We start from the raw sequence: 72,089 nt of genomic DNA, 5'->3' as shown, positions 1-72,089 counted from the left end.
GCACTGAGTGCCCCTCAGTCAGCCTATTTTGGTCAAGGTGGTGGCAAAATCTGGCTTGATGATGTGGCCTGTTCAGGCAGTGAAATGTCTCTAGCTGAGTGTCAACACCGAGGATTTGGGGCACACGACTGTGGACACGGCGAGGACGCTGGTGTTGTCTGTGCAGGTGAGACAACTCTTTCTATCACTTAGCTCTTCCATATGTACAATACTGTGCAAAGGTTTTAGGCACCCTAGATGTTTAGATTCTTATCCATTATGCAATACCATCAGGGAGGTGTCTGATCAGTCCCAAATTTATTCATGACATGACAATGACCCAAGCATACCGCTAGAGTCATAAAGAACTATTTTCAGCAACAAGAAGAATGATGAGTCCTGCCACAGATAGTATGGTATGGCGCCCACAGAGCCCTGATCTCAACATCATGGAGTCAATCTGGGATTACATGAAGAAGCACCTGAGATGGCCTAAACAATTAGCAGCACATCGTGTGTGTGTGTGTGTGTGTGTGTGTGTGTGTGTGTGTGTGTGTGTATGTGTGTGTGTGTGTGTGTGTGTGTGTGTGTGTGTGTGACGGCGCCTTGCCCCTAGTAATGATCATAATGATGATAATGAAGTGTTGAATGCGCTGCAGGCCACAGTTTTCCTGCCTGGCTTGAACATTTATGTAAAATGTGGAAATTTTGATGTTATGTCTTTTGTGTCTGACAGGAAGGCAGATCAGATTAGCTGGGTCTACTTTGTGCTCTGGAAGAGTTGAAATCTATCACAACAGTGCCTGGGGAACAGTTTGTGATGACAGCTGGGGCTTAAACGATGCTAAAGTGGTTTGCAGACAGTTGGGCTGTGGGTCGGCACTGAGTGCCCCTCAGTCAGCCTATTTTGGTCAAGGTGGTGGCAAAATCTGGCTTGATGATGTGGCCTGTTCAGGCAGTGAAATATCTCTAGCTGAGTGTCAACACCAAGGATTTGGGGCACACAACTGTGGACACGGCGAGGACGCTGGTGTTGTCTGTTCAGGTGAGACAACTCTTTCTATCACTTAGCTCTTCCATATGTACAGTACTGTGCAAAGGTTTTAGGCACCCTAGATGTTTAGATTCTTATCCATTATGCAATACCATCAGGGAGGTGTCTGATCAGTCCCAAATTTATTCATGACATGACAATGACCCAAGCATACCGCTAGAGTCATAAAGAACTATTTTCAGCAACAAGAAGAATGATGAGTCCTGCCACAGATAGTATGGTATGGCCCCCACAGAGCCCTGATCTCAACATCATGGAGTCAATCTGGGATTACATGAAGAAGCACCTGAGATGGCCTAAATAATAAATCCACAGAAGAACATTCTTTCTCCAGGATGGTTACAACAACCTATCTGCAAGTTACCATGAAAAACTGTGTTAAAGTGAACCGAGGAGAACTGCTGCTGTTTTAAATCAATATTTGCTCACAGCAAATATTGATTTCATTTAGGTTTCTGCAGTTTACTCAACTTTGTGAGAAGTTAATTGATAAATTAAAACAATTTATAGAAATATTTGTGTAAGCATTCTCACTTTACTTTTAGTGCCTAGAACTTTTGTACAGTACTGTATATGTAATAGTAGTATTAAAAGCCATTAGTTTCTTGTGTGGTACCTGTATCAGTAAAACTGATGGCCTTATTAATCAAGATTTATGATTCAAGAAATTTTACACACATAGTGACAGAAATTCCTCTTTGACACAGCTCAATCAAAGACAAAGGTAGACAAATGTGGTTATGACGGTGGTCATTCCAACATTCCACATTTTTGAATGCAGTTGAATGCTTTTAATGCGAAGCAGCAGCATTAACAGTGGGCATATTTGCATTAGCAGTAATTTAAGACAGCTGAATACTGAATTGCTGGTGCAGAAAACATACCGACCATAACTAGAATCAAAAATGGGCTTTAAATTAATAAATGTCTTAAGAATTATAACTTACAGGTCTAAGAGACAGTTCAAAGTTAAACTCCAGCAGTATCATCAGGTTTTAAGCATATAGCTGTTTATCATCAGCATAAAGGGAGATTTAAATGTTGTTCACAAAATATGTGGCAAAGTAGAAGCATGTAATTGTTAAATGAATGAGTGAACCTAAAATGTGGTCTTGGGGGACATCAAAGGTGAAAGGGGGCAGCTGTGGAGTAGGCCCCTAAAAGTATTACTGCTATCTTTCCTACTCAAAGTTATACAGTGTATAGTTTTTACCAACGTCTCCACTTTCTCATACAAAATAATCTACTTGATCCAAACCAGTGCGGTATCAAGAGCACTCATTCCACTGAAACTGCCATGCTGTTGTCGATAAGACTAGTTAAGACTTTGAAAAAAAGAGAAAGTATCATGTGCACTAATTAAGGTCTGTGACATTGTCATATTTGACCAGAACAAACAAGTTGATAAACATGACTTCCTCGTTATTTGTTATGCTTCCTCATAACATGCTCACTGAGCTGTGAAAAAAAAGAATAAAGAAAGAGTCCAGAGCAAAAATACAGTGACAGTTAACATTTTATATTGTCCTATTTTTCAGCGAGACTCCCAAAGCCCAGCATCTCCATGAATCCTGCTGGTAAGGTTAGCTGGGGTCAGAACATCGGCATCACTTGTTTAATCTCAACTCAGCCTTTAAGTGGAACATTCATTCTGAAGAAGACCTCAGGTTCATTCAGAAAGACTCAAACATCAAGTAGCAACTTTGCTACCTTCAACATCCCTAAGGTGAACTTTGATAATGAGGGATCGTACCAGTGTCAGTTTCAGACAAGGGTTTCAAGTCAAGACTACAACTCCCCCCTCAGTGACTCTCTCAGACTTTCTATCACTGGTAAGAAAAAACTACAGTTCTGGAGTTTGAGTTTATGATTACTTTTATAAATGATCAAATGAAGTATGTTTACAGAGTTAGGGTTAAGGGAGTATTATTTAATATGTGAAAGACAGTTGTATAAAGCATTTTGCCTTAACTGATATCACTTGAATCAGCATGGGTTGGGGCTGAAGACTACAAGTTTGAAAGAACAAATCTGGGGGTGCAGAGTTACAAAGTGAGGTTACCAGACCTCTGTCGCACCCTCCTGATCTCTGCTTGAGGCTAGCAGCTCGAAGCTACATTAGCCGCTACTAGCATAACACACCTGGATCTCCAACTGAATTATTAGTGCTCGAGTTGCATCATGGGTAATTTAGGCAACAGGTTTTGACAAGGAAGAAGAATGCATGGAATAAAAAAGATTCATTCTTGAGAGGCGCATATGAGTGATTTAAGATAATTTGTGACATCATCAATTTTTTCTTTGGAACAAAGCAAGTGGCAACAACCATGGCTTGAAAGTGAAGCCAATGCGGAAGTCCCTTAAAGTGCAATACCACTGACAGGCTCTAAAAAATCCCTGGTTCCAAGACTCCCATTCAAAAAGTGTCAACTTCTCTCATGAAATACTGAGTCAATACATTTTTTTCAACAAGTCATCATGATCTTAATCGCTAAATTCGGGCCGTCTAATAAATGTGCTGGTGATCATTTTGAAAATTATTGCTCCATTAATAAGATTTAAAGACTTATAGTAGCTTTGATGTCTGCTGTGTGGGCATTGATTGACAGCTGTGATTGACATTTGGCTCACCTGCTGCTGAGCGGACTGAGTCAGACTATTGTTGCAATATTTCACTAAGTTTAATTTTACTTGATAATGATACGTGCTTCAGTCCAAGGTAGTGGGGCACGTTGCAGACCCCTTATATATTGGTTTCAAAAGGAAAAAATGGCGCCAACCGTAAGCAGCAACTCTGGGCTTCAAACCGGCTCCAATGTAAACCAATGGGTGACGTCACACCTTGCTACATCCATCTTTATATATAGTCTGTGGTACAAACAGAATTTACGAGTGGTCTAAAGTGAAGTCTGTTGTGCAGGTCATGAACAGAGAGTCTCTGACTTTCTTCACATGGGGAAAACATTTGTTTGACTTTGAATTATAATGTCTTAATCTGAATGAAAATGAGTTTAGATATGATACCAAAATCAACTAAAATAAAATATATAACTAAAACTAAATTAATATTCTGTTCACCATATTATTATTATCATGGCTGCCAATTTACCGAGAGGGTTTATAGATTTTATCGGCATATTTTGGCGTAGCAATTTCAGTAGTTTCCCAGTCCCGGCGCCAGAGGAAAGTAACTGGCCGGGCATTTGGTTTTTATGGGCGGCCCAGGCCGCACCCACCTCCCCCCGTACCATCACGACTCAACTACCATCTACCCATCCAACCTGCACAAACATCAGCCACGCTTAATTTGCATACAATAATGCATGAACAATCACTCATGATTGCAGTTTACTTTTTTAATTTTATGACTGTTACGGCACCAAATACAAGTATAAGCCTATAATGAAGCATACATATACGATACAGAAACTGCGTCACCAAAAGGTAAAGGCTTGCTCACTGTAGGCCATCTCTCTCATGCATAATGCATGCATATGTGCACTTATACACACACACAGACAGGTGAAACAACCGAAGTCCATTCCTACCTTTAAAATATCTTCCTCCCGGTTTTACTCACAGGAAATCCAGGGCTCAAACAATATCACTTTCCAGTGTCATTAATGTTAAGTCAAGCATAATTCCATTTTAATCTTATGTTTTGTTTTAACAGGTGTTTCGGGTTAACTAGTGACCGTGACCGTCAGTGTGAATACTGCAACAAGATTCAGCGTTTCATCTCAAGCAAGCTATTTAAAAAGATTGATTTCAGAAAAATAACTGAAGAAATGTGAATGATTCTTGTTGGCAACACCATTTAATTTACATAATGTAACACGTTTATTATCTACTCTTATTATCTACTTACTTATTATCATTTATGCAAGTTAAACTGTGCTCAGCAAGAAGCATTCACCTTGTAACTTTTCTTACAATGTGGGAAACAAAATGTAGCCTATAAATTGGCATTGCAGCTATAGTCTATCTTGTGATTTTATCGTGTTATCTTCAATCGGAAAGCGGCCCATATTCAACCACTTAACCTGCTTTGTCATTGAGTAGAAAAAGTAAAAGAAGAGTTTGTAAAGTGTAGACACAAAGCCAGTATTCACCGGGATTGACGAGCCTACCGTCTATTTAACCATCAGTGTGGATACTCAGCGTTTCATCTCAAGTAAGCCATATAAAAAGATTAATTTCAAAAAAATCAGTGAGAAAATGTGAATGCTTCTTGTTGACAACACCATTTAATTTACATATCGTAATACAAAAAGGACCAGACAAATATATACTGTATACAATAATTTAAGACTTTTAGGAGGACACCTACATGTTCTGTTCATGCTTTCAACAACTGCTGTCACCACGACAACCACAACACATTCCCCTGAAAGTCACCAGTTAACATGGTCAGTGTTTAAACCGAAACACCGGTCGGCATGCCAACCTCACCTAGCTGCTTTAACTTCCTGCTCCAGCGTCACACACTGACAAAAATTCTGAATAACAGTAACTGCCGTGAACTGAAGTTCAGAGGGTTAAACAAGCTTCTTAGAAACATTAGATTGGATTAAAGATGAAAAAACAGTGAAACTAGAAGTATAAAGACGAGAAAAAAACTGTTGCTGACAACAAAACAAACACCACGCGTCTGGTTTCTTAGTAGCAGCAATCCCTCTTTATTTCTGTCACACTGCAGTGCTACTCTGTTTTATGAATATTTTCTAATTGTTTCAGGTCCTCTACCAATGACAAATTTTTTATATTTTTGTCTGCTGATTTCTGAAAACAGGACTTGAAGCTCTGTAGTGTGAATTCTTGTTTTATTCTCTATCTTTCAATTTCTTTCAGTGAGCCTCCCAAAGCCTAGCATCTCCATGAATCCTGCTGGTGAGGTTGCTTGGGGTCAGAACACCAGCATCACCTGTTCGATCTCAACTCAGCATTTAGGTGGAACATTCATTCTAAAGAAGACCTCAGGTTCATTCAGAATGACCCAGTCATCAAGTACCAACTCTGCTACCTTCAACATCCTTCAAGTGACTTTTGACAATGAGGGATCGTACCAGTGTCAGTATCAAACAAGGGTTTCAAGTCGAGACTTCACCTCGGTCCTGAGTGATTCTGTCAGACTCTCTGTTACTGGTATGTCCTCAACTTGATTTTTTATCCATGTACAGTACCAGTCTAAAGTTTAGACACACCTACTCATTCAAAGGTTTTACTTCATTTTTTAGTAGTTTCTACATTGTAGAACAATACTGAAGACATCAACACTATGAAATAACACACATGTTTTACATTTTAGATTCCTCAAAGTAGCCACTGTTTGCCTTGATGACAGCTTTGCACACTCTTGGCATTCTCTCAACCAGCCTCATGAGATAGTCACCTGGAATGCTTTTCCAACCATCTTGAAGGAGTTCACAGAGCACTTGTTGGCTGCTATTCCTTCACTTGGTGGTCCAACTCATCCCAAACCATCTCAGTTGGGTTTAGGTCGGGTGATTGTGGAAGCCAGGTCATCTGATGTAGCACTCCACAACTCTCCTTCTTGGTCAAATATCCCTTATATAGCCTGGAGGTGTGTTTTGGGACATTGTCATGTTGAAAAAAAGAGATCATCCCACTAAGCGCAAATGAGATGGGATGGTGTGCTGCTGCAGAATGTTGTGGTGGCTGCTATTCCTTCATTTGGTAGTCCAACTCATCCTAAACCATCTCACTTGGGTTTAGATAGAACTCCATCACTCTCCCTCATAGTCAAATAGCCCTTACATAGCCTCCAGGTTTCAAACTATTTTTCGGTTTGCGGTTAAGTGAAAATACATAAAACAAATAAAAAATAGCCTAAATCTTTACTCAACCCTTCTTACAACAGCAACATATAGTCTACATGCAAGATCCGGAACACCTTACCAGTGGAAATTAAAGAGACCTCAGCGAGCACTTTTAAAATTCAAGTAAAAATGTATCTTTACAGACTGGCCTTCAATTAACTGTCTCCCCAACATCTATCTATGTATGTTAATTGCACATTGTGCACTGTGATGTCACACTAATGTATTTTCATGTTTTATTCCCTATCTTTCAATTTCTTTCAGTGAGCCTCCCAAAGCCTAGCATCTCCATGAATCCTGCTGGTGAGGTTGCTTGGGGTCAGAACACCAGCATCACCTGTTCGATCTCAACTCAGCATTTAGGTGGAACATTCATTCTAAAGAAGACCTCAGGTTCATTCAGAATGACCCAGTCATCAAGTACCAACTCTGCTACCTTCAACATCCTTCAAGTGACTTTTGACAATGAGGGATCATACCAGTGTCAGTATCAAACAAGGGTTTCAAGTCGAGACTTCACCTCGGTCCTGAGTGACTCTGTCAGACTCTCTGTTACTGGTATGTCCTTAACTTGATTTTTTATTCTCGTACAGTACCAGTCAAAAGTACTGAATACAATACTGAAGACATCAACACTATGAAATAACACACATTTTATATCAACAGTTGCTTTTCCAACCATCTTGGAGGAGTTCGCAGGGCACTTTTTGGCTACTATTCCTTCATTTGGTGGTCTAACTCATCCCAAACCATCTCACTTGGGTTTAGATAGTACTCCATCACTCTCCCTCATAGTCAAATAGCCCTTACATAGCCTCCAGGTTTCAAACTATTTTTCGGTTTGCGGTTAAGTGAAAATACATAAAACATATAAAAAATAGCCTAAATCTTTACTCAACCCTTCTTACAACAGCAACATATAGTCTATATGCAAGATCCGGAACACCTTACCAGTGGAAATTAAAGAGACCTCAGCGAGCACTTTTAAAATTCAAGTAAAAATGTATCTTTATAGACTGGCCTTCAATTAACTGTCTCCCCAACATCTACCTATGTATGTTAATTGCACATTGTGCACTGTAATGTCACACTAATGTATTTTCATGTTTTATTCCCTATCTTTCAATTTCTTTCAGTGAGCCTCCCAAAGCCTAGCATCTCCATGAATCCTGCTGGTGAGGTTGCTTGGGGTCAGAACACCAGCATCACCTGTTCGATCTCAACTCAGCATTTAGGTGGAACATTCATTCTAAAGAAGACCTCAGGTTCATTCAGAATGACCCAGTCATCAAGTACCAACTCTGCTACCTTCAACATCCTTCAAGTGACTTTTGACAATGAGGGATCGTACCAGTGTCAATATCAAACAAGGGTTTCAAGACGAGACTTCACCTCGGTCCTGAGTGATTCTGTCAGACTCTCTGTTACTGGTATGTCCTTAATTTTTTATTCTCGTACAGTGCCAGTCAAAAGTACTGAATACAATACTGAAGACATCAACACTATGAAATAACACACGTTTTATATTGACAGTTGCTTTTCCAACCATCTTGGAGGAGTTCACAGGGCACTTTTTGGCTACTATTCCTTCATTTGGTGGTCCAACTCATCCCAAACCATCTCACTTGAGTTTAGATAGTACTCCATCACTCTCCCTCTTAGTCAAATAGCCCTTACATAGCCTCCAGGTTTCAAACTATTTTTCGGTTTGTGGTTAAGAGAAAATACATAAAACATTTTAAAAAATAGCCTAAATCTTAACTCAACCCTTCTTACAACAGCAACATATAGTCTACACGCAAAATCTGGAACACCTTACCAGTGGAGATTAAAGAGACCTCAGCGAGCACTTTTAAAATTCAAGTAAAAATGTATCTTTACAGACTGGCCTTCAATTAACTGTCTCCCCAACATCTACCTATGTATGTTAATTGCACATTGTGCACTGTAATGTCACACTAATGTATTTTCATGTTTTATTCTCTATCTTTCAATTTCTTTCAGTGAGCCTCCCAAAGCCTAGCATCTCCATGAATCCTGCTGGTGAGGTTGCTTGGGGTCAGAACACCAGCATCACCTGTTCGATCTCAACTCAGCATTTAGGTGGAACATTCATTCTAAAGAAGACCTCAGGTTCATTCAGAATGACCCAGTCATCAAGTACCAACTCTGCTACCTTCAACATCCTTCAAGTGACTTTTGACAATGAGGGATCGTACCAGTGTCAATATCAAACAAGGGTTTCAAGACGAGACTTCACCTCGGTCCTGAGTGATTCTGTCAGACTCTCTGTTACTGGTATGTCCTTAATTTTTTATTCTCGTACAGTGCCAGTCAAAAGTACTGAATACAATACTGAAGACATCAACACTATGAAATAACACACGTTTTATATTGACAGTTGCTTTTCCAACCATCTTGGAGGAGTTCACAGGGCACTTTTTGGCTACTATTCCTTCATTTGGTGGTCCAACTCATCCCAAACCATCTCACTTGAGTTTAGATAGTACTCCATCACTCTCCCTCTTAGTCAAATAGCCCTTACATAGCCTCCAGGTTTCAAACTATTTTTCGGTTTGTGGTTAAGAGAAAATACATAAAACATTTTAAAAAATAGCCTAAATCTTAACTCAACCCTTCTTACAACAGCAACATATAGTCTACACGCAAAATCTGGAACACCTTACCAGTGGAGATTAAAGAGACCTCAGCGAGCACTTTTTAAATTCAAGTAAAAATGTATCTTTGCAGACCAACATCTACCTATGTATGTTAATTGCACATTGTGCACTGTAATGTCACACTAATGTGTTTTCATGTTTTATTCTCTATCTTTCAATTTCTTTCAGTGAGCCTCCCAAAGCCTAGCATCTCCATGAATCCTGCTGGTGAGGTTGCTTGGGGTCAGAACACCAGCATCACCTGTTCGATCTCAACTCAGCATTTAGGTGGAACATTCATTCTAAAGAAGACCTCAGGTTCATTCAGAATGACCCAGTCATCAAGTAACAACTCTGCTACCTTCAACATCCTTCAAGTGACTTTTGACAATGAGGGATCGTACCAGTGTCAGTATCAAACAAGGGTTTCAAGACGAGACTTCACCTCGGTCCTGAGTGACTCTGTCAGACTCTCTGTTACTGGTATGTCCTTAACTTGATTTTTTATTCTCGCACAGTACCAGTCAAAAGTACTGAATACAATACTGAAGACATCAACACTATGAAATAACACACGTTTTATATTGACAGTTGCTTTTCCAACCATCTTGGAGGAGTTCACAGGGCACTTTTTGGCTACTATTCCTTCATTTGGTGGTCCAACTCATCCCAAACCATCTCACTTGAGTTTAGATAGTACTCCATCACTCTCCCTCTTAGTCAAATAGCCCTTACATAGCCTCCAGGTTTCAAACTATTTTTCGGTTTGCGGTTAAGTGAAAATACATAAAACATTTTAAAAAATAGCCTAAATCTTAACTCAACCCTTCTTACAACAGCAACATATAGTCTACACGCAAAATCTGGAACACCTTACCAGTGGAGATTAAAGAGACCTCAGCGAGCACTTTTTAAATTCAAGTAAAAATGTATCTTTGCAGACCAACATCTACCTATGTATGTTAATTGCACATTGTGCACTGTAATGTCACACTAATGTATTCTGATGATTTATTCTCTTATTTTTAATGTATCTCAATGTTATTTTTATGTATTTTAAGTATCTTTAATGTTTTTTCTTATGTGCATAGCACCTTGAGTTACAACTACTGTATGAAAAGTACTATACAAATAAATTTAAACTTACACAAAAACAAACATTTTACAGTGCCGGCAATGTCCATGTCTGATGGTAACCAGGCGACCAGGCATGTGTATTACACCGTTTTAAATCGACGTACCTAGTTGAAATGTAAAAAAAGTAGGCATATTTTAGACAGCAATTTATGATATACACCACCATCACACCACTGCCGGTAGATGTTTCTTCCATGCACTCGCCTTAATGTCGCCGCCAGTCTCTTGTCTGCAGTCCCAATCAATCTCAAAACTGCACACGGTCTGATGATGACAGGAGTGTAGACTGCTCCTCCTCCTCCTCCTGGTATTCCTTATATTGGCACTATCCAGTTGCCGTACAAGTGTGCCTTGAAAATTGAATAAATCACCAACAGCATCAACAGCAAAGCCCCCACACATCATCACACCTTCTCCTCCATGCTTCCAGGTGGAAACCACACATGCAGATATCATCCATTCACCTTCTCTGTGTCTCACAAAGACACAGTAGTTGGAACCAAAAATTTCAAATTTGGACCAAAGTACAGATTTCCCCTGGTCTAATGTCCATTCTTTGTCTTTCTTGGCCCAAGCATTTCTCATCCTCTCACTGGTCTCCCTCAGTAGTGGTTTCTTTGTAGTAATTTGACCATGAAGGCCTGATTCACACAGTCCCCTCTGAACAGTTAATGTTGAGATGTGTCTATTACTTGAACTCTGTGAATCACTGATGCAAGCTCTAATCTGAGGTGCCGTTAACTGGAGATTTCTGAGGCTGGTAACTCTAATGAACTCCTATGCAGCAGAGGTAACTCTTGGTCTTGCTTTCCTGGGGCGGTCCTCATGAGAGACAGTTTCATCATAGTGTTTTGTTTAGTGTTGGTTTTTGCAACACTTGAAGAAACAAAGTTCTTGGATTGACTAACCTTCATGTCTGAAAGTATGGACTGTCATTTCTCTTTACTTAGTTGAGCGGTTCTTGCCATAATATGGTTACTACAGTAGTCAAATAGGGTTGTTTGCTGTATACCAACACTAGCTTGGCTCAACACAACTGACATCTCAAACACATTAAAAAGGCAAGAAATTTCACCAATTAACTTTTGACAAGGCACACCTGTTCATTGAAAACCATTCCAGGTGACTACCTCATGAAGCTGGTTAAGATATTGCCAATAGTGTGCACAGCTGTCAATAAGGCAAACAGTGGCTACGTTGAGGAATCTAAATGAAATATGAGATATTTTACTTGAGCCTCTTCCACATGTAGTTCCCTTTAAATTACTGGGATAACCTTTCAGGCACCGCTAGTGATTTTCACTATTTACACATGCAGCTACATTCCGGAACATTTCCATCTTGCACCTTCTCACATATGCCATGGCAAAGCCAGAATAGATGGGGCAAGGGTCTTTTGTATTGCTTTTTTGCAGAATAGTATAGATTTATATAAGTGCAGTATCCATCAAAATGTTGTTGTTGCTGGTTTTCAAGTCCAGGAAATTTGAATTGTTACATTATGTTTTGTACCCAGTGCCACTGCAGCAGCCCAGCATCTCCCTGACATCTCCAAACAGAGGGCTAGTCTGGGGAACTGAAGGTGCAGAGGTCACCAGGGGGTACAGCTTTGTCTTCACCTGTTCCGTTAACTCCAGCTTTCCTGGTGGTTTTTTCTTTCTCATCTTCTCTGGCTCCAGCATCAATATCACCCAGCCAGCAGTCAACCACTCAGCCTCTTTTAACTTCCCTGTAGCTGAGTATGAACACCAGGGCAACTACAGCTGTGTGTATGAAGTCACTCTGTCCACACAGAAATGTACTTCTACCATGACAACAATAATGAGTGTCGCCATTAAATGTAAGTAGGCAGAATTGAAGCTATGTAAAACTGCATGCGTATCTTTCTCTGCTGTTGTAGAGGACCGTTTGTGGGAGTGGAGACATCAGAACATCACTGACTTTGAATTGGCCCTTTGCTCCGTGAAATCAGTCCCTGAATATTTTTCAAAACAGCAGCAGTTCTGTGACTCGATGGAAAATGCTCCTCATATTTCTTCCTTTATAGATTAAGGAAAGAATCAAGTTTTATATGTTCATAAATGAATATAAATTATAGGATTATACTTATTATACACCATCACCATAAACCATTAAACATTTTGTCATGAAAAAAATTATTGTGCATTTTCTAGGCCTGTTCCATTATTATTACACAAAAAACTACTATTTATGTTTCCAGGTAAAGACTCTAGCCTCCTTCTTTTTTCATTAATAGTCACATTAACAATACAATTAAAAGAAAAATGTGGTATTCTTCAGCTGTAATTCATAAGGTATGACACAAAAACTACCATCTGTGCGTCCAGAAAATGACTGTGGCATTGGTGATAAGTTTAAAGTGTTATTTCCAAAAATAATGAGCCACGGTTGTGTTTCAGGTTCTAGCCCTGATTCACGTTTATGACACCAAAACAACCATCTGTGTTTCCACCTAAGAAATCTCTGTTTTAAATAGAATATTGACAGTATTGTGAAAACAACTACTATAACCTCATTATTGCTGGCATATCACCCCGTTATTACTATTAACTATGAATCTATTTTCCTCTATTTTGTTAAAATATAACACATTAATATTCATGTAACCACATTTTTATTGTGATTAGATTAGCTTATATTTACCACATTATTACCATGTTATATCATATTGTTATTTAAAATGTTGTTTTCCCCATTTTTAGCTCCACTGTTACCCTATCACAGAGAATAAACCCCTATATTACAGTATTCTCGTTATTATTACCAAAATATTAGTCTACCAGGTTATTATCTCTATAATTACCATGATATGATACCACTATTATCATTTTGTTAGCAACATTTTACCATATTAGTATTAATGTATTACCAAGCTGAAATGTGAATAGTATATCATAATTAGATTCTGAAAGACTTGTGGAAAAAGGCTTGCAGGACTATACCTTTACTATGGAAAATGCATTACACTTGTAAAGTATCAGACAAACAATAATTGTTTGAAAATGTTTTTTCCTCCTATAGTGCCTTTGTTGCTGATGGTGTCCTCAGCGGCTGCTGGGACTCTGCTGCTGCTCCTGCTGGTCTTGTTGGTGGTCTGTCTGGTCCACTGGAGAAGACGACGAGCCAAACAGCCTGGAGACCTCGTCCTGAGTCAGGGTCTGTGTTCATATGAAACTGTTGCTGTTTGTTTCTCCTCCTTTCAAGACACACTTTCATCTAACTGCTTGTGTTTCAGAGTGTGTAAGTAATTGTGTGATTTTTAGAGAATTGTTTTAAATATTCATGACACGTTCTGCCCCCTGTTGTTCCAGTGGCTGTCAGGAACAATTATGAAGTCTCTGAGGAGGAGAGTGAGGAGGAACAGCGCTATATGAACTTCCAACCATTGCACAACAAGAAGAGGCAGGAGGATCAAGCAAGAGGGATGGAGGAAGAGGAGAGCAGTGAAGATCGTGTTCACGAGGAAGAGGAGAGTTTTAATCATTACTATGTGGGAGAGGAGAACAATGAAGGTCATGATTATGTAGAAAGCGAGGACATCTATGATATTGTAGAGAACGACGGAGAGGGGTATGAAGATTGTGTGGTAAAAAAAGTAGCTAAAGAGGAGGAAAACAGTAACACTGATGACGACTATGTGAATGTACACCAACCTTTTGCTGAAGACACTCTCGACATTTACGGAGAACAAGAAGATATTTATCAAAACCTTTAGCTTTCTACTGCTGAACAGTATCACAGGACAATTAAATTAAAGTATTATACTATACTATATTATGATGGTTAGTGTGTAGTACATACTGTTTAGAAATAGGATGTAGTGTGGATTTGGGACATGCTGATATATCATAGAGACATGCTGCCAGTGGATTATTTTACCTGCTAGATAGATCGTTCTTGTCAAACCTATCCCCTCAGGTATTTTTGTAAATGCACCAAACATTGTCAGCATGTAAAAAAATGCATATTGTGTACGCTATCTGCCCAGCAACAAATGGCCAACAAAGTTAACAACTAGCTAAATTGGAGCATTTAGCAGCTAAAATAATGGATATTTTTCTCAGAATTTGGCGAAAACCTAAAACAGAGCTAAAAGGAATGAATTTTGGACTTATTCATCAGGTGAATAAGACTCCAAATGAATGTTGTGCCATGTGGGCTGGATGTGTAAATAGGCAACTGCTATAGCAAATAAATTCACCATATCAACTTAAATTGTGATGGCTTGTTTCTACTGCCCCTGGTGCTCTAAAAATCAATCATTGCAAGTCTTCATTTTGTTTTTATTTATGTTTGCCATTTAATTAAAATCTATTGAGCACAACAGTTGAAAACATTACAAGATGTGATGTGATACAAAAAAGATCTGAATCACAAAATCAGAAATCAGAAATTTTGAAGTAAAATTTCACATTTCACAGAAAACCATGTAGGGCCTGTGTACTTGCTGAGTATATTATAATGTATATCACCACTTCACAGACCAGGATGGAGCTGATAGGACTGTGATTTTACTGTTTCCCTCTGCTTCCACTCATTAAGTTAAACTATGCTAACTAACTCAGGCTCCAGCACCATAGTTCATGTTCAAACATGAAAATGGTATCTACCACACCACCTAACTCTCAGTAAGTTTCAGAGGGACATATTTTGACAACTTTTAAATTTTAAATTACATTTTAAATTAAAGCTGCAAGCAGCATTGAACAGGCCCTCGTGCCTTTGCGCTCGTTGGGTCGCAGCGCACTCGAAGGGCTTCTGTAACGGGCATGTAGATGTCTTCAGACCCGGGCTGTTTTCAGACAGTGCAAGACGGAGATAAAACATCACTTCCTTTGTCCACTATTTTGCCCGCTGCTGGGGCTGCTTTGCTTCAATTTCGTAGGGGGCGCTATTAAGCCAGTTTGCATTACTGACTTAATATTGTCATGAGGATGTGTTTAGGCCAGGACTCTTATCAAACATGCAAAGTTTGGGGCAGACTGGAGCATTTGCACTAAAGTTATAGCAATTTCCTCTGTCATGGCAAAACATCAAAACTCAACGCCACGCCATGCCACACGTTTCAACGATAGCTAAATTATAGCATATTAGGCACATTACTGCCACCCTCCGCTTCAGACTGTAGACCAAATATTAAATCCTACACATCAATCCTGTCTGTCAAATAAACTCTAAAAAACTAAACTAAAAAATTAAAGCTGCAAGCAGCGTTGGTCGGGACCTCGCACTCTGGCCCATCGGGATCAGATCATTTTTCTTTATAAAAATGAGAGATATTTCTTACAAGTTTGGTGTGCTTTTATTTTGAAAGTTTGATTGAAAGGATGAGAATTTTCTGCAGGGTGATACATGTCTGTCTTGCTCACACCTGTGTCATCAAAATCATGCAAGTTTTGGGTCCATTCACTTGAATTTCAATTAGTAAATTGAAAACTCTTGATGGGTTTGTGTGTAAACAAATTATTTTCCTAATTTTCATCGTCTATTTTTAGAAAAGGAAAGACTTTTAACGCACATGACCTGGTCAAAGTTTGATTGACATGTGTACTGTCAACGGTGTGGAGAGACAATAAGTAACTGCAGCTGGACACAGAAAAATACTCATATATTTAAATGGAAAGTGTGAGCAAACCCACACCTTTTTGAACATTTACTGCTTCCACATAGTTTTAGATACAAACTTCATTTGAACTTTAAATGAGTCATGAGACTTTGACCTACAAATCTTGAATTTACATGCGTCTTCAATCCTCTACTGTTCGGGGCGTGGCACAGTCCAAGGGCTTCTGTCACAAGCATGTAGATGTTGTCAGACCTGGGCTGACAGGTCTGACTTTACAAACATCTAAAGTTTGGTGAAGATTGGAGCATGTACAATAAACTTATAGCAACTTCCTGTGTCATAGCAAAACATCAAAACTCAACGGTGTGAGGATGAGAATTTTCTGCAGGGTGAGACATGTCTGTCTTGCTCACACCTGTGTCATCAAAATTATGCAAGTTTTGGGCTCTTTCACTGTAATAAGTTAATTAATAATTTGAAAACTTTTGATGAGTTTGTGTGTAAAACAAATTAATTTCCTAATTTTCATTAAGTTTATTTTTAGTAAAGTAAAGACTTTTGACCCACATGACCTGGTCAAAGTTTGATTGAAATGTGTACTGTCAGGTGTGTAGAGACAATAAGTAACTGCAGCTGGATACAGAAAAGTACTAATATTTTTGAATGGAGAGTGTGAGCGAACCGCTAGGTGCTTGGGCCCTAATAAAGGAAAAACCACAGTACAGAGCTACAAATTTTAGTTTTCATTTTATTTTTCTGCAGCACTTTATCACTAAACTGTCACTCTCACTCAATGAGCTCCACTCAACCCCCACACCCATTCCCCCCTCCTATTCTCTTTTTCTCCCTCTCAGTTGGAGAGGAGAATGTCACTCTTCTTGTGAAATATCCTCATAAATCCCATGATTTTGGCCAAATCCTACATTAAAAATTACATTTTTTTTGTAGGAAATTTTCGCGAATCCATTGATACAGGTTTCAAAGTGGTCAGACTTATAGTTTAGACATCAGAACCATTTGTTTGGCACAAAGTCCATTCCTAGAGATTGCCTCCCCATTGGTTTACATTGTAAGGTGCGATGTGGCACTCCAACTTTCAGGGCTTACAATATGTAAACGTGTCAGCGTATGATTTCTAGGTCTTGATGAGACAAATAATTGAGTTTTGGTTCAATCTCTCTATGACATTCCTACGGGCCGTGGCAGCCATATTAGATACATAGGTGGCACTATAGAGCACATTTTGGCACTTTGGGGGATAATTTTTACATTTCATCAAATTTATCAAAGGATTTGGCCAAAGTCATGGGATTATGAGGATATTTCACAAGAAGAGTGGCATTCTCCTCTCCAACTGAGAGGGGGAGAGAGAGAATAGGAGGTTGGGGATGGGTGTGGGGGTTGAGTGGAGCTCATTGAGTGAGAGTGACAGTTTAGTGATAAAGTGCTGCAGAAAAATAAAATGAAAACTAAAATTTGTAGCTCTGTACTGTGGTTTTTCCTTTATTAGGGCCCAAGCACCTAGCGGTTCGCTCACACTCTCCATTCAAATATATGAGTACTTTTCTGTATCCAGCTGCAGTTACTTATTGTCTCTACACACCTGATAGTACACATTTCAATCAAACTTTGACCAGGTCATGTGGGTTAAAATTCTTTACTTTTCTAAAAATAGACTTGATGAAAATTAGGAAATTAATTTGTTTTACAGACAAACTCATCAAGAGTTTTCAATTTACTAAATAAAATTGAAGTGAAAGGGCCCAAAACTTGCATAATTTTGATGACGCAGGTGTGAGTAAGGCAGACATGTCTCACCCTGCAGAAAATTCCTCACACTGATGAGATTTGATGTTTTGCCATGACCAAGGAAGTTGCTATAAGTTTATTGTGTACATGACAGTATTCCATCAGTGATGCAAACTGGCTGAATAGTGCCCCCTACGAAATTTCAGCAAAGCAGCCCCAGCAGCAGGCAAAATAGTGGACAAAGGAAGTGATGTTTATCTCCGTCTTGCACTGTCTGAAAACAGCCCGGGACTGAAGACATCTACATGCCCCTTCGACTGCGCTGCGGCCCGACGTGCGCAGAGGTGCGAAGGCCTTCAACGCTGCTTGCAGCTTTAATTTGAACTATTGTTGCTATGCTTCACTGTGATTGGCTCAGCTGTTTCAGAGCTATGAGACCAGGCTTGCTGAAAGTGTATTTATTAATCACCACCTTAAAAGTCAAGCTTGACGCTGTATCCAAATCACTGCCTCATTCACTCATTATATAATAGACACTCAATAGTTTACTCACTAGTGTGCAGTAAATTGAGATTTCCGCACTATATAGTAGATACATTTACACACCTGGATTTCAGACACTGCAAAACAATGGCAGAGAGTAAATACGGTGCATTATATAGTAAATGTGAAGTGATTTCAGACTCAGCCTTAATGTCAATGTTATTTTTTATGATGTACGACAGGATAAGGTGTTGCCCTTTGTAAATCTTCCTGCTTTGCTGGTACTGTAGACTGATGCACTTCACACAGTCCAAGCTCGTCACACCTTGCAAGCTGCCACTCGACTCTCACTAAAAACGGAAAATACGGGTAAGTTGAATCAGAATATTCTCTGGTTTTGCTTTCTTGGTTATACTATTCAGATTGTTGTCTGCTAAAGTGAATACATGTATTCTACATACAAAAATCTGAAAATGTCTGGATGAAATTGCTGTGGGATACATATTCTGTTCTGTATACTTTGTCTTTGTATTTACATAAATATTTGGGTGTTGAGGAAAAATTACAGATAGATAGATAGATAAATATAAATATAAATATAAAACAAACGATTAGACAAAGTGAGTCAGCATGCATGTTATTACAAATGGATTTGTTAAATTCATATTGACATAAAGAAGTCATTACACAGAGCCTTTCTCTCTGCTTTCTCTTCTGCTATGTAATCTAGGCTTATTGACCTGGCTGAGACAGGAGGCACAGCTGAAGAAGATGGTCCTGGTTATTGTGTTTATTGCCTTGTTCCTGGATAATATGCTACTGTCTGTAGTTGGTGAGGGATATATGTATACACACACACACACACACACACACACACACACACACACACACACATACACACAAATATATACATATAGACAGGTGACAAATGAAAGGAAAAACTGGTACAGGTCTGAATGCTTGATCCCTACAGTGAGGGGATTCGCTGTTATGTTTTGGGGGGCATTTTGCTGGTATGGTTTGGGCCACTTGTCCCCTTAGAGGGAAGGTTCACTGCAAATCAATACAAAGTTGTTCTGAGTGATCACCTTTATCCTATGATGAAACATTTCTATCCTGATGAGAGTGGTGTCTTCCAGGATGACAATGCCCCAGTTCGCATCCTGGAAGAGACCACTCCCATCATCCATACATCTACATTAAGCTGGCAAAATTCTGAAACTGTTTCTAAAACTGTCTAAAAGTGTTGTTATTGTTTCTTCTTCTTGCTCTTCCAATGAAATGCTGCACCACTGCCACTATTTGTTTTGTCACATTATGACAGCATTTCTACAAAGCTCCCATACACACAACACCATGCCGTCGGTTTCACATTTACACCCTCTGGAGGACTTTTTGGAAAATGTCTGTTTTTGGGGGAGAAAAATGCTGTTTTAGTTTGGACAGATGGCAAAAATGGAGAGAAAAAAGGCATTTATGAATTCAGCCAGCTTAGTGTGGACATGATCTAAGATTTTATCTTGCTTTATTTTGTTGACAGTGCCAATCCTCCCCAGTTACCTGTACACAATTGATCAGGCCTCCACCACCACTTCTAGGAACAGTACTGACTCACCAGTCAGTAACCAATCAGTAATTTTGGGCTCCACATTTGTACCTCTACACCAGAACCCAGCTGTCTCCAGTTATTCATCCACCATGGCCCAGGTATCCCCCCTTTCAAACTGCTCTGAAACAGGTGATCAGCTGGACAAAGAAAACGTTAAAGTAGGAGTGTTGTTGGCCACAAAGTCTACCATACAGCTCATCATTAACCCCATAATTGGGACTCTCCAACAGGTGAGTGACAAGCTCAAAAACAAGCTCAAAAACACACACACTCAATTTTCCCTACCTACAGTATAGCTGTATTGTACAGGTTTGGATACCACATCCCCATGTGCGCTGGTTTCTGTATAATCATCTTGGCAACTACCTGTAAGTAAGTATCACATTAGGCTGCATTCAGACAGACAATAGCTATGCATGAAATAAACACAGCCCCTCATTCATTTGTATCAGTCCACTCCATTTTCACAGCAAGGGTGCCAACACAGAGGGCTCTGGCAAAGAAACACAGAGTTGGCTCGGAAAAAAGTTGAACCAAGCAAACTTTTTAGATTTAAGCAATATCTCACGACTGGCCACCGACTGCTGGACAGCTCTCAACAAAAAGCTACATCACAACTTTTATTAAAAATTAACCAGTTAGTTACCAGTTAATGGGTGTCAGTCTATCAAAAGCAAAATTAACCAAAACTGACATCCCTAATGCCAATGTATCATTGTTTACGATGGTGCGCTGAACATCTCTGTCATTCATTTTTTTGAATGGATGAAAAAAAATGTAATTATTTTCAAACTGTCAAGTTATTTTAACCACATTTCTTCCACAAGGACAAGCAGTTATTCCTTCATGTATTATAAAATTAAATATCCATGTCTTTGTTTTTTTGGAAGTGTTTGCCTTTTCATCTAGCTATGTCTTACTGCTGCTGGCCAGGTCAGTGCAAGGTGTAGGTGGATCCTGCTTATCTGTGGCAGGTGAGATACATTTACTTTTTCAATATTTGACATTACTGACTGGAATCCACTTGAAACAACAGATAATTAATTAACTGAAAAAATAGTTTTGTGTTTGACAAGTTCAGATAGATTTGAAAATTGACCATTAATATTGACCTTTTTTTTTAAATGTAATCAGTGTGCTGTAACATAATTTCATTTTCACCCATTATTTTTATTTTTGTTGTTGTTATTTCATTACCTCTGTTTTGCAGGAATGGGTATGCTGGCTGATGTGTACAAAGATGACAAAGAGAGAGGAAGGGCAATGGGTATATCCTTCACTGGTTTGGCCTTAGGATTGGTGGGTGTGTATACAGACTCAGCTTGCAAAAGTGCTTTATAAAATTCATGATTAGCATCTTTCACTCACACACATGTTCTGGAAAGCGCATTTGCACATGTTCATCAAGTTCTTGGTGAACTTGTAGCTTCAAGTACCTTGGGTTGGCATCCCACTGTATAGGAGGCTGAGTCCCTGTCATCTATTACCCTAGATACTGATTTGCATCATTGCCCACAATGGCCTCATACACCCTGATACCCATAAGTGGATAAATACTGTGGTATTAATGGTATGGCTAAAAATCTCATTTTTGTCCATCCAATTCAATCTACACCTTCCAGACTTGGGGACTGAACTTTCACACACTTCTGTCATACAGTATAGAACAAAACTACACCCCTGGTCAATATTAATGTTTTAAGTAATTAAATGTTAAGTAATTACAAATCCTGTCCATTTAATACAATTTTATTTGTTTTTAGACAAAACCCAAGAAGAATTCATTTGAAAACCTGAAGGTTTGACTAATTAAACTATAATGAAAGGTCCATATTTAAGAATGAACTGCAACAAAAGTCAACACACCCTTCCTTAGTCAGACTCCATTCTTATATTTCTTTAATATTTTGTATGCCCACCTTTATTTTTGATGACAGCATCGATCCCCCTGGGTATGGATGATACCAGTCTAGGACAACTCTGCCAACTCTGTGAAGAGATCTTCTGCCACTCTTCACAGATGATTCTTTTCAGATGCTCTTTGCTGTTTTTTTTTTTGTTTGTTTTGGTTTTTTTGCTCTACATTCCTCTTTAAAATACTCTAAAGGTGTTCTATTTGATTCAGGTCAGGGGACATACTTGGCCAGGTCATAGTTTTCACTTTTTTCTTCTTTAAAAACTTTTGTGTGATTTTTGCAATTTCATGTCCATATTGCTAAGAACAATGCAATCTTCCAAACAAAGTCTCCACCCCAAGTGGATAATCTAGAAGTCTACTGAAAATCCACTTGAGGCCTCTTGTGGACCTGATGAATTGAACTCTTTTTTGAAAAAATTTAAGTAAAAAGTGACAGGAAGTAAACAAGTGCATAAGACATACAATAAACAACAAGAAAATAGTGTAACAATCAAAAAAGTGCTAAATAGTTGACGGGGCTTAAGCCTTGAGGTGTTCACGGGAGAGCTGAGTTTTCAGGTGTTTCTTAAATGGACCAAGGAAGTCAGCAGACTGTATAGACACCATATGCACCACTCAAGTTTACTTTTGAAGGAAGAAATTTTCCATTGTGAGAGTTTCAATCCCAGACTACATCATGCTTCTACTCCAATTTTTAACTTTTTCTCTGTAACTTATCACTTATCTTTTATTTCTTATCACCCTGAAGTGGGTGCTCTATTTGGCAGTGTGATGTATCAGTTTCTGGGGAAGATGGCTCCCTTCCTTGTCCTGGCAGTCATTGCTGTGTTGGGTGGAGGTACTGTGTAACATTGTGCATAAGATGAAGCATATAATCCTCCTCAAAAGTAACAGCGTGAAACAGTTGTATGTCCTGTTTCACTACCCATAAACAGGTTTGCATGTCCTCATCTTCCAACCATCAGGGGTGCAAATTAAGGTAAAGTATGACTGCTGGGCTTCCATATTCAATTACTGTCTTGCAGTGACACTTTGAATTGAAGGAATAAAAACCTGTATTTTTAAATCCCAAAAAATAGTCAAATTGATAAAATAATAATAAAAATAAAATAAAATAAAATAAAATAATATTGATGAAACTGATTTACTGAACAATACTGATGAGCCTTGATAATTTAGTAAAGATGACAACAGTACAGTAAAACGTTAATTTCATTGTCATGACTTTATTACATCTTATTCAAATTATCCCTCTAAAAATATTTTTTGTTCTTCTATACAGACAGAAAAAGGGACTTCACTGCTGACTCTCCTGAGGGATCCATACATTCTCATTTCTGCAGGTATTTTAAAGTAGCCAATGACATATTTATAAAGACAGTCTGATGTCATCCGCCTGTCTTCACATCACAGATGGTTCCTGGCTTTCCAATACCAAACTTTTTTTTCCCATCTTTACGAACATGTCTGTCTCACAGCTTGGTTTTTCACTTTTTCACTGGTTGCTCATTGTGATTTAACAGCTAATACGTGCTGCCTCTCAATTTCTCTCCTTTCTTTTAACCATAACGATGAAGGTCCCTAACCATAAGAAAACATTATGTTAACTCAAACCACATTGCTTACTCAACCTTCGCCTAAACCTAACTAGACCTTAAGCAGAGCTTTGCAGCTGTCATCAAAAGATGTCATCCTGCCGATAGAGGTATCAGTTCAGAAAAGATCAGAAAAAATGTGATATTCTGGAGGGAAGATACAAACTATGTGTTTTGTCATTTAATGTGGAGACCTTGCGCCTACGTTTTGCTAAACCTCTCATAATACAGTGCTTCTGGTAAGTAATAAGAAAAGAAGGAAATAATGTACCCTTTGTTGCTCTGTGGGACGTATCGAGCTGCAAAATGGGAAGAGCTATTTGTGGTGCCCCTGGCTTCAGAAGCAAAAATCTCATTCATTTTGTTCATAGACAATGTATCATGATATACAGTTGGAACTCTTGTGCAGCTTGGATCAGCATGAAACTCTCCCGGTTAAATCATCAATTTTATTCATATAGCACCAAATCACAACAGAAGTTATCTCAGGGCACTTTTCACATAGAGCAGGTCTAGACCGTACCTTTTCCAGGGACCTAACATTACCCCATGAGCAAGCACTTGGCAACAGCAGTAAGGAAAAACTCCCCTTTAATGGGAAGAAACCTCAAGCAGAACCAGGGTCCAGGTGTGTGGCCATCTGCCTTGACTGGTTTGGTTGAGAAAGAAAGAGGGAGGGAGGGGGAGAGGGGAGAGTGAGACACAGAGAAGCACAACAACAACAATAATAACAATAACAACAATAATAATAATAGAAATATGACTACTAGTAATAATAGCAGGTGTAGGCATCAAACAGGACCATGGCAGCAGGTAGTCTGCAACCATGATCCACGGAAGCCTGCGATCCATAACCAGGTGGTTCATGACCATCATCCATAGAAACCTGTGAGATAAGAAACCACAAAAATTCCAGGGATGAAGCCAAGTTAGTAACATGCATTATTATGCATAGGAGGAGAGAGGAGCTTAGTGCATCATGGGAAGTCCCCCAGCAGTCTAGGTCAATAACAGCATAACTGTGCTAGAAAATATCTGTTTGTTTGATAAAAAGTCAAAGGTACAAGACTGTGTACATAAAAAATTTGGGGTATCAATTAAATATGATTCCCAATGCATTGCATTGCATTTTGGCAAGAAGCATCCATATATCAAGCTTAAAATTCTGCCATGTTTTTAGAAAACTGATTTTACAATCTACAGTGTGTGTAAATTGTAAAGTGTTTTGATGCATTTTGAATTCATTACTGCTCTGATTCAGGCCTCTGACTGACAGCAACAGCGGCCAAGGCTCATGGATATTGTGGTATATAGCTGTCCGCCATGCCAAAATGACAGACAAAACATGATTTCTCAGCAAGTTGAAATTACTGAAAATTGTGGTTATAACATAAACTGGGATCATTATATTATCCAGGAGAATCTTGTGTTTCTCTATTAAGTAACACTGAAGATGTTATTTAGAGAAAAATTTGAAGCAGCGGCCCTTCACACTTTGTAACTCTATGAGGATCAGGAGCATACTAAATGACAATACTTATAATAATACTCTACTGACTCTGCTTTCCAGGAGCCGTGTGCTTTACAACTCAGGCTATTGCCACAATAGAGACATCATTTCCCATCTGGATGATGAAGACCATGGGTCCGTTTCACAAAGCGGGTTTAGTGAAAACTCAGAGTTTGTTAACCCTGAAATGAGGGAAACTCTGAGTTTTCCGTTTCAAAAAGGGAGGTAACTCAAACCAGAGAAAGAGGGATAACTCTAGCCTGTTTCACAGAGAGGGGTAACTTAAGCTCTCGGTCAGTTACCGTAGTAACAGACTCTATGAACCTAACCTGGTCGGGACCAGGTTTTTCTCAATGAACCTCGAGTTTCTCTCAGTCTCCGCCCTCTTTCAGAGCCACACACTCCATTTGATTTCCTCATTCATTCAGTCAGCAGGCGAGTTTTGGCGTAGCCTAGTTCTGCCGTCTGTCATTTAAAAAAATCATTAAAAAAATCAGTCAGTATATTAGAAGTCCATTAGGCACAGTAGGTGGCGACTTTTTCACTAACATGGCATGTCCTTTTGATAACGATCCCGTGGATGAAGGTGCAGCATTACTGCGCAGAGAATTAAATATTCGTTGAGAGATGGTTATCAGACCGCGCATAGATGTTCTAGCATTTCCAGACAATTATCTTTTTGAGCGGTACCATTTCACGTCACAGTCCATCATCTACATACAAAACCTAATCCGTCCTTACATTTGCAACATTACCAATCGTAATCATGCTCTCACATCCCAGCAGATATTGTGTGTTGCACTGTGTTTCTTTGCAAACGGAAGTATTTGTACAATGTCGGAGCCAGCCACTGGCCTTCCTAAATTTTGGCTTAGGGCCAGCTCCTCTGCCTCCGTTAGAGGTGGCGGTGCTGGACCACCACCCGTTTTACGGACATCTGCCTTCTTTCTGTTGGCTGAGTAGAAGTCCTTGTTAGTTTAAATAGGATTAATTATTTAACAGAACATGATATAGATGAGAAGACATTTATGTGTGTGAAACCAGCATTATGTTGGGGATAAAACAACTGCACAGTCAAACAGCCACTTAATATTTACTTTACAATGTAAAACATGATCAAATGAGGTTCTCCCATGAGATTATGCCGAGGTTTCACCTGTTTGAACAATGTTTTTATATTTCATCCTAAACTGCTTCCAAGTGCGCTTCTCCCTCGCGGGATTGGACCTAAATGAAATAAATTAATAGGCGACCAATCAAGCAGTTTTCCTCTGTAATATTGTTGTGATTGCAAAGGACTACATTTAAACTTACGCATTGACCCGAGCAGCGATGTTCTCCCACGCCGTCTCCCTCTCTTTTGCAGCTGCAGCGGTGTTGCACTTCTTTTTGAAAACATGTTCAAACTCGCCGTATTATCGCATTAAGATTTCTAGCCCTAGTGGGGCGAAAAACGCAGCCCTCCGCTTCCCTGTTGCCATGGTGACTCGTTGAATCGGGGCTCAATTGATGCTGGCTTTTTATAGTTGTGGTGTACGCGCTTAACTCCAGGTGAAACTACTCCGAGTTGAATAAACTGACTCAAATCAGCTGTTCTGGAACCGGAAACTCGGAGTTTCCTATCTCAGAGTAGATCAACTCAGAGTTCAGGATTAGACTCAGAGTTTGTTGAACCTGCTTTGTGAAACGGACCCCATGTGTGCTAGTAAATGGCAGCTAGGTATTCAAAACAATCATACTGTATTTTATGTTTGTCCTGATACTGACAGCCCATGCTCATATTTATTCCTTGTTTATTTATATATTTGTTATGAATACTTTATGTACAATTTCAATTGTACAATTCATTGTGTTTCCTGCCAATGAGAATCCACAATTTTTCAAAGAATCCAAAATCAGTGTATACATTGATGCACAGTTTCTAAGCTTATCATATGAGCACACAGATCTCCATCCCAGTTTATCAGATGTATAGATTCTGGGTGGGGTAATACTGTAGCTGAAGATATTCACCTATCATTTAAGATCATCCTCAGCTGCAGATCATCTCCAATCATTAAATGCACAATACGTTGCCATGTATAAGTAAGTGCAAATGTATTGCTCCATCTCACTGTGTCTCTGTGTCAGGCATTGCCTTCTTACCGGACAGCTTATCCTACCTCATTGCATCCAACATCTTTGGTCACCTGTCACACAAAATTGGAAGGTATGTTGGTGGAGGCAAAAACACATAGGTCTTCTTAGAAAAGATACAGAAATACTGTATAGACTGTCCATATATGGTTTTATGCATTGACAGACTTTTTGGAAAGCAGCTAATTACTTTTTTATCTTTGTGAATATTCATTAATTCATTTATGTAAGTTTCTTAATTTAATAAATTACTTCAAATGACTTGGTCATGAATTTCCAAGTTTTAACACCCTGACAGGGAAGTATTTTGTACATACAGGAATTCCAAATCCAGTTACAAGAGAAGAGGTAGAGGGAAGAAGGGGCTAATGGGCACAGAAATAGTTTAAGTGTCTCTCAATAATAACAATGTAAAATGTCAAGAGAGTACTGCATTTCTGGGTATGAGAATTCTTACTACTATACATTGCTGCTAATACCATTACCATGCTAGTGAGTCTAAATTAGTGAATTTCTGCCATGGATGTACATTTTGGAGTGATCCAAAGTGCTAGCCTTTTCACATGTCTTAGTATAATACAACAAGTATTTTATTGATATCCTATATGTACTTAATAATGACACTGTAATTTGCAGTCAGTAATCTAAAATGTTAGCCTTTTCTTCATGGTTTTGGGACTAAATATACCAAGACCACCATATATACTTATATACAGTACACATATACATTTATATATATAGTATGTTGTTATTCTCTCCCCACAGATGGCTCTGTGCTTTTATTGGAATGATCCTGTTGGGAATAACCACCATCTCTGTGAGTCTCATGGATCCACTACTATCATACATTCTGCAAACGTCCTGACTTTTTCCTGTCATCTTTGTGTGTCTGCCTACATATGAAATAAAAACAAATAAAGTGCAATATAACTAAATGTAATAAAATGAATGTGTCTTGTCAGACCTTAAATTTGTATCCATCTGTAAATATCTTTCTTTATATTTCAGTTTGGATTTTCCAAGAACATCTATCATGTGATTGCTCTGAATGCTTCTGTCAGCTTTTCAGTTGGTAAGTCATGTTTCAAATGTTTGATATTAAACTAATAACTTATTTTTTGTTTTTTCTGTAGGGTTAAATAATCAATGATTATCTAGTTTCTGCCAGGCATAGTGGACTCCTCAATAATGCCCTTGATGGGTTACTTGGTCGACCTGAAATATATGCCAGTGTATGGTACGGTTTATGCTATTGCTGATGCCACGGTCTGCATTGGATTTTCTGTAGGTAAACATTCGTCATCATCATGGAACAGTAGCTCTACTGTGAAAAACAACTTACACCAAACTTCTGTCTCATAAAATGGTTTGTCTTGCTCAATATTTATATAGTACATATGTTTAAATACTGTACCAAAGAACAAAAGGAAGACATGCCATTTTGCCATGTTGTTGAATATAAATCTGTTTATTGTCTAAAGGTCCAGCTGTTGGGGGTCCTATAGTGGTAGCGATTGGCTTCCCATGGCTCATGGTCATATCTGGAATAGTAAATATCCTCTTCGCTCCCCTCTGTATCTTCCTTTTCAGACCACCTCAACCGTAAGAAATGTAAGACTTGGGAAAAACAATTACTTACATATATTTGTAATATATACAGTACTGTATAAGTAATTTTTCATACTTTCATGATATCCTATATTGGGAGAGGCCAAACTGTTGCCTTGATAGCTTGTTACTGACTCAAACTGGCATATGTACATGGCTAATCAAGACCAAATAAAAAATTTCCTTAATGACCTGTTTTTTGGATTTGAAACAGATTCGTAATTGAGCCCCTCTTAACTTCATTTTAATCACTCAAAACACAAACAAATCTCCACATCCATCTTTTTTCTGACATGATAATAATTAACAATTTGAGATGAATTTGGGGTACTTCATTTACTTTCCACTGCCCTTAAAATATGACATATAAAGAACTATTTTCGCTAATCGTTACACTTAAGTAATGAAGATTGGCACAGCCCTGTTTTGAGCTTTTTTTTTCAGCTCACATTTGTGCTACAATCCTAGCTTAAGCAAAGCTAAACTGTAATATTTATATCCCAATTTTCTACTCAAAAAGTCATAATTATGAATTCTTAGTCATACCTTGTTTAAAGAAACGACCTTAATAGATGTAATTAATACAAATAACACAAAAAATTAAGTGAATATACGAGGTTATGTGTGACTGTATTTCTATTATTTCAATAGGTCTTTTTATGTCATATATTCTTATTTTGTCTTTGATGCCATCTAGTGGACCTGGCTGTAACTGTCTTGTATCAGAGTATTGCATGTAGTTTTGTGTTCAGATAGGTGGCAATTTACATGATAATTTTTATCATAAATTATAGAATTATGAATCATGTATAATTTACTTTTTTTATCATATATTACAAATCATGCATCATTTACATGATATTTTTATCATGTGATTTAGTTTTTTCGTCTTTGGTGCAGTCGAAGTTTATTCAGCTTGTCAGGGATTTAGTGAAGCGACGCCCGCGAGCTAGTTCTGGCAGCCCAACTAAAGCTGCTGCTCCATTCACATGCCATTCCCTCCTCACTGTAGGCTCTGAGTCTATCTTCCCACAGGGGGGAAGTTAGTATCATCACTCCCCACTCCCTGCTGTGTGAGATTAATGTTTCCTTACACTATTTCTGTACATATTCTACATTTAAATATTGATCTGCTCCTCATGAATTGGCTGACTGAACTAAATTTAATGATTACTGAAATTTCTGCCTGAACTCCATGCTTACTTCCTTAAAGGAGATCTTCATTCTAGGTATACACTACACTATAACTATCATACAGACGTGCTATCATGTCATCATCCTTGTATCAGTCTAGTAGGCACTATTAGAGCACTATTCCTCTTATAGAGGAAGTTATCATATAGAGCACTATATGGTAAATTGGCATCATAACGGTTTCTGTTCCATATTATGAAAAAGTCATATGACATATTGTGCTGGAACTAAACCAAATACAACAGAATATAAACTGTATATGATGACATAATTATTTCGTTTTCATTTTTTTAAACTACTCTGTAGTTTATGGGATGTTAGGGTTCATTTGGATTCAAGTGATGATGACTGAAATTACTTACAGTACATCTCTACCAAATTGCTGTATCAAGCTGGATCAGGTAGTTTATTGTACTGCTCATCAAGGCCATTCTTAAATCCTGCAAAAAACACAGTCATAGAAGTCCACTATTCTATAATCATAAGCAGTATGCAACATTTAAGAAGTGGTGTATATCAATATAATGTAGTTATGAGCAGATAGGAAATTTCAAGTATTTATTCATGTACAGTATTTGTCAGAAATTATAAATTCTCCTACAAAGACATTTTATATCATTACAACTGTTTTTTACTTTATTGCCATTCATTATCTCTTCACTTAGATCTACAACAAGTGTGTTATAAATCATTTATTAATTGTTCACATACTGCTTAGAAATGCTAAATATTGGGATTAAAAGAAAATTTACCTTGTAATCCTGTAAATAATAGTTACTCTGTGAAAGAAGTAGATTGTCCATCATTAAAATGCAGTTCATGGGTGTGATTTGAATGAAAACCATTTAAATGAAAAGTAGTCACTGTGTTTGCCTTTGTTCGACGGCATTATGTATTCAGAATGTTCAACTCAAACCAACTAAAGCTACAGACTGCAGCATGTTGACTTTTAGTAGGTGTGTCTCCACATCCTGGTCAATGCAGATGATGCAGAGAAGCATCCAGGCTCAGCAAGGCAGTGCAGCAGTGTGGGTTACTGCTCTCTGCTTGTGTCTGCTGTGACCAGATCTTTGTCACAGGTGGCTTGTTGACTCAACTGGGAACACCTGGTGCCATTGTTCCCAGGCGATAAAGCCTGGCCGCAGACAGCAGCTGTTCGCTGGCTGACTCTTTGGGCACTCAGCTGCTGCTCTAACTCTCCCCTCTACCCCACAGACGACTTTTGATTTGGTTATGTTGCTTTAGTCTTTTTGACTTAGTTTTTAGGCACCGTACAACGCACCCACACACATCTTCCGCTCATGCACACTGTAAAAAAAAAAATCGTAAAAAAAAAAGCCTGGCAGCAAAAGTTGCCAATCACTTACTGTCAAATAACAGTAAAAAACTTTTAGTTATTCTGCAGAGATTTATTTTAAAAATACAGATATACACTTTGACCATTGTCTGCATTTTTACAGTCCAACCATTGTAAAATAAAAATAAAATCTCATTATAAAACATCGCTAGAATGTTAAACAAATGTATAAATCTGCATAAAAAATGAAAAAGACTGCAGAAATACCTTAAAATGATCTAATTAAATGAAAACTTCAATCCATCCACAAGAACTCCCCATCAAAGTACAGATTTCTTGATGTAAAACACAGAAAAATTATGTAAAATTAGATTCAAATTACCCGCTTTAACACCCATTAACAATATCTTGAGAGCTTTAGACTTTTATATAAACATTATTTGAGTATTTGAGCCTTTGAGTGAAGTGAGAGTTTTGAAGCAGGAGTAGTAGAAGAAGAGGAACTTCCTCCAGTTGCAGTAGTGAGCACAAAGCTAGTGGGTTGTAACAGCAGCAAAAACATGCTGGTGGACTGTAAGCCACATATACTGCTTTGTTGTGGTTGTAAAGTGTGCAAATAAAAAAAATCCAAGTTATACTACAGCCCAGCATCAGCCTGAGTCTCTGCCTGCAACACATGACTATTTTGGTATATTTACTCGCCAAATGGCAAATCTATCCGCATTTGGCGCTTGCACAACGAAACAGTATTCTATCTGATGATTACTTTTTTCTGCTGTGGATTGTGTAGACTAATACATCCATTAATTTAGAACACTGAAATTGTTAAAAACGTCAAGCATTATCAAGGAAAAATACCATCTTGTTTGCCTGATCTTGAAGGATTGCATTTGTCACACAGTTGATTAGAGAGAAGGAGAGACTATTCTGCTGTGGTTGAGTTACATTGACTTTGAACTAGTGAGGGACTGCGAACAGAATAATGAAGCTCTGTCATGAAAAGCTGTCAATTCATGAACCGTCTTGTCTAAATCAGAAATGGTCTGGTAATATTAAGTTCAAGAGAAAATCAGCGCAGGTATGGGAAAATGCTTTCAACAAGCTTTCAGCTCAATCCTGTCTTGCATTGTTTTCTAGGTCCTGCTAGACACTGTCTTTAAAGCCTGGGTTGCGCATGCTACACTAGAAGCCACTCTATCATGTCTCAAAACATTACTTCTTCATGCTCAATATCTACAATAATGCAAATAGGCAATTCAGCTAAATAAAAACTGTCAAGTATTTTCAAGTCATCTGCCTCAAGTCAAAGTCACGCCTAGTCATATGACTTGAGTCCCCCACCTCTAACAAATATTGATTGAACTTTCCTTGGTTATGGAAACAGGAGCTAAATTCCTTCGAGAAACAAACAAATAAGCTAATACATAATCAGTATTAACATACAGATGTGAATCTGCATGCTAAAAAAAGTCTCAAGTTCATATGGCAGATTGAAGGTCATGCTCTTAAAAGTGCCTGAACACCAACGGGTGGCAACGTTGTTGCCTGTATTTTTTTTCAATGTACACACAAAGGCAACTTTGCCTCCTACCCTCACAGCAGTGGCAGAGGGGACCCATGAGGCTGCCACTCTTAAGGAGTGCGGTTTGCCGCTTGAACAGAAGTTGAGCATGATCAAACTTTGCCTCTTTTAGTGCAGGGACATTAAGGGATTAAAAAGGTCTGAAATTAAAATTTGGACCAGATCCAGCTGTTTTTTATATGTGATCAACAAAATCTTAAAACCATGTGTTAAACTGACTGGTATCCTGTGTTGGGATGCTTAATTTGGAGTGATGTAGTAGTCTCTACATTTGGAACGAGTCAAAACTGGTGCAGTATTTTGCACAAGCTTTAGGCAAGAGAGTGATTTTCAGTTTTTGACTTGCAATACAGTGATTGAATTATGCAGAATATACAGTTTAAAATAAAAAAAACAACAAATAACAAATATACACATTATATATAAAATAACATGATTAAAATCCCTATCATCAATACAGTGAAAATTCTCAAAATTACTGATCATCTAGCCTATCATTAGAAACTGAAATCTTGGTGTAGATGGCCAAAATCAGTTTAACATAATTATGTATGGATTTCTTTATTGTGAATATGTAATTTATTTACATAGCAGTCAAAGTATGTATATCCATGTTTCACTGACTCGCAGGGTTGAGAGAAATTAGATTTGAGGCTTAAAAGAACAGAGCAGCAGAATAGCAGGTCCATCTATATTTTTAATAAAAATAATTTACTGTGTTTTTATGGCATTTACACTTAATGTAGAAAAAACAAAAAAAACTGTAAAATAATACAGTAAATTTCTTCTTTCTTTTCTTTTTACAGTGCACATTACACTACTGATTATACTGACAGCCAAACTTCATATTGTAAATATTTAGTTAATTTGTTTCATTTGATTCAACAAATTATCTTTTGTTACTTCTGCAACATGGTGTGTCTCCTCCTTTGTTGTGGCCAAAGAACCACAACAAAATAGATGAAATGTGTTTAGAGAAATTTCAAGTTATTGAAAAACTAATGTTACAGAAAAAGAGAGACAGCTATTTGCTTAAAGAGTTCCATTCTGCTGAAGTTATTTGCTACCATTTAGACACTGTGCTACTTTACAGCAGTAAAGGATAGATTCACAGACAAATGGTGAACGTAGCTGCTGATGCACAGAGTGCTGCTGAGCAGAATTAAAAAAAACATTTGTGTTCAACCATGACTTCACAAGAACAAACTGAACTTTTTACAGTCACGCCTCTGAACGGAAGTCCTGTTTTCCCTTTAATAAAGGGTAAACCAACTTCACTAATCTATGTCAACTAAAAATATTATTTAAGCGTGACCCGCTATCATGCAGAGGCTATCATGTGCTAGACAAATATTTGATGGCTGTCATCATGTATGATCATTTGACTTGACAGTCGGTGTTTACATTTTTGCTGTATCAACTGCATGACTAACTGACTAACTGTTCGACCAGTCCATACTGTACATACCCACACTCTGCCGACAAACGTTGTCAAAACTCACACAACATTGTTTCAGATTAAAAATATCAAATATGTCAGGCTAAATTTGGGGGAAATGTGAATGAAGTGATACACCAGACACAGAGATACAGTGATTAAAACCATTCAGCTCACAAGCTGATATAGAATATAGATTCACCAGGTAGAGTAGGTATTCCATTAATCACAAGGTAGTTGTGATGTTCCCAAGGTAAACAGGGTTACTGTTTGTTTTAATACACTAGGTGGGGAAGAGCCACTATTGACCTAACAAAATCGGTGTACCACTGTATCTTGTTTCACTTGTGTGACTTGTGTGAGGACTTATGAACACTTTTTACAGTTCTGTTTCATAGAAATGCTGTTGTAATGGTTATGTTAATTTGAAAATATTTGAGATTTTCAGGGTTACAAAATATGGAGAAGAATACCGGCCATGGTAAGAAGATAAAAACTTTTCAGGGTGATGTTTAATGTGTTGTAATGTGTGAGGTAAATGTGCCTATGTATGTTATCACTGCATTATTTGGTTTTTGGGTACTATTTGGAAAAATGGATATAATCAAAGACAAACAAAACAGATTTTGTATAATGATGGGGTCTCCAGATTTATATCAACAAAATATGTTTTATATTGATTTATTTTATACTTCTGACTTTTCCTGTTTGTCATCTCTTGCAGCATCAGTAACTACAAACAAATCAGTTATGCAAGTTTTGTCCCCTGAGAACTGTGACATCGTCATTTTAGATAATGGAAGGACTATCAACAATTTCATAGACAAAAAAATACAAGAGCTTGATTCAGTGGTGAGTATCACAGACATCATGACACTTATGTTACACGTTCTAGGTTACTTTAGTTAGAACCTCATTCCCATTCATAGTGTATTTTACATTCTGTTTACTGTTCCCTTGCTTATGCTTAAGGCTTCACTATGATTATTTAATTATTCAAGAGAAATCACAATAGAACTGTCCCTGAAAATTAATTTAAATGTATTAACTAAAAGAGGGGAAATTGTATTATTAGATAAGAAAAATAAAGTTAACACAAAAAAATAAATATATAATGTAAAAACAGACTTGCAACGATTAGTCGATTCAACGATCAATAGAAAATTAATTGGCATCTATTTTGATAATTGATTAATTGTTTCAGTCAATTTTCAAGCAAAACTCTCAAACATTTCATTGTTCCACCTTCCCAAATGTGATGATTACTGTCTTTCCTTGTCATATTTGACAGTAAATCTTAGTCAGACAAAACAAGCAAATTGTGTGGCCTCTGAGAAATTGTGAATGCCATATTTTCACTTTTTTTTAAGACTTCATGGACTAAATCATAAATCAAGAAAATAATCGGCAGATTAATCTGTAATGAAAATAATTGTTAGTTGCAGCCATATATATAAATATTAATAACAGTAACCCAAGAGAATCACAGTTTACTGACCTTTCACATAAAAAAACATTTTACATTATTTTCACATGACTAATTATTACTTATGCCCTTTATATTTTAACTTTTGATTTACCCTTTTTCCCTTAGCAGCAAACAAAATAAAACAATCTAAGAAACAAAAAATTAATTCCAAAAGAACTTTAAATGGCACTTATTAACCTTGTGGCCCACACACACTCACACAAGCCAGTAACCAGAAAAATGAAATTAAAGAAAATAAACTCCATTGTAGGTCTGGTCAACACTTGGTGGCCAAAAACAGTTGAAGCCCCCTTGCTCTAATCAAGCAGAATTTTTTCAAAAGTTGAGAACTCATAATTACAGAGTCACTAGCCAGGTTTCCATCCAAATGTATGCAAATTTTAAACAAATTTCCCAAAAATCGGCAAAAGAAAATTCTAATGAATGCACAGTTCCATCCACTGCCATTATGCAAATATTAGGAGTTGGGTTGTTGAAATGAACTGTTGGTGGTGTTCATTTCCCAATTGGAGTACATCAAACTTATTGAACACAAAAATGACATAACTATAAACAAATAAATTAATACTTTTTTTTTCCAAATCTTTGTCACTTATTTGATTTACAATTTGTAGTTTACCTGTTTGTTGGTAAGGTCATTTTGAAATAAAATCACATCAAATTTATTAGCAGAAGTCATCACTCCACTTCTCTGAAATGTCCAGATTTTTGCTGGTTTTATGGTCATACTGTACCCTGTAATAATAGAAGAGGTACACAGTAGCTAAATAATAACTACAGTAAAAGTTCACTCTAAGTTCCTCCCAAACATCCATATATTGCTCAGTAGGTCGCACATACTCTATAATAATAGAATAGGTACCTAGTAATTAAAAATAACTACAGTATAAATTCTCTGTAAGTTCTGTACCTACATATATTTATTGATTCGGACTGTACAGGTACACCATCAGTACAAAAGATTACACCATAACTACGGAGTAATTACGCTGTACGTTGCAAGCTGTAATCTAAAGCATTACCCAAACCTCTGCCAGCATTAGCATCAGCTGGCTGTGGACACCTCGACATTAGAATTAATGTATTCTATATTCTATAGAATATTTTATATACAACACTGACTGTAGTCCTTCAGTGTCTCATCCTCTGAACACTACTGGATGGCGACTTAACACACAAACAGCAAGAAGTACATTATCCCTCTGAACTTACTGATACTTTAAAGCGATCATCTCACATCCTATACGCTGTTCAACTCATTACTTCAGGCTGTGGCCAACAGTGCACATGGCCTATCATTTGTTAGTGAAAATCTTTGTTACTGTTTGTCAATCATACGCAGTGTTATTGACTTTGAATCTTGCTAGCATAATGTTAGTTTTCTGGCTCATAGCTATGCCAAAGGGTTCTATGAGCTGAGTGAACTAGAAATATTTCCTGTTGCCAAGTCATATCTGAGGTTCATCCTATATACTGGAGTAGTGAACAACATTTCCACTGCATAAGAACCTTATGGTATAGTAACGATTGCTCCAGGTATTAGTCAAACCTTCAGATGGTACCAGGAAACTGAGTTATGGCTTGTGAAAAACTTTAGATTTTGATTGCAAAATGCATGAAAATATAAATTAGTGGTCTTATTTTTTTTCTTTGGCAAGTAACTATGGTAAGGAATAAACTCTGCAGAGGCAACGGTCCTCCACTGTGTGTCAGATGGTTCTGGCCTCCATTAATTCCTGATAATGGACATCTCATTAGGCATTATCCCTTGCGTATGCAACCCCAACCTTCCCAGGCTGCTGTGTTACTGACCTGTATTACTCTGAAAATGGTATTACTTAAACGCAACCATGGTTACAGCTGTAGCTACTAATTCAAGTTAGGGGCCAAATCCCATCCCCCTGACTTTACTGCAGAGTCTGGTTGCAAGTGCCTTCATACAAGCACCATGGCAGCTCCTGTAATACATTCATGCCATAAACACAATATTTTGGCTTCAGTTTGCATAGCGGTAGGAAGTGGAGACGCATCGTCCATCTTTATATACAGTCTGTGCATGTAGTTAATAGAAACTTAGCATAGCTAGCTTTTATCATGTAGAGTTGATAGGAATCCTTTGCTTCTGTCTGGCTCACCCAGCTGAACAATTCTGCTTTAGACTGATCTTAGGACTACCCACTCAATTAACATACTGACACAGAAATACAGAAATAAATATATATAGAAATACAGAAATAAATAAATGAAAAAATGTATAAATAAATTCAAGACATTCATTTAATTATGTCCTTTTTTATTACCAAAATTTATGTATTTATTTATTTATTTATTTATACTTATACTTATTTATACTACTACTTGTGCTCCATACAAACCATTTCAGAGGGAGAAGGCGCCACAAGATGATGTAATTAAAAGAGCACCAGTCAAACCTCAAAAAGTGAAAAACAATGTAAATGTAAACAATGTAAACATAAATGCCATACTTCATGTTGCCCTAGGGGCTACATATAAATCTATAATTGTGTGAAAGTATCGTAGAGAGTTGAGATTTTTGAGATTTTTGAGATGTGAATTTTCAAAATAAAATGTTATCTCTGCTTTATTCATTCAGGACAATGAAGAACCCTTCTATGTGGCAAATCTAGACATTGTGTATGAGAAACACCTCAGGTGGCTTACTAACTTACCTCGAGTCAAGCCTTTCTATGCAGTGAAGTGCAACAACACACCAGCAGTTATCCAGATGCTGAGTGCTCTGGACACAGGTTTTGACTGTGCCAGCAAGGTACTGATGAAGTATTTTGAAGATAATCTACAACTCTGTTTTCTTTTTTCACAGTCTCTGTTATTGAGAATGGTTGTTTCCTTCTCATTTTTATTCTCAGTCTGCTAATATGAAACACATTTTGGTCTAACAGGGTGAGATTCAGATGGCCCTGTCCCTCGGAGTGACACCTGACAAAATCATTTACGCACATACAACAAAACCACGGTCCCATATCAAATATGCCTGTGCTCACGGAGTAGATCTGATGACTTTTGATAGTGAGGATGAACTCCTAAAAATTTCTCAGTGTCATGGCAAAGCCAAGTAAGTGAACAATTACTGATATTTTTGCTTCTACATTTGGTGGACACTCTTTTAGAGCATCAAGAAATGCATGTCTTTTGAATCACTTTCCAGACTAGTGCTACGCATCGCAGTGGATGACTCCAAATCACTGCTAAGACTCAGTTCAAAGTTTGGAGCCAGACTGGATACTGTTGAAAAGCTGTTGGAACGAGCTGGAGAGCTGGGCTTAGAGGTCACTGGAGTCAGCTTCCATGTAGGCAGTGGGTGCACTGACAGTTTGACATTCAAGCAGGCCATAACAGATGCCAGACATGTCTTTGACCTAGCAGTAAGTCATTGTAATAGCAATAGAACATAAAAATACAGTACATTTACATATTTAGTATAGCCATTGATCAAGTTTGTTGTGCAGTGTTTGCAGTTGCGATGCAAATCTTCTGTCTCAAAAAAGCAAGTGTGCACTCAGATGGAAAACAGCCCTGCATTCAAACAAAGGATGACCTCACATAGCGGCAAAAGTTGAGCGTGGGTTAACTTTTGTGTTTAAAGTTTAAACTATAGAGTTAACTTAGGCATTGTTTTTTATGTTTAATACTTTTTCACTTCTACTTTTTTAAGGATTTTTTTTGTTTTGATTAATTGATTGATTGGTTGACTGACTGACTGATGTCTTTGTACCACTTTCTAATAAGGCACTCTTTAGAAAGATTAATAAGTTCTAACTAATGGCTTTATTAATAGGTAATAAATCATTCACTAATGTTTTGCAGATGAATTATGAGATATTAATAAGACTTCAGGGTTGCCACTAATCCATTAAGTCTTCATTTGTAATTGTTAATAGGTTGTGAAAATAGATTTGAGATATTTCTAAAAGGTAAGTGGTCAACTCAGTGGAGGGGTCTTTCTGACAAGTTAAAGGACATAGTAAAATCATACACATCAATGGGGATTTGTCCCATTTTAAAAACAGAATAGAAAATACTTTGCCAAATCTTATAATGCTTTCTAGTTGAGCCAAGAGTAATATGCCTCAGCTGTTAAGCATTTGAGCAACATCGAGCAAGCGGTGTAGAGAATCCCACAACTGCAACTTGTTTATGGGTGTACTCCTCAGGGACAACCCAGGATATGGTCATCACAGGGTTAGGATCATTAATTGCTTTGTTCGGCCTCCCGAACAAAACCTCTACATGTAGGGTGCTTTAATTAGAAAGTGGTACTGATATGTTTTACAGAATTTGTTCGGCTTCCAGATGAGACTCCTGGATATTGGTGGAGGGTTCTCTGGGAGAGAGGACTTTGAAGTGAAATTTGAAGAGGTAAAACAAAGATAATATACAATGCTAGTGCTTGTTCACCTCAGTATTCTAATGACTCAAATAATTGCAACAACTATTTTCTTGTTCAGTGTTATATTATTGAGGAACCTTTAAATAGACAGTCCACCTGATTATATAATACAGGCATTGTCAGGCAAAAAAATATGAAGACTTTTTTGAGAGGTTGTGGTGGACCAACATATTACAGAAAGCCAAGGTCCAAACATACCTACATATTCCTTATCATTCATGGCTCTATGATTTATCTTTAGTATCAAGGTTTCTCTAAGTCAAGTGATGTTGGAAACATTAGATCAAACTTTGCCATTTGGTATCCACCCAGAAACCTTACCTTTAGTTGCTTGTAATGTCAGTGATACTGGTGACTGTTGGTGACTTTTTATTAGAGTGCCAGCTAAATGTCTGAAATACTAATAAGAGGTGTTATACCCATGAAATATCCAATTAATCTATTGTGTTTTGCCCTCAAGTTTTCCGAAGTCATAAATGGGGCACTGGATAAATTCTTCCCACCTGACAGTGGTGTGCAGATTATTGCAGAACCAGGCCGATACTACGTGGAATCAGCCTTCACACTGGCAGTAAACGTCATTGCCAAAAGAGTCGACATAGATCATATGGCTGAACACAACAGTAATGTATATTTATGTCTTTTGAAGCCACATGAATGTTGCCTGTCCACTTTAAACAAACGCTAAAGATACCAGATTACTTCAGCTGAGTGGCTGTATTTAAATTTATATTCATTTTAAATACAAGAGGTGTGGGTGAAAGTTAACAACTGTCAGATGTGTCTGATGGCACTATGTGGCAATGCATTACTACATCAAGATTAATATTCAGTAGACAGCAAAGCTTAGCCCCTGAGTAACCATAATCTTGATTTTCAGGGTTGTAGTTACTCACTTTGTGCAGAGCCACAGACACCTGGTTGCATGTGGATGAGGGCTAAATGAGAGACAATGGCTAAAAAGGATCATTTTCATCATAATTTACCCTTTACTTTCCTCATAAAACATGGATATTTCATAGATCTAGTTACCATTTTAGTAACTTTCATTATTTTTCATGTATTTTTTCCAGACAGTGAGGAAAACAGCTCTGACAGAATGATGTACTACATTAATGATGGAGTGTATGGCTCCATGAGTTGCCTCATCAATGATCCTGCCCACATCGATGTTGCACCATATATTCACAAGGTGAACTTACAACTATATCGCCACATAAGAACATCATTATTGGACGATTCTGTAAAACACCAGATTACATTCAATATCTGTACATTGCAACTACTGTATTATTAAAGTAAGGTAAAGATCAAAGATGAACATTTAATGTTGCCCTTGGACAAACATCTTGAGGTGTGGAATTGTTCAATATGTACATAAGTCCCAGGGATACTAGGCCCTAAATTAAGCACAATGACCCAACTTGGCTTCTCCAAGAATTGCCACCTTATTGTGGTGGAGGGGTTTTTGCATCAGAGTGACCCTGAGAGCTGTGTTATCAGGTGCAATAACCCCTGGTAGGGTCACCCAAGGCAAATTGATCCAGGTGAGGGGTCAGACTAAGAGCTATTCATGGACCTTAATATGGCATCTTTGGAATGCTGGAACCTCACCTGGAAAAGGGGAGCCAGGCCTGGGAGGGGAGCTTGCAGGCAAGTGTCTGGTGGCCAGACCTTGGCCCATGGGGCACAGCCCAAAGAAACTACATGTAACCACCACTCTGTGGGCCCTTCACCCACAGGGATTGGCATTGGGGTCATGTGTATTGTAAGACAAGCAGCAGGCGGGCGCTGGGAACTAGGCATGCTGATCCCTGGCACCATAAACTGGTTCTAGGGCCATGGAATGTCACCACTTTAGTGAGGTAGGAGCCACAGCTAGTGCAGGAGGTGGAGCAGTACCTCTACACACAGCACTGGCTCTGGAACCAAAGTCTGCGGGGCAGACCTGGTAAACATGAACACTTAGTGAGGGTGAACTGTAAAAATCTGGCGGAGGCCCCTGTCTGTAGGGTCTTCAACTCTCACCTCCAGAATTTTTTCCTTCATCCCAGGGGAGGTTGGGAACATGGAATCTAAATGGGCCATGTTCAAAACCTGAGACCAGAACACAACACTTAAACCACAATCCAACCAAGAATGCGAGAAAGTCCCCCAAAGTCAAATAACATAAACAAGCTTAACCAAATGACTAGGCAACATAAGTGTAACACAGAAAACCCAAAGAACACAAAGAGTCCCAACCCATGAGTCCATGACAAGAATATGATAACCAGTGTGATGTTGATTTTATATTTCAATGCCTGTGCTCCACATAGGCTGTTGAGGGCAGCGAGCAGAGATACCGGTCTGTTATCTGGGGTCCAACCTGCGATAGCACTGACAAAATAACTGACAACTACTGGATTCCTGAGTTGGACGTGGGGGACTGGCTACTCATCGACAACATGGGTGCTTACTCTGTTAGTCTAGCCACTACCTTCAACGGCTTTGAAAAAGCACACATTTATGCTGTTGTGACAGCAGAGACATGGCACACCTTAAACCTGTCTCAAACCTACAGCATTATCCATTTATGATCTCGTAACATTTCTGTATAAGTTGGACATTGACATAGTACTAATGAACATGCATATTTAAATCTTTCATTGGTTGTTCAGTTTCTATTGACAGGCCTAGTGTGATTATATTGTGTTATTTTCACTGCATTTGAAATTAATTATGTAGTGATTTGGGTATGGACAGTAGTGGCATGTCCCTACCAATGTTAGGGTTCTGCTAAAATGTCCCCACCAACATTCTAATGTTATCAAACAATCACAAGGTTACCAGTATGGTCTAAGCAAAGTGACCAGGTTTGTGTTTTTCTGTAAAAAGTGAGCTGCTTAAATGGAGAATGACTGAGCGAAATATAGGAGGTACCTGACCTGAGGATCTAGAAACCCTCTGACTGTGCACATTGCCAGGTAGCTGCAACAGTAGCAACTGTGAGATGAATGGATGGCAGTGGATTTGAAGCACTTATTAATAGACTCAACAATTAAGACATCACATGCAAGAGCTAAAAATGATTTAACCACTATATATATAGATATAGCTAACATTAATCACTTGATATTACTGTGTCCTCCAATTTCAGGCATGGGGTTTTGGCTAATTTGTGTTCATTGCTAAAACATAATTTAAATCTTCCAAGTGTGTAGGAGAACCTACAGTGGCTGCAAAACCTGTGAAAAATGTGAAAGGCCCTCTCTCAAGCCAGTGTTTGGTTTGTCTTTTCTGGGCTGCTGTAGAAACATGGCAAACTATAGAAACACACTGTAGCAACATGGCTGACTTCTTGGAAGAGGATTTGCTCTCTATGTAGATATAACAGGCTCATTCTAAGCTAACAAAAACATGTTTCTTATTTTCATGGGATTATACACTAATTAAAACCTACTCATTAAAAGTATATTCCATTTCTGCCAAGTCCTTTCCACTAGATGCCACCAAATTCTACACACTGGACCTTTAACATCAACCAACTTCATAATTGTAAAAAGAGCAAAAGATGGAGGACATCATGGTCCTAAAGCAGAACCAAAGTGTCTGTAACAGCTGAGCTAATAAGAATGTTCTGTAATCAGAGAAACATCAGTAATATGTGTAGTATGTTAATGAACTAACGCCATCCCTGTCATCCCTTTTTCATAAGTGGATCATGAGTTGAGTTATTATCGAATGGGTTACAACTTGGACATTATTATATAAGGTATGCTTGCATTCACAACTTGTCCAACTGATTTGTTTGTTTGTGAATTCCATTTATCATTTAATTAGGATTATTTTGAAAATCTATCATGTCTGTCATGTCATGTTTTTTAATGTAGTCTATGAATGACATTATTAAAAATAAAATGTAAAATATCAAGTCCTGTTTTAGACAATTTGTATGCAAATGCATGTTGCACTGTACATGTTTGCATAAGTATGCATAAGTAAATGCCCTGCAGAGTCAAGGTCTGCTGTGCATGTGTTTGTATGCATGTGTGCAGAAAAAGAGAAAAAGTACACAAATATACAACAGTGTGACACTTGATATATAGCATTATCAAGCCATTACAAATTATCCACTGTAGAGTTGCTGCCTGAGAGCAATCAATTATCTGTGATGTACAGTATGTAGTGTATAGAGACATGCTGAAAAATGTATTACCTGTGTTTTGTAAAAATAATTAAATGTATATGTTTTCCTTCATCATGTAGGTGTTTCCTCTAGTTTTTGACAACCATGAAGGAATCTTTTAAAATATTTCTTAACATTGTGAAAAAGGTCCATTATTTTCTCTTGTATTATTGCATTTCAATGAAAATCACAGTGACGACTTCTTTAGTTAGTCTTTTTACTATGATATTCTCTCTTTTTGTTTCTAGGGACAGTATTTCTGCGCTGAGCTGTGGTGGAGGGATAGTAACACAAGACAGAATTTTGTTCTAGAAAGACTGTAACTTCATTTGTCTAATTCAGATAGCTATATTACCTGTGTTTTGTAAAAATAATTAAATGTATATGTTTTCCTTCATCATGTAGGTGTGTCCACTGTGTATATGTGTGTGTGTGTGTGTGTGTGTGTGTGTAGGTGTGCCATTTTTACCTTTGTATGTTTGTATGTTAACTAGGGTATCTAAAACTAGTTTTTGACAACCATGAAGAAATCTTTTAAAATATTTCTTAACATTGTGAAAAAGGTTAATTATTTTCTCTTGTAATATTGTACTTCAATGAAAATCACAGTAATAAAGTTTAGTGAATGAAAGGAAAGTGGGTATCTTCTTTAGTTAGTCTTTTTACTATGATATTCTCTCTTTTTTTTTCTAGGGATTATTAGTATTTCTGTGCTGAGCTGCAGTGGAGGGATAGTAACACAAGATGGAATTTTGCTCTAGAAAGACTGTAACTTCATTTGTCTAATTCAGATTGCTGAAGACTCATATTAATTTCAGATCAGCTTTGGAATGTATTTGGGCACAGAATGATGATTGTGGATTTTGTGTCGAGTCAGTGACTCACAGTCAATGACAGGGATTAGTCTTTCACAGATAACATCAGTGACATAACACAGCAGTACTTCACACTGGTCTTTGGATGCTAAATCCTGTGTTGTGTCCATTTGGACTGAAAGCACTGCTGCCTGCTTCACTTGAACAGCTATTTCCCCTTGAATTAGTCAAAAATCAGTAACTTTGTTCATGGTTGTTTTGGAGTAGAAAAAGACCCACTTCCTTTATTTTTTGTATCAGTGTTGCTTCTTACTCTTTTCAGCAGAGCAGACACTAAGCAACACAATTGCCATGGTCCAAGGTCACATCTTCCAGGGTGTAAGCAGCTTCATGTCTGTCTCCTCTGTCGTTAAGACCGCACTTACCAATTACTTTAATTATGACAATGACTGGTTCCAAAACCTGCCTCTTCTTTCTGACCTGCTACCGATAGGACATTTGCTTCTGACTTAAAAGGCTACTGATGTAAGCTTTGCTAGTTCTGAGGAAGTAGGTTTCAGCACTCTCTCTGTGGGCCTTGCTTTTGTCATGCTCCTCTGCGATCTGATGGGCATGTTTCCATGACTGAAGCCTCCACTGATGAATACACTCTCACTGGTAAAAAGGCAACTGCTTTGTTGTGGGTGTTGGAAAGCCCAGCAGTGATTCCTAGTGGACTAAAATAAGAGTGACAGGCTCAGAGAGTCTGCTGCCTCTCTCAGTCACCTCAGCACCATGAGGAATGGATAACATGGCCGTGTGGACTATTCTGTTGTTGTGCATTCATGAAAAGATGTAATTACCGATTATTTATCCGTAAAGGACATTTCCTATTAAAATTTAAGTTCACTGTTGAGATTCTGTCGAGTTTTAGCCATTCTAGTGAGTTAATTGGTATTATGCAACAGCTAGCCAATTAGCCGCCCCACTGCCATGATTCTTCAGTTCAGCTGCAGTTAATGTGCATATTTTAGCCTTGTCATCATTCAACTGTACGATAATTTGGTGTGGTTAAGTTAATGCATTTATTACTGTATGAAGAACAAGGGGTTTGCCATATTTTATTGTATTGAATCGCCCTTGCTAAAATTCACTAATATCTAATCTTATGTTCTCTACATAAATGTTAGCTTGCCTAATTTAGCTCATGTTTCCCTACATATGCTCTATCCACACACCACACAAACGCATACCCACAAATTACAACAACTACACCCCAAAGCAAGTACTACACATGGACACAGACTGAGTAATTTGAAATAAACCTTTTAAAAGAAATCCCTCTGAAGCCTGATTCTTTAAAAGGAGTCAATGTCCATATTGGCTTCCTCAACCAGTGGAATTTAGAGTGGGAATGTTTACCAACAAAACAGACTGAAAGTACTAAAAAATGCAGCGGTCTTGTCGAAACGCCTCTCTGAGTTGCTTTTGGGATGGTGTCTCAATAAATAAAAAGACTGTCTACTCAACCTCTTGTCTTTTGTTTTCTGTTGACACTGTGAGTGATAAGGTCCTTTTCCCCTTGAGGGTTGGGTCTCAGGTTCTGCACTTGTTTGCATCCTACTTGACAGGTCCTGACACGTTTACAAGGAAAGGATTGGAGACTGAACCACACAGCCTGACAACGAGGGCTCCACCAAGCTAAAATGTTCTTCTCCTCAGGAGATCTATCTACTTCCTCACCTAAACTACTAATACAGGACTAATACAATCATAATTCTACTGTATCATTACATTACAATTAAAATGCGCTTCAAGAAGTAAAACTGATATTCCAATTCTTCCACTCAAGTTGGAAAAGAGGGGATGACACATAGCAATGCAGGGGAGAAAGAGAAAGAGAATTGCTGTTGAGTAAGTCAACACTTGTCTGGTGTGTGCAGAAGTTGTTTGTATGTTTTTGTAGCAGCCTCGAGCCGTTTGTACACAACTTGGTCCAGGTAAACAGTGGGTTTTTGCATGTTTGTAATGACTTTGCATAATAACCATTGGTTTGTAACACATATCTGTCCTGTTGCCTTCACATCATTGGAGGATCTATATGATCTAAAGAAGGCCTTCTTTCTTTCATACAAGCATTCTAATTGGGTCTTCCATTGCTGAGCCACTTATGAAATGATCTGACCCTGGATGTAAGCCTTCAAGACTCTACACTTAAATTTATTTTTATGGGTGCTTGTGCCACCAAGTTAAACATGCCACATTCATGTCATGTGGGATAGATGGTAGAGCTGGGAAAGATTCCCATAATCACAACTTGGGAGTCTATTACACCACGGTAGAATTTTTTTTAAAAATGTATGATTACAGAATTCATGAAGTGAGGCTTAAAATTACTGTGCATTGACAATGTAACACCATATCCTTTAAGTTTGGGTTTAATAGCTATAAATGAGAGAATTTAGCTGATGTGAGGTATCCCTTTTTAATTGATTTTTCAGGCACTTTCTTATTATCAATTCTATGGATTAATCAATAAATTAGTGCCAAGTTGAATACATCAGTGCTTCCAGAAAAGTCTGAGTTTCCTAGCTGTTATTATGACTTGGATGTTGATGTGAACACTTTTTTCAAGACAGAATCTCATAATTCTGAAAACTCTGATATGACATTAAAACGGCCTAATAGTATAAAGCCATGCTAACAGCACTGTATACTGTACTTAGGTCAGCATACTAACAAGCACACAACAACAATGCTAACACACTGATGTTTTGCACATATAATGTTTATCACTGTCAGTTAGTTTAGCGTGTTGGCATGCAAACATTTGTGGATTGCCCAGAGAATTCACCCTCCAAATCCAATGGCAATTCATCCAATGCTTGTAGAGATATTTTGTTTAAATCACCAGTCAGAAGGATACGTACATCGTCTGGGAACCATGAATGTCTGTACAAAAATTTAGTGCCAATCCCAAATTTGGTGCATACCCATCCTGTTTTACAGCACTGTTTACCATATAATCAATATGGATATTTCAGGGATATTTGCTCAAGTCTGAAAACCTTTTGATTTGTGAAGATACAAAAAGATAGGGTCCAAAATATAAAGTAAGCATTATTTATCATATCACACTGGACCAAAGCAATTGAACTGATACCACTTTCTAAGAAACACAAAGACAATAAAACTATACAAACTATAAAATGGGTTTGCTGGTGGTGTCTATCAATTGCCAATGTCAGGCAGTTGCTGAATGGAAATATTGTTATATTCAAGCAGATGGCCACTTGGAGTCTGTGTCTGTTGTTGTGTGTGCTGTGTTGTGTCTGCTGTTACTATAGTTATTATCACTGGCTGGCTACTCCGCATCAGACCTGAAATGTTCCCACAGTACCACTGGCCCATCTATCCTGGCTGTGTGTGAGTACATTAGATAAAGCGTACATTTAGATGATTTCAATATATTGTTGTGGTCTTTTTTGTTATAATCTAGGCCTTAAACACATATCAAACATAGCTTGTACATGGACAAAAGTGATGCACGGATTGCAGTTATATCTGCAGATCAGGCAGGTCAGGTCATAAAAAGTTACATTCTGATTAATAGCTGATGGGTCGCGGGTGGTGAAATAATACATTATTAATGAGGAAAATATTAATTACTTTCTCTAAAATGTGAATATTGCAGAGAGCAGAGCAGAGCTGCTCCACAGCGGACAGCTTCATTTTTGTAAGGCACAAATTACTGACTCACAACTAAGCAAACTTAGCAATGGGGAATACTAAGAAATATACAGATATGAATTACAATTGTTTCTACAATTATACAAGAGAGATTGCTGGAGAAATTGGTGCACCCAGCATGCTACAATCTTTCCAGACCACATGGCAGCATACATAGTAGGCTTCATAAATATGAAATTGTATTGCAAAGGCACAGTTCACCATTGAAATATTTACAATTGCTGAAAGCAGCATCTCAAATCTTTAAAGTAAATTGTTAAAGTAAAGTTACTCTTTAAAGTAAATAGTTAAAGGGGGCAGATTTAGTGATGTGGGGGCCCCAGGCAAACTCTGTCTTGCTATGCAGAGTAAAGGCAAGGCATGGCAAGGAAAGTTTATTTGTATAGTACATTTCAACAACAAGGCAATTCAAAGTGCTTTACATAGAGCATAAAAGGCATCAAGACAGAATATAAAAGCAACACAAGTAAAAAGACATTTAAATGCAATTAAAAAGTGTTACGAAGAAACAACATTTTGATTTTGGGATCGTTTACATTTACTTTTACATTCATTGAATTGTTTGTCAGGACAGTTCCAGAACAGTGGTGAAAAAAGTTAGCTAAGAGCTGGGATGCACTGCTGCAAACAACCAGAATGGACAAAAGCTTTTTCTCCCTGGTGGTCAGCACTGTTTGTCTTATTGTAATGAGTGTAGATAGCTCTCTACATGATAAGAATTGTTTAAACTGCTTTTTCAGGTTTCAAGGTAAATAGGACTATCATGTGTTTTAAAACAGTGGGTGGGGAAAAGCCAGCCAACAAAATCAGAATGTAATGGCAATGTTATAACAAGTGTCAGCTGGACTTGTGTGAGTACTTACTATCAAACTTACTTCCAGTTCTGTTTCATGGAATTGTTGTTGTTATGCTTAAACTCACTTGAAAATATTTGAAATTTTCAGGGTTGCAAAATATGGAAAAGAATACGGGCCATGGTAAGAAGAAAAAAGCTTTCCAGATTTTTTTTTATGTCTTTTCATGTGTGATGCAAATGTGGCTATCTATGTTATCAATACATTATTTGGTTGACTACTATTAACAAAACTTGCTCTGTGCTGTGTGTAAACTAACAGTTATTAATTTTATGCTTTTGTCTCTTAATGATTGTCATCTCTTCCAGAATCAGTAACTACAAACAGATCAGTTATGCAGGTTTTGTCCTCTGAGAATTGTGACATTGAAATCTTAGAAAAAGGAAAGACCATTAATAATTTCATAGACAATAAAATAGAAGAACGTGGATCAGTGGTGAGTATCAGAGACATCATGACACTTAATTTCTACATACTATATATCTATAATTGCGTGAAAGTATTGTGAGATAAATGAGATTTCAAATTTTTTAAATAAAATGTTATCTCTGCTTTTTTCATTCAGGACGATGAAGAACCCTTCTATGTGGCAAATCTAGACAGATAATCAGTTGTAGATGAAATAACTCAACTGTAATGATAGTTCGAGGCAGATTAAATTTCCCTAGGGGCTACATGTGAAGTATAGTCGAGAGTTGAGATTTTTGAGACATGAATTTTCAAAATAAAATGTTTATCTCTGCTTTATTCATTCAGGACAATGAAGAACCCTTCTATGTGGCAAATCTAGACAGTGTGTTTGAGAAACACCTCAGGTGGCTTACTAACTTACCTCGAGTCAAGCCTTTCTATGCAGTGAAGTGCAACAACACACCAGCAGTTATCCAGATGCTGAGTGCTCTGGGCACAGGTTTTGACTGTGCCAGCAAGGTACTGATGAAGCATTCTGAAGATAATCTACAACTCTGTTTTCTTTTTTTTCCCAGTCTCTGTTAATGAGAATGGTTGTTTCCTTCTCATTTTTATTCTCAGTCTGCTAATATGAAACACATTTTGGTCTAACAGGGTGAGATTCAGATGGCCTTGTCCCTCGGAGTGACACCTGATAAAATCATTTACGCACATACAACAAAACTACGATCCCACATCAAATATGCCTGTGCTCATGGAGTAGATCTGATGACTTTTGATAGTGAGGATGAACTCCTAAAAATTTCTCAGTGTCATGGCAAAGCCAAGTAAGTGAACAATTACTGATATTTTTGCTTCTACATTTGGTGGACACTCTTTTAGAGCATCAAGAAATGCACGTCTTTTGAATCACTTTCCAGACTAGTGCTACGCATCGCAGTGGATGACTCCAAATCACTGCTAAGACTCAGTTCAAAGTTTGGAGCCAGACTGGATACTGTTGAAAAGCTGCTGGAACAAGCTGGAGAGCTGGGCTTAGAGGTCACTGGAGTCAGCTTCCATGTAGGCAGCGGGTGCACTGACAGTTTGACATTCAAGCAGGCCATTACAGATGCCAGACATGTCTTTGACCTAGCAGTAAGTCATTGTTATAGCAATAGAACATAAAAATACAGTACATTTACATGTTTAGTATAGCCATTCATCAAGTTTGTTGTGCAGTGTTTGTTTGCAGTTGCGATGCAAATCCTCTTTCTCGAAAAAGCAGTGGTGGTCATAAGTGGGCACTCAGACGGATGGCCTCACATAGTGGCAAAAGTTGAGCGTGGGTTAACTTTTTTGTTTAAAGATTAAACTAAAAGGTTAACTCAGGCATTGTTTTTTATGTTTAATACTTTTTTACTTCTACTTTTTGGAGGAATTTTTTTTGTTTTGAGTGATTGTTTGATTGGTTGACTGACTGACTGATATCTTGGTATGACTTTCTAATAAGGCACTCTTTATAAAAGGTTAATAAGTTCTAACTAATGGCTTTATTAATAGGTAAGGTAAAGATATTTCTAAAAGGTAAGTGGTCAGCCCAGTGGAGGGGTCTTTCTGACAAGTTAGAGGACATAGTAAAACCATACACATCAATGGGGATTTGTCCCATTTTGAAAACAGAATAGAAAATACTTCGCCAAATCTTATAATACTTTCTAGTTGAGCTAAGAGTAATATGCCTCAGCTGTTAAGCATTTGAGGTGAACTATTACATCGTCCAGCCATTGCTTATGAGATTGTCATCGAGCAAGCAGTGTAGAGAATTCCACAACTGCAACTTGTTTATCGGTGTACTCCTCGGGGACAACCCAGGTCATCACAGGGAGGATCCTTAACTGTGTCACATAAATTTGAAAGGGTATTAAAGGCCCCTGTCCAAAATTCCTCCAGCTACAGACAGGACCAAAACATATGGCTGTTGGAGTCCAGATCATACCCACATTTTAAACAATTCTCATCTGCAGTTTTGCCCATTTGCTGGTCAGATGGAGCCTGTAAGCTACTTTAAACGGCAGTAGCCCCCCTCCCCTCCCAACACATGACAGGTGGATACAGGAAGTCTTACAATGCATACAACCGGAAAAGTTAGGATTCTCACTGAAAGGATCTCTGAATTCCTTCCACAAGTCTCCTCCTAGTCTTTATCAATGACCTCACTCCTGATACTGATGGTGTTTCCTAAGGGGAGCTAGTTGGAAAGGGAGAGATGACCCTCACTGTTTCTTATCCTTCAGATAAGAGTAATGGCACTGCTCAGACCAGAAGTTCCAATTCATAAACCTCTACATATTGGATGCCTTAATTAGAAAGTGATACTGATATGTTTTTCAGAATTTGTTCGGCTTCCAGATGAGACTCCTGGATATTGGTGGAGGGTTCTCTGGGAGAGAGGACTTTGAAGTGAAATTTGAAGAGGTAAAACAAAGAAAATATACAATGCTAGTGCTTGTTCACCTCAGTATTCTAATGACTCAAATAATTGCAACAACTATTTTCTTGTTCAGTGTTATATTATTGAGGAACCTTTAAATAGACAGTCCACCTGATTATATAATACAAGCATTGTCAGGCAAAAAAAATATGAAGACTTTTTTGAGAGGTTGTGGTGGACCAACATCATCACATCACAGAAAGCCTCCAGGTCCAAACATACCTACATATTCCTTATCATTCATGGCTCTATGATTTATCTTAAGTATCAAGGTTTCTCTAAGTCAGGCAAGTATGACATTTTATGCAGTGTTGGAAACATTAGATCAAACATTGTCATTTGGTATCCATCCAGAAACCTTACCTTTAGTGGCTTGTAATGTCAGTGATACTGGTGACTTTTTATTAGAGTGTCAGCTAAATGCCTGAAATACTAACCCTTGTGCCTCACTAGGGACCTAAAAGGACCTTTAAAGTTTTATTTTTTCTGATTATTTTGGCTTTGATTATGCTGTAGCCATGATTTTTGGCGAAGATATGTATTTTTATTCAATTCTGGAAATCCAAACACAGATCCTATATCAAGTCTATAATACACTGTGTTGAAACAATACTAACTTTCAGCATGTTAGGGTCCTTTTAGGTCCCATTGAAACCCATTAAAACCACATTTTTTGATCCTGTGGTTGCTACTGCATAAATTCATGCATTCTGTTTTATAAGACTTTCAAACTGAAGCCCTGGCTTCAACATTTTGGTTTTTACTATTTTCCATCTGATTTTCTCTTTTTTAACCCTTTGTGCAAATGCATGCAATTGTGCTGGTTCCACTAGGGGCATTAATCCTCTATTATGAATACTGCAGCCAAGTATATTACAGTTCCAATGAGTTGTATGTGCGGATAGGGATGTCTAAATGTGATGTATGTGTGTGTATGGAGAAATTGGTGTATGTGTGTGTGTGTGTGTGTGTGTGTGTGTGTGTGTGTGTGTGTGTGTGTGTGTGTGTGTGTGTGTGTTGCCAAAATACAGACACTCAAATCCTTATGGAAAAATACAGACCAATGTAAACTCATAAATACTGTATTTTTGATCCCATGGCCACAATATTGTATAACCATGTATTCTATTTTTTTTTCAAACTGAAGCCCTGACTTGAGAATTGTAGTTTTTACTATTTTCCAGCTGATTGAGCAATTTTTCTCCTGTTTGCCGTGAAAAACAAATATATATCATTAGAATTTCTCTCCACTAAGGGCTATACCAGGGGCATTTCATGCATTATCAAGTTTTGCAGGACATTGTAGCAAATTTATTAATCTAAAAACTTGTTTGTATTGATATGGATGTCCAAGGGTGGTGTATGTGTGTGTATGGAAAAACTAGTGTGTGTGTTTGTGTGTGTGTGTGTGTGTCTATGTGTGTGTGCAGCTAAAAAGAGGTCATTTATATGGGCTGCAGGTCACATTACTCCTTTCCCTCTCTCTCTCTCTCACAGACACACACCTTCACCTCAGTCACATATTCATTCATTTCTGTTCTGAATTTTTGAATGTTAATGTTGAATTTTGTTACATTTTGTAAAATAAATGTTGTTCGAAGTGATGTTGTATTTATGCTATATTTCTAGAGCAAAATAAGGTAATATTAGAAAGTAAAAACTTTAGGACACTTTACATACACTATAAGTTAACAGGTCAGATTCTATACTTTAATCTTATACTGCACAAAAAATAATAATGCATACATTTCACTGTTGTTGCTAATCATTGACATATCTCAGACTAATCCAAAAAAAAAAAATCCCATTTGTCTTTAATATGTTGAAAATATTTCAATTTTTGTGTTTTTTTCTTTTATAAAAATTAGGGGTATCATCACAGAAACTGGCATTTATAGGGTTAAAATGATATATAATATTTTTATGCCAGTTTTTGATGGGGACCTTTTAGGTCCCTAATATGCTCTTTTGATACTATTTTAAAGCGAGGCCCAAGGGTTAATAAGAGGTGTTATACCCGTGAAATATCCAATTAATCTATTGTGTTCTGCCCTCCAAGTTTTCAGAAGTCATTAATGGGGCACTGGATAAATTCTTCCCACCTGACAGCGGGGTGCAGATTATTGCAGAACCAGGCCGATACTATGTGGAATCAGCCTTCACACTGGCAGTGAACATCATTGCCAAAAAAGTCGACATAGATCATATGGCTGAACACAACAGTAATGCATATTTATTTCTTTTGAAACCACATGAATGTTGCCTGTCCACTTTTAACAAACATTAAAGATGCCAGATTACTTCAGCTGAGTGGCTGTATTTAAATTTATATTCATTTTAAATACAAGAGGTGTGGGTGAAAGTTAACAACTATCAGATGTGTCTGATGGCACTATGTGGCAATGCATTACTACATCAAGATTAATATTCAGTAGACAGCCAAGCTTGGACCCTGAGTAACTATAGTCTTGATTTTCAAGGTTGTAGTTACTCACTTTGTGTAGAGCCACAGGTACCTGGTTGCATGTGGTGGAGGGCTAGAGAGACAATGGCTAAAAAGGATCATTTTCATTATATTTTTATTTACTGTCCTCCTTTTACCTTTACTGTCCTCCTAAAACATGGATATTTTATAGATATAGTTACCAGTTTAGTAACTTTCAGTATTTTTTATTTATTTTTCCAGACGGTGAGGAAAACAGCTCTGCAAGAATGATGTACTACATTAATGATGGAGTGCATGGCTCCTTGAGTTGCCTCATCAATGATCCTGCCCACATCAATGTTGCACCATACCTTCACAAGGTGAACCTCAACTATATTGCAACATCGTTATTGGATGATTCTGTAAAACATCAGATTACATTCAATATCTGTGCAACTACTGTATTATTAAAGTAAGGTAAAGTAAAGGTAAAGTTATGGCAAATAATCCAAGGTTAGGGTATAGTTAGGATTAGGCAACTAAAATACTTTGTTAATGGTGCAGAAATTTTGTTGTCATGGTTAAAAGAAAGGCATACATTAATTGCAGATCTGTGAACTCTGGCCTCCTGCATGGAACTCAGACCATGACCTCCACAAGCTTATTTTCTGCTATACGTAAAGGGGACACTACTCTATGCATGGACACTTAATTGGCTTGGACAAACATCTTGAGGTGTGGAATTGTTCAATATGTACATAAGTCCCAGGGAGAAGAAGAAACTACATATAGCCACCACTCTGTGGGCCCTTCACCCGCAGGGATTGGCATTGGGGTCATGTGTATTGTGAGACAAGCAACGGGCAGGGGCAGGGAACTAGGCATGCTGATCCCTGGCACCATAAACTGGTTCTAGGGCCATGGAATGCCACCTCTCTAGTGGGGTAGGGGCCACAGCTAGTGCAGGAGGTGGAGCAGTACCAACTAGATATAGTTATGCTCACCTCTATACACAGCACTGGCTCTGTAACCAAAGTCTGCTGGACAGACCTGGTAAACATGAACACATAGTGAGTGTGAACTGGAAAAATCTGGCGGAGGCCCCTGTCTGTAGGGTCTTCAACTCTCACCTCCAGAATTTTCTCCTTCATCCCGGGGGAAGTTGGGGACATGGAATCTAAATGGGCCATGTTCAAAACCTCCATCGTGGAGATAGCTGCTCAGAGTTGTGGCTAGCAGGTTGTCAGCATCTGTCATTCAACACACTGGAGGGATTATATATCTCATCTGGCCTGGGAATGCCTCTAGATCTCCCAGGGAGGATGTTGCTATGGAAAAAGACATCTGAGTTCATTTGCTCAGTCTGGTGCCACTGTGACCCAGACAAGCAGCAGAGAATGCATGGATGGACCAAATCTGATATCTTAATGTACAGTAATTTTAAATTGCATGCTAAAAAATAAAATGTGGTTGCAGGCTACCAGTTGCAAACAGTAATGTGACTGATAACATAAAATGGACACAACCTACTTTTGGAATACTTGGAGCATGAAAATTGTAAAATGTGGTATAAAACATGGGATTTCAACAAATATATTGTTGTGTGAGAATATGATAGCCAGTGTGATGTTGATTTTATATTTCGATGCCTGTGCCCCACATAGGCTGTTGAGGGCAGCAAGCAGAGATACCGGTCTGTCATCTGGGGTCCAACCTCCGACAGCATTGACAAAATAACTGAAAACTACTGGATTCCTGAGTTGGACGTGGGGGACTGGCTTCTCATCGACAACATGGGTGCTTACTCTGTTAGTATAGCCACTACCTTCAACGGCTTTGAAAAAGCACACATTTATGCTGTTGTGACAGCAGAGACATGGCACACCTTAAACCTGTCTCACACCTACGGCATTATCCATTTATGATCTCGTAACATTTCTGTATAAGTTGGAAATTGGCACAGTACTAACAAATATACAAAATTAACATCTTTCATTGGTTGTTCAGTTTCTATTGACAGGCCTAGTGTGATTATATTGTGTTATTTTCACTGTATGTGAAATTAATTATGTAGTGATTTGGGTATGGACAGTAGGGACATGTCCCTACCAATGTTAGGGTCCTTGTATTGAAGGGTTAGGGTTCTTGTATGTATTGTATTGAATACATATTGAAAATCAATAAAACATACTTACCAAAAAAAACATGTTTTCTTATTTTCATGGGATTGTACACTAATTAAAACCTACTTTTTAATAGTATATTCCATTTCTGCCAAATCCTTTCCACTAGATGCCACCAAATTCTACACACTGGACCTTTAACATCAACCAACTTCATAATTAATTAATTAATAAAAAGAGCAAAAGATGGAGGACATCATGGTCCTAAAGCAGAACCAAAGTGTCCGTAACAGCTGAGCTAATAAGAATGTTCTGTAATCAGAGAAACATCAGTAATATGTGTAGTATATTAATGAACTAACGCCATTCCTGTCATCCCTTTTTCATAAGTGGATCATGAGTTGAGTTATTATTGAATGGGTTATTACAACTTGGACATTATTATATAAGGTATGCTTGCATTCACAACTTGTCCAACTGATTTGTTTGTTTGTGAATTCCATTTATCATTTAATCAGGATGATTTTGTCTGTTATTTTGTCTATCATGTCTGAGATTTAATTTTTTTAAAATGTAGTCTATGATTGATATTATTAGAAATAAAATGTAAAATATCTGTTACAAGTCCTGTTTTTAGACAATATGTATGCAAATTCATGTTGCTTTGTAAATGTTTAAGTATGCATAAGTAAACGCCCTGCAGAGTCAAGGTCTGCTGTGCATGTGTGTGCATGCATGTGTGCAGAAAAAGAGAAAAAGTACACAAATACACAATAGTGCGATACGGTATATAGCATTATCAAGCCATTACAAATTATCCACTGTAGAGTTGCTGCCTGAGAGCAATCAATTATCTGTGATCTACAGTATGTAGTGTGTAGAGACATGCTGAAAAATGTATTACCTGTGTTTTGTAAAAATAATTAAATGTATATGTTTTCCTTCATCATGTAGGTGTATGTATCCAATGTAGTTTTTGACAACCATGAAGGAATCTTTTAAAATATTTCTTAACATTGTGAAAAAGGTCCATTATTTTCTCTTGTATTATTGCATTTCAATGAAAATCACAGTGATGACTTCTTTAGTTAGTCTTTTTACTATGATATTCTCTCTTTTTGTTTCTAGGGACAGTATTTCTGCGCTGAGCTGTGGTGGAGGGATAGTAACACAAGACAGAATTTTGTTCTAGAAAGACTGTAACTTCATTTGTCTAATTCAGATAGCTGAAGAATGTATTTTGGCACAGAATAATGATTGTGGATTTTGTGCCGAGTCAGTGACTCACAGTCAATGACAGGGATTGGTCTTTCACAGATAACATCAGTGACATGACACAGCAGTACTTCACACTAGTCTTTGGATGCTAAATCCTGTGTTGTGTCCATTTGGACTGAAAGCATTCCTGCCTGCTTCACTTGAGCAGCAATTTCCCCTTGAATTAGTCAAAAATCAGTAACTTTGTTCATGGTTGTTTTGAAGTAGAAAAAGACCCACTTCCTTTATTTTTTGTATCAGTGTTGCTTCTTACTCTTTTCAGCAGAGCAGACACTAAGCAACACAATTGCCATGGTCCAAGGTCACATCTTCCAGGGTGTAAGCAGCTTCATGTCTGTCTCCTCTGTCGTTAAGACCGCACTTACCAATTACTTTAATTATGACAATGACTGGTTCCAAAACCTGCCTCTTCTTTCTGACCTGCTACCGATAGGACATTTGCTTCTGACTTAAAAGGCTACTGATGTAAGCTTTGCTAGTTCTGAGGAAGTAGGTTTCAGCACTCTCTCTGTGGGCCTTGCTTTTGTCATGCTCCTCTGCGATCTGATGGGCATGTTTCCATGACTGAAGCCTCCACTGATGAATACACTCTCACTGGTAAAAGGCAACTCCTTTGTTGTGGGTGTTGGAAAGCCCAGCAGCGACTCCTAGTGGACTAAAATAAGAGTGACAGGCTCAGAGAGTCTGCTGCCTCTCTCAGTCATCTCAGGAGGAGTGGATAAAGTGGCCAATTAAGGGGGCAGTTTTTCCCATGTGGACTATTCTGTTGTTGTGCATTCATGAAAAGATGTAAGTACCGATTATTTATCTGTAAAGGACATTTCCTATTAGAATTTAAGTTCATTGTTGAGATTCTGTCGAGTTTTAGCCATTCTAGTGAGTTAATTGGTATGATGCAACAGATAGCTAATTAGCCACCCCATTAACATTGATTCTTCAGTTCAGATGTAGTTAATGTGCATATTTTAGCCTTGTCATCATTCAACTGTACGATAATTTGGCGTAGTTAAGTTAATGCATTTATTACTGTATGAAGAATAAGGGGTTTTCCATACTTTATTGTATTGAATCACCCTTGCTAAAATTCACTAATATGCATCATGCGAATCTGTAACTGCTTGGTTAGTCTTATGTTCTCTACATGAATGCTAGTTTGCTTAATTTAGCTCATGTTTCCCTACATATGCTCTATCCACACACCACACAAACGCATACCCACAAATTACAACAACTACACCCCAAAGCAAGTACTACACATGGACACAGACTACATAATTTGAAATAAACCTTTTAAAAGAAATCCCTTCTCTGAGGCCTGATTCTTTAACTGGAGTCAATGTCCATATTAGAGTGGGAGTGTTTACCTCCACAATGGTGGGTAATAGAGGAAAAATATTCCTTGGACAGAGGGTGGGTAAAATAATGAAAGGGTTGTTCAGCACTGTCACTGTCTCTTTTCACTTTTGTTATCTGTACTGACAATCTCACAAAGGTAAGCCCATGAATCATATTAAACACAGCATGCATGTTTTACGCAGATACCTGCTCCCTGCACTTTCTCCACTGCTGTCTTACCACAAGTACTGCACCAGAGAAGAACAAAATGAACTAAAAGTATAAAGAAATGCAATAGTCTTGTAGTTATGCCTCTCTGAGTTGCTCAGTATTATGACATTTAATGAAACAGAGTCATTAAAGAATGTTTATAGAGGTATTTCACTCTATACATTTAGTCAGTGGCAATATTTGCTCAATACAGCATGACAATGACGATTCCACAAAGCTAAAATGTTCCCCCTCCTCTTCTCCTCAGGATGATTGAAGTGTTACTTCCTCACTGGGAATTTCCTAACTAGAATTCAGGGTTCTGCTGAATTCTCCCCACCAATATTTTAATGTTATCAAACAATCATTTTAACTCCTCACAAGGTAACCAGTATAGTCTAAGCAAAGTGGCCAGGTTTGTCTTTTTCTGTAAACAAAACAACTCATACAGTTTGTTTTTGGGATGGTGTCTCAATAAATAAAAAGACTGTCTACTCAACTGCTTGTCTTTTGTTTTCTGTTGACACTGTGAGTGATAAGGTCCTTTTCCCCTTGAGGGTTGGGACTCAGGTTCTGCACTTGTTTACATCCTACTTGACAGGTCCTGACACGTTGACAAGGAACGAACCACACGGCCTGACACAAGACTAAAATGTTCTCCCTCCTCTTCTTCTCAAGAGATTTAGCTACTTCGTCACTAGGGAGGTGGCCAAGGTGCACATCCAGTCTTGTCATTCCTCACATCGACTACTAATACAGGATTAATACGGTCATAATTCTACTGTATCATCACATTACGATTAAAATGCATTTCAAGAAGTAAAACTGATATTCCACTTCTGACAGAAAAGTTGGAAAAGAGGGGATGACTCAATGCGGGGGAGAAAGACAAAGAGAATTGCCGTTGAGTAAAGTCAACACTTGTCTGGTGTGTGCAGAAGTTGTTTGTATGTTTTTGTAGCAGCCTCGAGCCGTTTTTACATAACTTTGTCCAGGTAAACAGTGGGTTTTTGCATGTTTGTAATGACTTTGCATTATAATCATTGGTTTGTCACACGTGTCTGTCCTGTTGCCTTCACATCATTGGAGGATCTATATGATCTAAAGAAGGCCTTCTTTCTTTCATACAAGCATTCTAATTGGGTCTTCCATTGCTGAGCCACTTATGAAATGATCTGACCCTGAATGTAAGCCTTCAAGACTCTACACTTAAATTTATTTTTATGGGTGCTTGTGCCACCAAGTTAAACAAGACTGATGCCGCATTCATGTCATGTGGGATAGATGGTAGAGATGAGGAAGATTCCCATAATCACAACTTGGGAGAGTTCACACCACGGTAGAATTAAAAGAGGTTGTATGATTACAGAATTCATGAAGTGAGGCTTAAAATTACTGTGCATTGACAATGTAACACCATATCCTTTAAGTTTGGGTTTAATAGCTATAAATGAGAGAATTTAGCTGATGTGAGGTATCCCTTTTTGATTGATTTTTCAGGCACTTCCTTATTATCAATTCTATGGATTAATCAATAAATTAGTGCCAAGTTGAATACATCAGTGCTTCCAGAAAAGTCTGAGTTTCCTAGCTGTTATTATGACTTGGATGTTGATGTGAACACTATTTTCAAGACAGAATCTCATAATTCTGAAAACTCTGATATGACATTAATGCTAATAGCCATGCTAATAGCACTGTGAGGCTGTAATTAAGCATACTAACAAGGTCACAACAACAATGCTAACACACTGATGTTTTGCACATATGTTTATCACTGTCAGTTAGTTTAGCGTGTTGGTATGCAAACATTTGTGGATTGCCCAGAGAATTCATCCTCCAAATCCAATGGCAATCCATCCAATGCTTGTAGAGATATTTTGTTTAAATCGCCAGTCAGAAGGATACGTACATCGTCTGGGAACCATGAATGTCTGTACAAAAATTTAGTGCCAATCCCAAATTTGGTGCGAACCCATCCTGTTTTACAGCACTGTTTACCATATAATCAATATGGATATTACAGGGGTTTTGCTCAAGTCTGAAAACACTTTGATTTGTGAAGATACAAAAGGAAAGGGTCCAAAATATAAAGTAAGCATTATTTATCATATCATACTGGACCAAAGCAATTGAACACAAAGACAATAAAACTATACAAACTATAAAATGGGTTTGCTGGTGGTGTCTATTAATTGCCAATTTCAGGCAGTTGCTGAATGGAAATATTGTTATTTACAAGCAGATGGCCACTTGGAGTCTGTGTCAGTGCCACTGTAATTTGCATGTATTTTTGTCTATGGATAGCCACACATTCATGGATGTGTGGCTACTTTGATTGGTTTGGCTGAGATATTCTCTATAGACTTACCCTGTAACTATAACTTCTCCAATGCTTTGTGTCTATGTTGCTTGTTTTGTGTTCATGATCATGTATGTATTCATCTCCTGTTTGAACAAGTTAGTTGTACCGTGCACAGAATACTGTCGCTACCTGCCAAACATTTGTTGACCAGTACATCAGTGTCCTTGCGGAGACTAATCAGAGCACAGTCCGGCTTCATGTTTGTCATTCTGCACCAATTAGACAAACCACATTCAAAACCGTGCAATGCATTAGTCAGAGGATTAGTCAATGCATTAGTCAATGGAATGAAATCACAGACAACAAGATTCTTGCACTTATAAACCACTGATAACCTCAACCTCAGATCCCTAAAGTTAAGCAATGATGAATATTAAAAAAGTAAAATTAGCACATTAACACATAACTTAATTTATCTTAATTTACATTCATCACAACACAAAATTTAGACTGCATGTATAATAATACTACAAATAGCCAATATATGTTGTACTTTTCAGAGAGGGATGACTACACAAATAGCAAAATTGCTGTGGCCCAGATCTGGCAATACACCCAATACTTTCGGCACTTTCAACCGGCCCACATACCACGTGGAATGATGGCACTTGGGCAGTCCGTTCCTGTTTCTCAGATCTGGGCTACAAGCAAGCCGTATGTCAACCAAGAACAAATGAGATAAACCAGAACTACCAAAAAATTTAGCATCACCAAAGGCCCACATTTGATTTGGGATATTTGGGCTATATTTTCTATTTTACATGTGGGCCATCTCAGACTCACATCTGGGGTCAGAAGAAGACCAGCTGTGCTGCGTCATTGCCTGAAGTGGCCCACTTCTGTATACTATCTGGGTAAACAAACATCCTGTTTTCTGAGCAAATACTGAAAAAGGAAACATTAGACTGACTTTGTCAACGAAAATATAAGGCATGATCTGCTATTACTCAGTTATATATGAAATGTTTGCTAATGAGAGGAACAGGAAGGTATAGAATCTTTCACATGATCTATGATCATTTTATTTGATAGTTGGTGTGAACTTTTGTGTTGTATCAACTGCACTATTTAAACCTGTGCATATACTATTAGCCTAATTGATGGTTAATATACAGTGATTACAGACTGAATTTTTATAGGCTATTTATTTTTCTATATTGCTTTCAAAATCATTATTTTACAACAACCACTTCCTGTAAACAAGTACAGGTAAATAATAACAGCTGCTGTGCTGTGTGATTGATTAGATTGACATTTACATGAGTGATCAAAGAGAAAGTTAAAGGCAAAAGACAATTGTTTTTTAAAGGAAAAGGCTGGTGTTAATTAGTCCATCTCTCACTTTGTGACTTCCCTACCTGTCTGTGGTTCTCAATCCAGGGCTCCAGACTAACGGCGTCCCGTCATCCCGGGAAGGGTAAAAAATCGGTTGGGGATGAACAGAGATCTTCCCCGAGATGCCTCCAGGACGAAAGGTCTATATATAATTATATCTTATATACAGTTTCTTATTTATTTATTTTAAACTATCGCTTAGCAAATGGCAAACTGGCTTGAGCGCTGACTACAATGTAGCACGCCTTCTCATGCTGTTATAGTTATTATCACTGGCTGGCTACACCCTATGAGACCTGAGTAAAGTAAAGTAACCCTTTAAAGTAAATGACTAAAGAGGGCAGATTTAGTGATGTTAGGGCCCCAGGCAAACTCTGTCTTGCTCTACAAAGTAAAGAAACAACATTTTGATTTTGGGACGAGTTACATTCACTTTTACATTCATTAAATTGTTTGTCAGGACAGTTCCAGAACAGTGGTGAAAAAAGTTAGCTTGGAGCTGGGATGCACTGCTGCAAACAACCAGAATGGACAACAGCTTTTTCCCTCTGGTGGCACTGTTTGTCTTATTGTAATGAGTGTAGATAGCTCTCTACATGATAAGAATTGTTTAAACTGCTTTTTCAGGTTTCAAGGTAAATAGGACTATCATGTGATTTAAAACAGTGGGTGGGGAAAAGCCAGCCAACAAAATCAGAATGTAATGGCTATGTTATAACAAGTGTCAGCTGGACTTGTGTGAGTACTTACTATCAAACTTACTTCCAGTTCTGTTTCATAGAAATGCTGTTGTAATGCTTAAACTCATTTGAAAATATTTGAAATTTTCAGGGTTGCAAAATATGGAAAAGAACACGGGCCATGGTAAGAAGAAAAAAAGCTTTCCAGGGTTTTTTAAATGTCTTTTCATGTGTAAAGTAAATGTGGCTATCTACGTTATCAATACATTATTTGGTTGACTACTATTAACAAAACTTGTTCTGTGCTGTAAACTAACAGTTATTAATTTTATGCTTTTGTCTCTTAATGATTGTCATCTCTTCCAGAATCAGTAAATACAAACAGATCAGTTATGCAGGTTTTGTCCTCTGAGAATTGTGACATCGAAATCTTGGAAAATGGACAGACCATTAATAATTTCATAGACAATAAAATAGAAGAACGTGGATCAGTGGTGAGTATCAGAGACATCTTGACACTTAACTTTTACATACTATTAATCTATATTTGTGTGAAAGTATTGTGAGATTGAGATTTCAAATTTTAGAATTTGAGTTTAGATGTGAATTTTTTAAATAAAATGTTATCTCTGCTTTTTTCATTCAGGACAATGAAGAAGCCTTCTATGTGGCAAATCTAGACAGTATGTTTGAGAGACACCTCAGGTGGCTTACTAACTTACCTCGAGTCAAGCCTTTCTATGCAATGAAGTGCAACAACACACCAGCAGTTATCCAGATGCTGAGTGCTCTGGGCACAGGTTTTGACTGTGCCAGCAAGGTACTGATGAAATATTTTGAAGATAATCTACAACTCTGTTTTCTTTTTTCACAGTCTCTGTTAATGAGAATGGTTGTTTCCTTCTCATTTTTATTCTCAGTCTGCTAATATGAAACACATTTTGGTCTAACAGGGTGAGATTCAGATGGCCCTGTCCCTCGGAGTGACACCTGATAAAATCATTTACGCACATACAACAAAACCACGGTCCCACATCAAATATGCCTGTGCTCACGGAGTAGATCTGATGACTTTTGATAGTGAGGATGAACTCCTAAAAATCTCTGAATGTCATGCCAAAGCCAAGTAAGTGAAGAACTACTAATATTTTTGCTTCCACGTTTGGTGTAAATTCATTTTAAAGCATTGATTCAGTCTTTGAATCACTTTCCAGACTAGTGCTACGTATCGCAGTGGATGACTCCAATTCACTGGTAAGACTCAGTTCAAAGTTTGGAGCCAGACTGGATACCGTTGAAAAGCTGCTGGAACGAGCTGGGGAGCTGGACTTAGAGGTCATTGGAGTCAGCTTCCATGTAGGCAGCGGGTGCACTGACAGTTTGACGTTCAAGCAGGCCATAACAGATGCCAGACATGTCTTTGACATAGCAGTAAGTCATTGTGATAGCAATATAACATGAAAAAATTAAATTAATTTTTAGCAGATTGCTGCTGCTAATAACATTTTGATTGATATGACTGATTGATGGCTGATATCTTTTCTCAGAGTTTGTTGGGATTCCAAATGAGACTCTTGGATATTGGTGGAGGATTTTCTGCGATTGGGGACTTTCAAATGAAATTTCAAGAGGTAAAATTGAAAGAAATATACAATGCTAGTGCTCATTCATTGTTGTGCTGCACCCTCATTACCCAGGTCAAATTGACAAAAGGAGTTAAAAAAAGGACATTTACAGAATTGCACAGAAGTAATTACTACATCTAAAACAATCTTTTTCCTGTTTTCCCTTAAGGACTATAGACTGTCAAGGAACCTTTGAATGCTGGGAAAAAAATTTGTGCATATTAAAAAGGCAATCAAGCAATTTAGTACTGCACTTCCATATACCGGGGGACTTGTGAGAGACTTTTTTTTCAATGGTCAAAATCAATGCAGCAGAGGCCGAGATATCCTGACTTATAGTTCCTATCGTCTGAGTCAAGCTTCAAAGACCAGGCTCCTACACTTCCCATAATGCAACTCAATAGTATATTTTATTACAGTGGTTCCCAACCAAGCACATGGGTCCAGGTCTGAAAAGTGAAGCCAATGCAGAGGTGCCTTAAACCTGCATTCTTTCTAATGGCCAGCAGGGGGTGACTCCACTGGTTGCAAAAAGAAGTCTAATTGTATGAAAGTCTATGAGAAAATGATCCTACTTCCACAGCCTCCACAACCCAGTGGGTGATGTCACGGTGACTACATCCATATTTTTTTACAGTCTATGTTCCCGACATCCCTACCAGACAAGCTCATCTACCCTTCATTGATCCCACCCATTATGTTCTAAATGTGTTTAATTGATTTTAAAATGGATATTATTATGACCATTTTTTCATACTACTGAATTGTCTTCGTTTGGGCTGGGTTTGTTAAGTTTGCCGTCATACTATTAGCACGTGGTGTGTCAGAAGCTGGACCCTCCAACCTTAGATATTATACATAATTACTGTAACTCTTTTCTTGTTAAGTGTACTGTTTTCCCTCAAAGACAATTCGTGATTTCAAAGAACCTTTAAATGAACAGTCCACCTGAGTGTACAAAACAACCACTGCCAAGCATAAAAATGTGAGGATTTTTTTGAGAGGTTGTGGTGTACCAACATATCACAGAAAGCCTCTGGGTCCAAATGTACCTACGTCTTCTTCATTATAAGTGCCTCTATGATTTCTTTATTATCAAGGTTTCCCTACCTCAAGCAAGTGTGATGACATTTTGATGAAACTTCAACATTTGGTATCCATCCAGCCTCTCTAATTCATAGAAACACATGCAGAAACCAGTTGCTTGTGATGTGAATGATACTGGTTACTGTTGGCCACTTTTTATTTGAGTGTCAGCTAAATTAAATATTAATAAAAGGTGTTATACCATTGAAATATCCAATTAATCTATTGTGTTTTGTCCTCCAAGGTTTCAGAAGTCATTAATGGGGCACTGGATAAATTCTTCCCACCTGACAGCGGGGTGCAGATTATTGCAGAACCAGGCCGATACTACGTGGAATCAGCCTTCACACTGGCAGTAAACGTCATTGCCAAAAGAGTTGACATAGATCATATGGCTGAACACAACAGTAATGTATATTTATGTCTTTTGAAGCCACATGAATGTTGCCTGTCCACTTTTAACAAACGCTAAAGATACCAGATTACTTCAGCTGAGTGGCTGTATTTAAATTTATATTCATTTTAAATACAAGAGGTGTGAGTGAAAGTTAACAACTACCAGATGTGTCTGATGGCACTATGTGGCAATGCATTACTACACTACATCAAGATTCATATTCAGTAGACAGCAAAGCTTAGCCCCTGAGTAACCATAATCTTGATTTTCAGGGTTGTAGTTACTCACTTTGTGCAGAGCCACAGATACCTGGTTGCATGTGGTGGAGGGCAAGAGAGACAATGGCTAAAAAGGATCATTTTCATCATAATTTTCCCTTTACTTTCCTTTTTTAAAACATGCATATTTGATAGATCTAGTTACCTTTTCAGTAACTTTCATTATGTTTCATGTATTTTTTCCAGACGGTGAGGAAAACAGCTCTGACAGAATGATGTACTACATTAATGATGGAGTGTATGGCTCCTTGAATACCATTATCAACGATCCTGTCCAGACCGTTGTTGCACCATACCTTCACAAGGTGAACTTGAACTATATTTGCCACATAAGAACAGGGGGGGTGGGGGGGTGCTGAGCAAAACTCAGGAGAGAGTTAGCAGCCACACATTTCTCCAGTCTATGTTTAGTGTTGAGATTGACACTAAAATGAGAATAGCTGGTCTACTTGAAAGGTCAGTCCACCTTAAGTGAGCCTGGTCAGGTTAGGCTAGCCCATTGTCGCTAACTTTGGGGCTAACCCCCTTCACTTTTCCAGCAGTTGAGGAAACAGCAGATGAGACTTTTCTTGGTCTTGAGAAGCTGCACCATTTATTAACTGACACACTGTAGCCTGTACTGTACATTTACTGCCAGATTGACAACTTACTGCTAACATCTTCCTCTACTCCGCTCACATTTACCATTTCTTTCAGCCACTCACTCTCTCACTCAACCACACACTCGTACACACACATTGCATACTGCCCTCTATGCTACCAAGAGTTTCCCAGGCAATGGCACAGAGGTTGACTCACGTTTTGGAACAGCACTGCACAGAGACACCCCATATGGTATTGATTTCCAAATGAATAGATATTTTTTTATTAAAAAATATTTTTTTGGCCTGGCAGCCTGCCTGGCCTGTACAGTTATAGGGGAAACATTGGGATTACATTCAATGAAGATATAAAATTCTTGCTTTCCACAGTATTTGTGTATGGCAACTACTGTATTATTAAAGTTGAGTTAAGATTGAAGTTATGGCAAATAATCTGTGGTCAAGGTATGGTTAAGTTTACGCAACTAACATTTTGTTAATGGTAGGGAAAGATTGTGCTTATGGTTAATAGAAATAATTCTCTCTCTCTCCTGCATGGAAGTCAGACTGTGATCTCCACAAGCTTGCTTTCTGCTTCACTACACTACTACCTCCTGCTTTGGTTCTTAAAGGATTTGGCTGGTGATTTCTATATTTTTCTTATTGTTAACAAATCTCCTGTGCAGACCCAGACCAACAGTGAACTCGTCATACTCACAAGTATTGTGCATGTATCCAAAGTCTGTAGTATCGTATTCCTACATGTCACCCAGTGCAGCTGTGTGGCTCTTTGACGTGTTTTTAGTTTTTGGACGACAACAGAGCTCTATGGCACACAGGAATACATCAGACTTTGGATACACACTCAATACTTGTAAGTACAATGAGTAGATCAGTTCATTGTAGGTTTGGCTCTGCACATGAGATTCCTTGACAATAATGAAAAATGTCGAAAATCCCCAGTCAAATCTTTTAAACTTGGCATTGGACATACATAAATCTTGAGGTGTGGGATTGTTCAATAAGGACTTCATTTCCAGGGATACTGGATTCTATGAAACACATTGACCCAATCTTATCATCTTAATGTACAGCCATTTAGAATTGTTTGCTTAAAATAAAATGCAGTACATCATGTTCCTGGCTACCACTTACCATTTACCAGCTGCAAACAATGATGTAATTGATACCATAAAATGGACTCTACTTGTGCACTTTTGGAATACTTGGCCTGTGGAAATTGTAGAATGTGATTTAAGAGGTCAGATTTAAACAAATATGTGATAACCAGTGTGATGCTGATTTTATATTTCAATGTTTGTGCTCCACATAGGCTGTTGAGGGCAGCGAGCAGAGATATCGATCTGTCATCTGGGGTCCAACCTGCGACAGCATTGACAAAATAACTGAAAACTACTGGATTCCTGAGTTGGACGTGGGGGACTGGCTTCTCATCGACAACATGGGTGCTTACTCTGTTAGTGTAACCACTACCTTCAACGGCTTTGAAAACGCACAAATTTATCCTGTTGTGACAGCAGAGACATGGCACACCTTAAACCTTTGTCACACCTACAGCATTATCCATTAAAGAACGCGTTCACAATTTTTCAAGTCACCTTAAGGTCAGGTGCCCAAATGAATATTGTCATGTTTTTCTCGCCATAATCATTCTTACTGTTCATACTGACCATTAGAAGATCCTTTCATAATGCATTTACAATGTAAGTGATGGGGGACAAAATCCACAGTCCTCCTCCTGTACAAAAATGTATTTAAAAGTTTATCTGAAGCTAATTTGACACTTCAGTCGTCCAAATGAGTCAAATCAAGTAGATATCTTTCAATGTTACAGTCTTTTTAGTACCAAAGTCCCTCTTTTTGTTTGTTTGATACTTCCACCGCAGCTGAACAGGGAAACACTGTCCGAGGAAACACAAAAAGGGGATTTGATGCTAAAAAGACGTAATGTGGCAGATATCCACTTGATATGACTAACTCAGACTGATGAAACCTCATATAAGCTTCACATCAACTTTTAAATGCATTTTTGCACAAAATGACTGTGTATATGAACAGGAGGAATGATTACAGCGAGGAAAACCTCTTTCACTGTTCATATGGACACCTGACTGTTGAAAAATTGTGAACGTATCTTTTAATACTCTGTTCTTGTAAATTTACAACACAATAATGCTCAGTAAGTTACTGTATATTTACAGTATGTAAACTGTATTTGAATCTACAGTATGTATCCTCTATTTAATGATCATTAAAGAATGTTACTGTAATACCACTCTGTACTACTACTACTAATAATAACAGTAATCATAATGAAAGATGAGAAAGGGACAATATTCATTATGCAGTTCCTTTTCAAATATTTATTAAAATAAAAACATGTCAGCAGTGCAAAACAAGCAAAACTACACCTGAATAAACCTTAAAGGACCAGTGTGTAAGATATAGGGGGGATCAATCGGCAGAAATGGAACATAATATTCATAAGTATGTTTTAGTTAGTGTATAATCACCTGAAAATAAGAATCGTTGTGTTTTCATTACCTTAGAATGAGCCCTTTATATCTACATAGGGAGCGAGTCCTCTTCCACGCAGGCCACCATGTTTAACCGCCTTGTTTCTACAGTAGCCCAGAACAGACAAACCAAAGAAGCCTCTAGAGAGGGCCTTTCATGTTTTTTGTGAGTTTCATGGCCACCTTAGGTTCTTCTACACACTTAAAAGGGAAGGGAGAGGAGGAGGGGTATTCAGTTGGTTGCAATCTGCAACTTCACTGCTAGATGCCACTAAATCCTGCACACTTGTCCTTGAAAGCATCTAAGGAGCTGAAGTCACTTAAATGATATTGAATTTATTTTATTTTGCTATGCTGATGTTCAAGTTTTGGCCTGTGACATCATCAGCCAAATTGGTGCAACTGAGCAATCAGCTGGTACACTTGGTGTTTATTACCTGTTGTATCCTGACACCTCCACCTACCATGATGATGTTTTTAAGTAAAAGGGAAAGCTGCAACTACAAATATGTGTCTGTCGTTTTTAGTATTCACTCTGTTTTTACATAACAGAGCAACATCATAAATGCTCATAATATATGCTGAAAAAAAATGGTGGCAATCAATCACACATAACTGTTATATGAGAGTATCACTACTCCCTATATAATAGACACTAAATAGTTTACTCAATAGTGAGCAGCAAATTAAGATTTGGGACACTCACTAATCATCTTATTTTGCATCATCACAATCAGCTATAGAGGTGTACAATGGTAATTTTCACACCTATAAAATGTAGAGCATTGCATTGTGGGCACTAAAGTGGAAACTGTTTATAGTGATCACGTCTGTCCAGGTCAAATTGATCAATATAATTATAGTTATTATTATAACCAATTTTTTTTCTTTTTCTTCATTTCTCGTGCAGATTACCGTCTAATTGACATTTGTATATTTATTACATGCAGCTTCGCTATTTACTGAATTTTATTGACTGTTTCAAAATACAGAACAGCTGTTTCAAATGCTTGTTGTTTCGCTGCTGCATCTGATTGGCTCGTTTTCGGCAGTTTGTCATAAGCTTCAACAAGATTGCATTTTTCATTGA

At 37.9% G+C, this 72,089-nt stretch overlaps 4 protein-coding genes and 1 long non-coding RNA gene across 5 annotated transcripts; all 5 read left to right on the top strand.

Moving 5' to 3' along the window:
- The first annotated feature begins 7,137 nt into the window (after positions 1-7,137).
- On the top strand, positions 7,138-14,875 carry LOC137201100 (immunoglobulin superfamily member 1-like). Its single transcript, XM_067615993.1, has 7 exons — positions 7,138-7,431; positions 8,010-8,303; positions 8,878-9,171; positions 9,723-10,016; positions 12,187-12,510; positions 13,713-13,847; positions 14,003-14,875. Exons 1-7 carry the CDS (start codon positions 7,164-7,166, stop codon positions 14,404-14,406), a joined length of 2,013 nt encoding a protein of 670 aa, XP_067472094.1. The 5' UTR covers positions 7,138-7,163; the 3' UTR covers positions 14,407-14,875.
- A 3,436-nt stretch (positions 14,876-18,311) lies between these two features.
- On the top strand, positions 18,312-28,863 carry LOC137168360 (synaptic vesicular amine transporter-like). The gene is made up of 17 exons (XM_067570905.1): positions 18,312-18,350; positions 18,780-18,858; positions 19,220-19,321; positions 20,030-20,332; positions 20,395-20,466; positions 20,989-21,072; positions 21,309-21,401; positions 22,765-22,854; positions 22,952-22,995; positions 23,299-23,359; positions 25,182-25,250; positions 26,815-26,841; positions 27,252-27,330; positions 28,023-28,074; positions 28,266-28,329; positions 28,426-28,545; positions 28,739-28,863. The coding sequence occupies exons 1-17, from the start codon at positions 18,312-18,314 to the stop codon at positions 28,861-28,863; spliced, it is 1,503 nt and encodes a 500-aa protein (XP_067427006.1).
- A 9,943-nt stretch (positions 28,864-38,806) lies between these two features.
- On the top strand, positions 38,807-42,934 carry LOC137201108 (ornithine decarboxylase-like). The gene is made up of 6 exons (XM_067616002.1): positions 38,807-38,959; positions 39,053-39,269; positions 40,180-40,263; positions 40,755-40,917; positions 41,368-41,486; positions 42,613-42,934. The coding sequence occupies exons 1-6, from the start codon at positions 38,901-38,903 to the stop codon at positions 42,871-42,873; spliced, it is 903 nt and encodes a 300-aa protein (XP_067472103.1). The 5' UTR covers positions 38,807-38,900; the 3' UTR covers positions 42,874-42,934.
- A 7,563-nt stretch (positions 42,935-50,497) lies between these two features.
- On the top strand, positions 50,498-57,281 carry LOC137201104 (ornithine decarboxylase-like). The gene is made up of 7 exons (XM_067615998.1): positions 50,498-50,790; positions 50,926-51,098; positions 51,192-51,408; positions 52,645-52,728; positions 54,804-54,966; positions 55,431-55,549; positions 56,834-57,281. The coding sequence occupies exons 1-7, from the start codon at positions 50,572-50,574 to the stop codon at positions 57,092-57,094; spliced, it is 1,236 nt and encodes a 411-aa protein (XP_067472099.1). The 5' UTR covers positions 50,498-50,571; the 3' UTR covers positions 57,095-57,281.
- An 8,435-nt stretch (positions 57,282-65,716) lies between these two features.
- On the top strand, positions 65,717-67,607 carry LOC137201121 (uncharacterized). The gene is made up of 3 exons (XR_010932130.1): positions 65,717-65,926; positions 66,043-66,126; positions 67,451-67,607. It is a non-coding gene; the product is annotated as an uncharacterized lncRNA (long non-coding RNA).
- Positions 67,608-72,089: the final 4,482 nt, after the last annotated feature.

This window comes from Thunnus thynnus, chromosome 17, assembly GCF_963924715.1.
Source record: "Thunnus thynnus chromosome 17, fThuThy2.1, whole genome shotgun sequence".
Classification (NCBI taxonomy): domain Eukaryota; kingdom Metazoa; phylum Chordata; class Actinopteri; order Scombriformes; family Scombridae; genus Thunnus; species Thunnus thynnus.
The sequence above is the reverse complement of the archived record's forward strand: the minus strand, read 5'-3'. Positions and strand labels throughout refer to the sequence as shown.

Coding starts and splice junctions, on each gene's coding strand:
- LOC137201100 (XM_067615993.1), top strand. CDS start 7,164: ATGAATCCTGCTGGTGAGGTTGCTTGGGGTCAGAACACCAGCATCACC. Junction 9,172..9,722: donor TGTCAGACTCTCTGTTACTG/GTATGTCCTTAA, acceptor AATTTCTTTCAG/TGAGCCTCCCAAAGCCTAGC. Junction 13,848..14,002: donor AGACCTCGTCCTGAGTCAGG/GTCTGTGTTCAT, acceptor CTGTTGTTCCAG/TGGCTGTCAGGAACAATTAT.
- LOC137168360 (XM_067570905.1), top strand. CDS start 18,312: ATGCCCCTTCGACTGCGCTGCGGCCCGACGTGCGCAGAG. Junction 26,842..27,251: donor TGCTAGTAAATGGCAGCTAG/GTATTCAAAACA, acceptor TCTCTGTGTCAG/GCATTGCCTTCTTACCGGAC. Junction 28,075..28,265: donor TGGGAATAACCACCATCTCT/GTGAGTCTCATG, acceptor TTTATATTTCAG/TTTGGATTTTCCAAGAACAT.
- LOC137201108 (XM_067616002.1), top strand. CDS start 38,901: ATGACTTTTGATAGTGAGGATGAACTCCTAAAAATTTCTCAGTGTCAT. Junction 40,264..40,754: donor TTGAAGTGAAATTTGAAGAG/GTAAAACAAAGA, acceptor TTTGCCCTCAAG/TTTTCCGAAGTCATAAATGG. Junction 41,487..42,612: donor TTGCACCATATATTCACAAG/GTGAACTTACAA, acceptor TGCTCCACATAG/GCTGTTGAGGGCAGCGAGCA.
- LOC137201104 (XM_067615998.1), top strand. CDS start 50,572: ATGAATTTTCAAAATAAAATGTTTATCTCTGCTTTATTCATTCAGGAC. Junction 51,409..52,644: donor GACATGTCTTTGACCTAGCA/GTAAGTCATTGT, acceptor TATGTTTTTCAG/AATTTGTTCGGCTTCCAGAT. Junction 54,967..55,430: donor TCATATGGCTGAACACAACA/GTAATGCATATT, acceptor TTATTTTTCCAG/ACGGTGAGGAAAACAGCTCT.